Raw genomic sequence first — 72,089 nt, 5'->3', positions numbered from 1 at the left:
CCTTCAATCCACTGCCGATGTAGTCCTCTATCATGGCGTCCCAGTGCTGGCTGATAGTGGGGTTGAAGGCATCAGTGTTTGAATGACAAGAACTCAGTTCTGCCCTAAATAATTTCTTACCGTAATGACGTAAAACTAGAAAAAGATATCCCAAATTTGTATTACCAAAACTACATTGTTAAATATTCTAAATCCTAATTGCCCACCATCTGTGGCCACATATGCCTCATGACGAGGTCGAAATCTCTATGTCTATGCTCTGACAATTTCGGCGGAATTAACATAAGCTCAATACTGAAGATTGGAAGTTTTTACATCAATGAAATTATCGTGGCGGGTCCTCAAGACCTTCCTCTTTTTGTCACTCTAAGAATGATAATCCAGTGGATTCAAATGTGGTGGTGATGTCCAAAGCCAATTTGCTTAACTCAAGAATCTCTCAAAGTTGTTTGAACACCATTTCTCGGATTTTTTGCTCGTATTGTAAAGAGCTCTGACTTTCTAAATGAATATTGGTCCTTCCTGGGGGTTATTCAGAATGGAGGGGTGTATTTTGAATTAAAAGTGTAGAAAATTGTTGAATTACCAATTTTTGCTTCAAAAGTTTGCTATAAAAATGGCACAAAATAATTCAATATTCTCAAAATTACGTATATAACATGTGAAGATAAAAAATACTTATTTTCTTTGCCATTGTTTTAAATTTTAAATATTTTAAAATTCATATTATATCACTATATTAAATATCATTATTATGGGCAAATATCCCAAATTGTCCTAGAAACCTATTTTAAATACTGAGTATATTTATAAATAAAATTTTGCCCTGATAACGAATTTCCAAGTCTTACTCTTAACATTCAAAACCCTCTCCACAGTTTCCCCTTTTTTAGCCTCCATGGACATGCTTGTCTTGTTGTAGATAAGTCATTCTGGATCAGTTAATTCTACGCAAGAAACCTCAAACATACTCAAAGAAAACCCATATTCACAACCTCAAGCATATGTACATATTTTGCATTACAAACAAATTATTGCAAATTTTATTATCTTTCATTTGGTAGTCCTTACAACACTTTATCATTAACCATTGAGAAATTATAGTTAAAAAAGAGACATCATATCCTTTATTTTTAAGTCAACATACGGTCGAATCCATAATAAGTCTTTATGGGTCATGCGGGGGGTTATAGCCACAGACTAAATTCCACAATATTTGTATATTTAGCTTGTATATACCTTGGAAAACGGGAAACATATCGGTTTACAAAGGTTTGACAAAACAGGTCGTATGTGAATAGGTCTAACGGCTTTTCATTTCGGCAAAAGTTTCCCAGTAAAAAACATCATTCCAAAATCTGGTATTTCCTTCTTTTTTCCACAAATTATAAAAATGATGCTAATGCCTCTTCAAGTGAGATGTCGAAGGCTCCAATTTCTCCTTCCAATACTTGGACAAGTCAAAACACCATTAATCAAATTAATCGTTTCCTCAGATTACAATTTTTTTCACTTTACTAAAAGGAAGTCCTAGCAAATGAAGTGTCAACTTCTTTAAAGATGAATAAAACGAGAAACTTAGTTAAAGGAATATTATAACTATAGTTGTAAAAAATATGACTCTTGAAATGTTAAAAAAAGAAACTAAAAATCAACTCGGGCAAACCTGATAACTTGATGAATGTTTGGGAATAGAGAGGCTTAACGTCATTAAAAATTTATATAACTTTATCTAGGAGCCTTACAAGTTATTTAATATAGAATAAATGCTGATGGAAGTTGAGTTTTGATTTTAAAAGAGACTCCTTAAATGAGGCCTTGTTTGCATAATTATACATTTTTTATCAGTATGTTGAATGTTTATTTAATAATAATATATGTATATTCAGACAATTCCGATACCATCTTTATGGACGACGTCTAAAAGAATTCCATAGAAAAAATAAAAAAATTGGTTGTTTTTTCAATGTTTACCTTTTTATTAATTACAGATAGGATAAAAATACGTAATTTATCTATAATAATATGTACTTAATTAACTTTAATTTTAAAAACTTAATTACTCTCCGTGCTCAGGAGTCAATTGATTTCTGGGTGGATCATATTACGGACTTTGACACCTCACCCTTCCTTTGTTAGATATTTAAAGACTATCTCCTCAACCCTCGGCTTCTAATCTAATTTCAACTACCGGGCTGTTAAAAAAATCAAATGGTCTTGAACTATCTCCAATTAAATAAAATAAAACGTTCAGGTTTCAACTACAAAAAGTATCACACTCGACATCTAATGTCATAATTTTTACTACTATATTAAAATCTAATAATTTATTATTACTTCTTTTCACTCCTGAATGAGTTGGGGGTTCATTTTACACGCCTAAGATCCCATGTAGGTTTTTAAGACTTCATTTCTTCAGATTAATGGAATCATCTTTTTATTTTTTGAAGACGAAAATAGAAATTATTTTACATACTTACCTATCATTGATGTGCCTTTGATTATACTACGAATCAGTACTACCTTGAATAAATATGAAAATTAATTGAAGCATTTTATATGTATGTACTGGGTGGATCATATCTACTCAAACAAAAATTAACTTTGAATTAAACTTAAATAGCTCATTGAAATTTAGAGCTTTCAATGTAAAAAAAAAATAGTGATAAATTATAGATTAATTGTCAAAAAAAGTTTGCTTAAAACATTTCTTGGTCATTTTTCAATTGCAAGTTAAAATAAAGTAATAAAACACAGGCTTTTTCTCAGCCTGTTAAAGTCTGGTACGCCTCCTAACAATTTTATAAATATGCTAAAGTTTGTTTCCTATGAGTGCTCAATTCAATCTCACAAAATGATCAGATTTTGGTGAATAAAAAGTCTGATTCACCTTGTAGCATCTATTGGATAAAAAATCAGCATTGCATAATTCGGCACCATCTAGTAATCAAGTTTTCACCATGTGCAAATGCCCAATTCAGCAAAGATATTTATATCTTTCAACAGGATGGCAATCACTGTTACACGCCCAATATGATGCAAAAGGTATATGATACTCAGTTTTCTAGCTTTTGTAGCAACAACTTTTAGCCTCCATCCACTCCGAATTTGAATCCGAATTTTCTATATAAAAATGCTTATAATTAGCATCACTCTGTATGGTATTGTTTATGTTCAAGGCTTAGAGATACTTCTAAGAAAAGAGGAGATACGTATAACAATAAGGAAATCAAAGTATACCCGTCAATTCTTATAGCTTTAAAATTGCCTCAGTGCACCATTTTCATCTTTTGACTTACTTCATTGAAAGGATTTTTGTAGAGAAAATAAGTGAACGTAGTTTAGATGCATGTGTTTTTTTTTGTTCCCATCATCATTGAAGGTGTACACAAAACATGCCTTTTCTATTTCTTTTTTGTACTTGGATTAATAATTGAGGAGTAAAATCTGACTTGTTCCAGTTTGTTGCTGGTTATAAAGTGGAGGCCTGTGAGTACTTCCTTTCTCTAACGTATGAGGGTAGTCTAAACAGCTTCTGACCTCACCATGAACATGGTAGCACTTGTAAATAAAGGCTAATTACATCTCTCTAGCATCTGTTAGCAGTTTCAACAATTTTGGATCCCAAGTTATTATGTAACAAGCGTTTGAGTGAGTTGACGGGTTTGGTCTTCTTGTAACTTTACAATATTCTCCCAGCGATGCTCCCATCTCCATAACTTGCTCTGTCTGTAAATTCGTTCGGAGATGTGCTCAGAGTTACTAGCGTCATACTTAGCAGAATTACTCTCAAACTAATCAATAGGTGGTCATGAAATTTTGACATCCCTCTTTTAGAGGTGAGTACTAACTCAATCCAAAAAATAAAGCCATCTCTGTGTAAGCCCAAGTACTTTTTAGGCTATGTTTTATAAGAACAAATATTATAAAAAATAAGGCTTACTTTAAAAGGAGCGAAAAATATATTTGCAGACTTATTTTGGATTTCTATATATCCATGTGAATAATAATTGGGTCAAAGCAGGTTGTCCTCTTATCTTATCATCAATGTCTATCTATGGAGAATTTATATCCAGTAAAAAGAAAACTACTGCTTGTCGGCGTTTTTGTTTTTCTTCAAATGTTTTAAAAACCAATAAAAGTTATTCAAAGTATTTATCTTTTCGAACGTCGTCAAGAAAGTGTCATTGTTTATCACGTAGCTGTAAAAATACCTTCCAATAACTGGAACATTATCCCTATATTACCTATGTAGATATACAAGTTGGACAGCCTTAAAGTCTATAGATCCTTGTGGACTAATTGAGAGAAAAACTAAGATCTCATCAATTTAAATCAAGTCGTATTATGTTTAGGGTTCTGTATATTGGCGAAATTGTGGTATAAGTATTTTTTTTAATGTTGCTAACAGCAAAGTATGAATTCACTTATTCCTTTTTCCTCCTTTGTGATTTGTGACCTTTAGTGAGAATCCATGACCTGTCATGTAAATGTTCTGTATTTCTTATACTGCCCCCCTTTATTTATTTATTTTTTGAATCTGACGAAGAATTTTTCTTTTCCTCAGCTGTTGACATTAATATTTAACTCCTGAGTAGTGAACTATTTTTTTTTACTACATTCAATTATATACATATTTTATACTGATTGAATATTTGAGTGTGGTCATAAAAGACGGTGGCTATCATTGAGGATTTGCAGGGGAAAATAAGTCCTTAATAGGGCACAGAGTTGAATTGATGTTCAACCGGGCTTCGTTTATATCAAATAGAAAAAGAAGTTATATCCTTAGGAATTAAATGATAATGACCACTTCTTAGTAAAAAAATCCTCTTTAGGTTGCCAACTAAAAAATAAACAAAAAAAAAACCGGTAAAAAGTGCAATCTCCTTCAAAATAAATGCAACTTCTTGAGGTTGTAAGAATGTATTTTCTTTGACTGATTTGTCATTTTCGAAATCTTTGATAAAGGCTTTGGGAATTTGATTAATTTGTTTACTTGTTAGTCGTTCCATTTGCTTTTGTTATATATATTTATTTTTTTAAATATAAAATGAACGTGTTGCTACCAATGTAATATCAGCTGTTATTCTATATATCACGCTCCACTTAATTAAAATTAATGAGTAAATTCTGTAAGCCTAAAAATGTTAAAAATAATATAAATTTTATAAAATGTTTTATATAAATTAAATTATAATTTAATTTAATCACATTATTAAGATTAATTTAAAAAATAATGTTTTAATTAATATTTATAATTACAAAATGAATGTAATTTGTTAGCAAAATATTATAAATTTTATACAGCCTAATTTTGATTCTTTGTCGATTGTCTTCATTTTCAAAAGAAAAAAATCCATTTTTTTCGAAAAAATTTAATTTATCGATTTTTTGTCCAAAATCAATAATTTCTTGCAAATACCTATTGGTTTTGAAGTTTTTTTTCCAAATATTTTGTACTAATAATTTAATTTTTGAATTTTTCCCGAAAATTTCATGTTTATGTACACAACTGTTAATTATCACATTTTTTTGTTAAGACAATTGATGTATTAAATTTTTATCAGAAAAAATCAATTTTTCGTGAACAAATGTAAATGTTTAGATATTTTTCTCAAAAAATCTAATATTATTTGTTTTTATTTCCAAAAAAAAAATAATTTTTGTAAACAACTGTAGATTTTAGAAATTTTTTCTCGAAAATATTTGATATTTTAAATTTTTTGGAAAAAGTTTAATTTTTGTAAGCAACTGGTGCTTTTTCAGAATTTTTTTCAAATGATATTAGTTTTTGCGATTTTTTTTTAAATTATGAAAAACCAAGTCTCACCCACCCAGAAAATTAAAAAAATAATTATTATGCGGACACCCCTGGTGTATGTTACTAGCTGTGAAAGTTCTTTGCCATTTAAAAAAAAACAAAATCATGTTATATAATGTCATACGACGTGGTTGGTTATATAAATTGCCCTATTGACTCGTTTATCAACTAAAGTAAACAAGAAATAAATTTATTTACAGCACGAAACGACAGCATATAAAATCAAATATATTTGTTATGTCAAAGTACACCGCTTTTTGAAAAGCAAGGCCCTAAATCCTTTTTTAAGAAGACGTGTCAAATTATAATACATTTTTCAAATATACATTTTTATATGTCGTGTTTTTATGAATTCCATTTAAGCCAATTCATCTCTGACAGTAATGAATTTATTTCAATACCACTTATAGTTTTTGACAAAAAAAGAAATGACTTATTTTTCTTCCTTTGTAAATATAATTTAATTAAGTAAGTTAACATCCCATCTTTGAAGGGAAGAAAAAAAAAATCTTCAAAAGAGATGACGTTTCATTATAGGGACTGAATATAGAAAACGAAAAAAAAAAAAAAAATAACCACAGAGCCTAGATAATGATCTTTCAACAACATAACTTTAAAGAAAGAAAATTGGCTTTATACTTTTCAAATACAATAAATCTATGAAGAGGCCATTCTAATTTTCCATCTTTCAAATGGATATCGTGTTTACAAAAGAATTAATTGAGGAAGAGACAAGCTATTTTTTTCTATTATGAGGAAGGAATTTTTCGTGCACCATTTTAAATTCATAATTAACTTTATATAGGGAAATCAGTCCTGACAGCTGTATTTTGACCTATCTAATCGGGGAAACGAGATAAATGTTGTTTTCTGTTTTGGTAATGAATGTCATTTTCTTGCATGCACTAGAAGCTTCAATCCCGTTTTCATGTGATGTAAGCAGGGCTGCTGAATCGGACCCTTTTTTGCCTAAGTCGGAGGTAACAGTTCAAAAATTTATACCGACTCCGGCTACGAAAATTATTATTATTTATGTAAATAAAACTCATTTATAGTCTAAAGCGTATATTGAGTCTACGTAATTATTCCCCCCTAAATGCTTATAGATTATAGGTCTAAAATACTGTTAATTTATTAAGTTTGGAAGTTGAAACTAATTTATAAGTTTATTTTTCAAATTTGAAACGTGATCTATACTTGTTATAAAGTCGATACAATCACGATTCCCAAACATCTCTCATTTCTAAATTGTTATGTAGCGTAGATCGTAGCCATTAGCAATGCCAGTTTATTACTTAGTCTTATAAGTATGTAGTCAATGTTACCAATATTAAGTGTAATATTTCAGTATGAGGTTGTGAAGAGTGCATAAATTATGTTCAAAACTTATGAATAAACAAATAATTTCTATAAGTGATAACTTTTGATCCATGTTTATCATCCTAAATATGTTATATTCCAAAAAAAAAACCCTTAATACCTGGCACAATTGTTTACAAAGTATAACTAATCACTACCAATAGCCATAAAGGAAATCTATATGTATAGTCTCAACACTCTACACTCAAATGACTGAATACTGAGTAGTCTATTAAAGTCTGAAGACTTTGAATTTGATAATTCAACAAGATATAATTAATTAATCATAGAATTACAACAAAATTAAAACTACAAATAGATGTGTGTGAGAGCTCTCTTAATCATGTATGTAGCCGCTCTCAATGGCAATGATGGCTTTCAGGCCTGCGGATACATTCCTTTGTCATGGCGTCACAGTGCTGAATAACAGTGGCTTTGAGGGCCTTTACCTCGACCTCCACCCAAAAGGTGTAGTCAAGGGGATTGGCATCAGAGCTGCAGGTGGCCAAAAGTCTCAAAAAAGAGTTGAAAGGACTCATTCAATAGAGTCTAGGAACGGAGGACATGAGTTTCTTTCAGAGGTGATTTTAAAAGTGGTCTCTGCAACTGCACAAGGCTCTTTCCACTAACTTTTTTGATAGCTATCTGGGTAGCCTGCTGTGAAAACCACAAGATCTTTTGCATGGTCCTTCATTTATTTGACAGGAATTAATACTCGAATTTTCGATGGATAGTTATAGACAAATTAAAGTATTTCATTTTTTTTAAATTTAAAAAAAATAATTTTCTGTCAATATTTGATTTAAAAAGACATATTAAATAAATTTACATGAATTTAATTATAATGAACATATTTGCCCATCTTCAAAGGTAATTTAATTGTTGAAGGCTCTCCTCGTTATAGCAGTAATTAATTTTCTCTCACAAAAATAATGAAAGAAACAGTTGATATTAATAAGAGTCTTATTTGAAGTGAACCATATGTTTCGCTCTAGTCTTTTACTCACGCTCTTTTTATCCTTACAAAGATATCAACTCTACACATGATATAAGGATATTAACGCTTCAAGGTCCTTACTCCTAATATCAATTAAGGTAAAATACTACTTTTTAGACAAAAAAACAACAACATATGAGTCAACATTCAGTATTAAGAAATAAATCCATCATAATTTATAAGCAAGTTTTTTCGTCCTAATATAGTTAGTTAATTATTATTAAATACTGTTATACAAAGTTTATTTTCTCTTTTGTACGTCTAAGTATGAATAAGTGGTTCTGATAAGTTTCTTATACCATAAATGGCGTATAGTGCATCATTCCTTTGTTTAATTGAATCTATATTTACTCCAAGAAGGTTCTAATTAAGCATGCTAACTCATTTTAATATGAGGTATTTTAATTCCTCTCATCAATATTGTTCTTACTCTATGCTATTAACTTCATTAGCTCTGGCCAATGGTTAACCAGGGGTGTTGTTTATCTATTGATATATGTGGTTCGTCAAGATAAATACACTATTTAAAAAAATCAAGAAAATCATATTAATACTAATTTTTAAATATACCCTTATATTTCATAAACATATTTCGGTCAATTGTAGGCCTGGCCTACAAATTTGTTTGATGAATTTAAGTATCCAAAAGTTTTAGCTTTCAGAAAATTATATTGGCCCTGATATGACCTTTAACAAAAGCTATCAATATATCATTTTTTTATTGGGACAATTATTTTTTTACTGGGATAGCTTTAGATACACAAGAAATTTAGGTATAACTTACAAGTTTGATTGGATTTAAGACACTTATAATGGACCCATTATGGCATTTGAAAAAAATATGACAATAAGTTCCTTTAAGTGCTCTTTTCCAAAGACATATTTCATAGATGGAAATGCACAAAACTTTAGACAATCCCTATTTTAAGTCCCGTATTATGGGCCAATACATATGTCGAGAGATTTATAGACAGAATACCTCTTCCCCTTCGAAAACTAAAGTTTACAATTCAAAATATAATGTAATTTAGTTAACTTGAAATACAATTTGATTTTTATAATAGCGAGATCGGTTGTAATGAATACAACTGGTCAACAAGATTTTGGTTACTAAGTAACAACCATTACTTATGTTTAACTTAAATACCCATATTTCAAATTTGGTCTTATATATGGAAATCAAAAAATTATTATCCTACTGAAAAGGGGTTGTATACACAATTTGTCTATTTTGTACAATTATTAGCATAATTAAAAAAATATATATATATTTTATTGTTTCATTCCGTTTTAGTAGAATATAATTCATTATAATTGGTGAAGTAACAAATTCTGGGGTTTTTTTTTATACAATAATTATCATGCTGGTCCAATTTGAAGATTTCTATTATTTTATCAACATTTTCGATAATTGGACGACCAGAGGTTGCCTCAGTTTTAACGTCCACATTACCAGAATGGAATTGTTCGAGCCACCGCTTTCCTGTAGCATTCGATACTGTAATGTGTCCATAAACAGCGCCAAGATTTTTGTCTGCTTGCTCCAACCCGTGTACCACGGTATGCATTGCAGACCACTTAATGCTTATGCGCGCCTCAGTACTAATTTTTTTTCTTCTTCAAATTATCGCTCAGAAAAAAACAAACAGGGAAAAGTTTTTTTTTTTTCAAAAAAATACAAGCATTTTTGTAAGCAATTGGACCTTGAAAAGTTAGATTTGAGTTAAATTTGAAATAAATATATATTTCATAGTTTTGTTTTATGAAGCCATTTTTTATGAAATTTAATTAAATAGATTCTGTGTCTCATTAAAGTATTTTAAGGGTAATGCGGCCCATCATACTAAAAGGTTGGACATGAGTGCTATAGGGTGTCTTTTTAAGTATATTGAACGACCCTATGGTACAAAAGAAAATTGTCGTGTCACCAATTATATGTTGAAAAATATTGATCACAGGGTGCTTGTTATGTCGTTTGGTTTATAGCTTTGATTCAACGCCTGATTAACACCTGATTCAATAGGTGTTTTTTTTTAATGCAATGTACTAATCGTGAGATTTGGCTCACTAAAGGCATCTAGCGAGAAACGTTCAGAACTTTTTACTTAACCTAATGTATTTTTAAATAACACTCAAAAATATACGTAGCATAAAAATAGTTTACTTTCTCAGTACATGCTAAAATTTGGAAGCCTGTTTACTCTTAAAACACCAATTGATAAGGTTTAGTTACACCTTTGTCTCCGGTATGGACACCTACTTATTGTTTGATCCCTTTCTAATGTTAAGTTTGATCCAACAAATTACATTGTATGGGTCGAAGGAAATTCCAACTTTAAAAGGTTGAAGAGTAATTCAACCACACGGTATCTAATTAGTGGTTCATTCAAGAGTATTGTTATTGTTATGAACTCAAAAAGTTGTTTCTTCGTGTATTTATTGTTACTTAATAAATTTATCTAATTTATTAAGAACGTCTAGGAACATTGCATTTTATTTTTTGTGATATAATAAACATACAATTTGAGATGCTAATTATGAGTATAGAATGAGTTTGGAATTATATAACTTATTTAAATACAAATGTAATAGGTTTGTGAAAAAGTAATTATATATTTTTTGCTTTAATTCATTGCTTAATAAGAAGTGTTACAATCATCTGATTTAAGCCAAATATGCCCCGTTCCTTTTGATAACTTTTTTCAAAAAAGAAACCCACTTCATAATGCCCATCTCGTAGAAGCTCTTATACTTATTGCAAGAAACTAGGCCAACCAATTTCCACATGACTCAATTGATAGTCACGTGGTTCACCGTCTCGGCTGTATGGCGGATGCATAAGAACTTCCCATCTGAGCTCCCGGAGCTTCTGGTACGTTATCGAATACGTGTGCACCCTGGCGTTGTCTCGATGATGTCTTGTCTCCTATTCAGTAATGTGGACGGCTTATATTGTATCGCTAGCTTCAAACAGTCGATTTTCTCACAGTAGAGGGCAAAATTGTGCAATAATAAATTGCCTTGACCACTGTTGTGTAAATCGAAAACTGAAAGAGTATCGGCCCCGAATACATCGACTCAAAGCTTGCTGTAGCCTGACTAAATAACGAAAAATGGTTATGGTATTAAATCAAGGAAAAGACAACAATAAACCAATTTCTGATATCTTCTTGGTTTTTGGGGCGGTAGTGGACTTTTTGAAATTACACGTAGTCAAAATGGAGATGTCAACGATCTTTGCACAACGGTGATCGCATACACGTTGCGTTTTTGTTGTTGCTTTGATATTTTTATGCTTAGAAAGAAGATTTAAAAAATAAAAATAAATGTATTTTTGTTTCAGCTGTCTTTTTTCTTGGTAATATAACCTCATAATTAAAACTACTAGTGACAAAATTTGTGACTAAATACTACAGCAGTCTCTCCTTTAAAAAAGGATATATAAAATCTAGGCTGATAGAATTGTTTTTGAAAAAAAAAAATTCAAAAAGTGACATTTTTTGGAAATAATGTAAAAATATAATTTTTCTTCAAAAGAAAAATAAATTTCACAGTTGTTTACTAACAATTTAATTTGTACAAAAAAGTTTTGCAAAATTTAAATTAAATATTAATTGTTTGGAGAAATTAAAAAAAAAAATTACAGCTATTTATAGAAAATTTTATTCTCTGGAAAAGAAATTAAAAATTAAGTTTCAAATATTAAATTTTTTGGAAAGAAAATTAAAGAAATAATAGTATTTAAAAACTTAACAAGTGTTCTCAAAAATATCATTTTTGGGAATTTTTTTTGTCAAAAATTCATAGCTGGTTAGAGAAAAATAAATTTTTCGGGAAAAATTTCGAATGTTAATTTTTCTGTTTAAAAGATAAAATTCCTTAATTTTGTCATAAGAGCTTCTCATCCGTCTTACTTTTTGGCAATGGGTACATGCACTCGTTTTTACTTTATGCTTAGATGTTCTTTCTTCAAGAATAAAAAATAATGTTAACAGATTTGGAAAATAAAACACAGATTGGAAACTATTAAAAAATTGCACAAGTTAAGGTCATATTTTATACAAGTTATCAGTAAGTCTTTGTATTCATCTAAAGATGATTTTTCGTATTTGTTGTTTTTTCAGAGGAGGACCATCAGTTTATGCCTTAGAGACTTTAGAATTTTGAGAAAACCACAGGAATGTGTCCCTTCATATCTATTTTTACAATACATATATTAGATTATATCAATCTACCGATATATTAAAGTATTCAAAGATATCTTTTCCGCCCAGGTTTGCGTTTTTCAATTAATGATATTCCATAGATTATATCATCACATCACTCAGTATAACATCATTGTCTAAAATGTTTTTGTTTCTTTTTCGTTATTACTAAAGGAGCGTGAGAATTTTTTTGACTTGAGTCATTGATGAAATTCATATAAGAAAACTGGAAAGGTATTAGTAATGACAATTTAATTGATATGTCTCCTATTCATTTCGATAATTACGCAATGAATTTTATTTTAAGTTACTAGCGATAGTAACCAGTGTCGGTGGCGAACAAACTTTACATTAATTATATACAATATAACTTCCCAGTCTCACTTGTAGTTACTTAATACTTGGATGTTCTCAGCTTAAAAATGAAAGAATAACGATACAATACTGTATAAATTTTTTTTTTTTAATATGACGTGATCAGCCAAGGAGTGTTTTAGTCCATGTACCGGGCCGTGCAAAATTATTTACGTATGATGTAAATTTACTTTTTAAAAGGTTTTGTGGCAACCAATCTGATTGTTTCGTATTTTTACTGTTAAAATAAACAAAAATCCTTCCTGTGAGAGCGTAACAACATCCACACGTGAGACCATGTCCAATCAGGAAACAAAGAGGATCGAAATTGCAGCCCTCCTCTGAGCGGGAGTGCCTCATAACAACATTAAGGAAATAGTTGGGGCCTCGTTGAAGACAATTTACAAGGTTTCCAAGCCCTTGGAGGCTGGGGGTGATCTCAAGCATTCCCCTGGGGCTGGCAGGAAGCCCACTGTCTCAACAAGGCAAGTAATGTGTTCAAGAGGACTCCCAACAGGTCCATTGCCGACATGGGCAGAAAGATGGGAACGTCGAGATCAACTGTTTCAAGGGGATTGAAAAGGGCTGGAGGAAAGCCCCTGAGGCGTGGCAAGAAAATCTTGAATGATATCAAAAGCTCATCTGGACGCATCATCATTTTTTCAGATGAGAAAACTTTTACAGTCAATCCTGTTTTCAACAGGCAAAATGACCGTGTTGTGAGCTTTGGAGATGTGCAAGATAAGCCCCGCAATGGGCAACAACAAAGCACCCTGCTTCGATGATGATGTTGTGGTTCGTGGCCTCCAACGGGAAGGGCATGAAGCCAGTATGGTTCTCCACTGGCTACAGATTAACAGGGGAGGATTATGTGAAGATTCTGGCATCCAAGGTCCTTCCGTGGATCAAATCCATAGTCGGCAACTCTCCTTGGGGGTTTCAACAATATGGAGCACCAGCCACGCTTCCAAGAAACCTGAGGTGTGGGTCAAGGACAACATGAACTTTTGAGGACTTTTGGCCCCCTCAGAGCCCACATCTGAACCCACTAGACTTCTCTATCTAGGCGCACGTGGAGACCAAGGCCTGCAAAAAACGACACAAGAACATAAATGCCTTAAAGGCTGCTGTCAACAAGGCCTGGGCCTCCATGGACGCCGATGACATCCAGCAAGTTTGTGCCAGCCTCAGACGTCGCCTGACCAGTGTCATTCAGTCAAATGGTGGCTACATTGATTAAATTTGATCACACACTATTTTGTTATTCTAAAAATGTATGAATAAATTGTTCTCAAGTCATTCGAAATGTCATTATTGTCCGCGATATGTTCTGAACAAAAATCGGTAATTAATTCTGCACGGCCCGGTACTAAAACACTCCTAAGCGCCTTCAGGATTTTATTCAATTAAGGTATCGTTTTTATACAACTCTATAAAAGTTATGGGACGATTAATCGGAATTAGGAATCGGAGAATCGTGGGTTTTTTCTGAAATCCAAATTGCGAAAATAATGATTAATTTTCGATTCTGATTCTTATTAACTATTTATTTTTAAAAAAGTCCGAAAACCAAGCCTCCATAAAATATAATCGTGACGACGCCCCTGATATCAAAATGGTATTTTAACAATTATTTAAAATATTAAAGAATCGGCTTGGAGAGTTTTACTAGAATTGCATCAGAATTGGCTTCCTTAATAATATTATTTTTTGTTTAATCCGTCCCATGAACTCTATTCATATATTTATAAAAGTAGGACATCGACGCTATATCATTTCTTAAATCAAATACCTATGGAAATAAAAATGGCTTGATATTTAGTACGAAACATACAATACCATACAGACGAACTTTGATAAATGACAATAGAATGTAGATATCACATTTCTTAAAATAACCGGGCTCATTCTTAGCGTCTTGACATTTTATTTCTTGTGTGTGTAGTTTGGAAATTAAAAAAATACAGTTCTAAGTGCAACACAGTAATGTTCCGTTCCAAAGCAACCCCGATTTCTTATACATACTCCATTAAGCGATTTTCCCCCGTTTCAAATTGAAATAATATGGTATTGCATAAAGGTTTCCCTTCGAATATAAGCCAATCAAATTTCTCCGTAAATATACTAGGCACATAGATAAATCATATCTTATAACTTTTTGGGTTACTACATTTTTCCAAGGCTTAGACAAAAATAATTTTGACTGGCCTCTGTGAACTAGGGGCTACTTTCAACGACACTGCGCATATAAAACATGATTTTTGAATTCAATAGCCCTTGTTATTAGACATACAAACTACACAAGCACTTAAAAGCCATACGTACTACCTTATGAATGATATCATGCGGCAATGATTGATAGGCATGAATATAAATACAATTTGCAGACGAATAATATGTAAATATTTTTACAGCATTTAATTTTGCCGATATTTTAATATTATTTTCTTCGTGTTAAAAGTCTTATTATTCATAATGGTTTGTATATACCTTTGTGTAAGCTTACATATGTTTATTTTTATTTTCAATAGAGCCCCTCCATTACAAATTTACAAATGTATATATGTTTTTTTCCCCTCCTTCATAATTGCAAAAAGTTATCACCTTGGTTCTACATACAGAATTTGCTTTGGTTGTCATAGCTTGCAAAATAAAGAAAAGGAAAAAAATAATATACAAAGATATTCAATTATGATCTGAGAGATTCGGAGATTGGAAATATTATGATTACTATTGAAAGAGAGGCTTTTTTAAAAAGAAATTTTACACGTCTTGGTGTGAAGAAGATAAGCTCATTATTACAAAGTCCATTTATTCTCTTTTTAGAGCATATCTCATAGTTATAATTATTGAGTGGTGGGAATTGGTTTTTGAGTGGAGTTCATTTGCTTGTAAATATAATTTTTTTATGGTTATTGAATTTAGATAATATCAAAGAGTCTGTGCAATCTGAATACCTTTTTAATTAATATTTATTTAGTAAACGCTCTTACAAAAGAGTTTTAATGCTCTGTATTTTATAATATCCAAAGATTTCTTCCTAACAATGTCAAGAACCAACGCTGAAACTTCAAAAAAATAATGGTTACGTTACAGAACATCGAAACAATTTGACACTACTTACCTTGAATCATTTATATTTCTTCTTCAGGTTCCATAATGTCGCTAGGTACTTTTGTCTTGAATTATTTTTCCTCAGAACATTTTACTTTAAACCATTTCTCCATAGGACATATCGCCTCAAGGATATTTCGCCTTAATAAATAAACAAATGAGGGCTATACGTCGTGATTGTTTATTTTTGGTTGAAATTGATGATCCCTTTGGATTTGTGATAAAAAAATAAAATGGTTATTACTATGAAACTCACACAATAATTATTTTTTGTTGGAATTATGCTTGTGTTTCATATTATGCATGTTCCTCAAACCATGAGTATTTTCCAATATGAGTAACAAATCATGTCAAATAATAATTTATTGATTACAGAGAAGTATTTGAATCGTTTCTTATTTTACAAACTTTATTAACTATATTGTCTCTGGTTCGAATTTGGACAAAAGCACCGGACACCTTTAATAATATATGCTGGTAAGTTGAAAAAAATATTTAAGTGGATCTTTAAGTTTCGTGATTAAGGCTATGGGATGCTATCAGTTCGAACATGTTCCACCGTAACCAGCTGCAGTTAAAAACAGACGAGGCAATAGTTGTCCCATGTAACACGCATTGCTTTAATACAGTAGGTCGTCATTGATGATACAATAGACAGATGAACGGGACATAAAGGCGATGCTGTCGTCAGTATTTGCCTTCATCATTTGACCGGGATTCTTCTCAATTCTTATGTTTATTGTTGCATGGATCTTCACTATCTTGCTCGAATCGTTTTCCGTATTTTTAGATCAATTGAGAAGTGCGCCCGACCGTTTTAGCCTATAACATGTTTCCTATTTTACCATTGAAATTCCACAAAATTCACACAAATGCTCATAGTTTTTGTCCCTGATTAAAACAGAACACGAGATTGTGTTGTCATAAGGGAGAATAATGTACAGCTGACGTGTCCGATGCATATTCGTAACAGACCTACTCTCCATTATTGAGTTTTGATATGAAAACCGGTTTGTAGAAGGTGGGATGTGGCCACGGTTAATTATGAACGTTGTAAAGAGCTACCCTTTAGAGCAGACACGTCCAACCCGTGTGCCAGGGTATGCATTGCGGCCCACTTAATGCTTATGTGCTCCTCAGTACTCAATTTCAAGTCATTTTTTTTTCCTTCCAATTATCTCTCAGAGAAAAAAAACAGGGCAAAAGTTGTGGTTTTTTTAAATACAAGCCTTTTTTTAAGCAATTGGACCTTGAAAAGTTAGATTTGGACTAAATTTGAAATAAATATGTATTTCATAGTTTTGTTTTATGAAGCCATTTTTTATGAAATTTAATTTAATAGATTCTGTGTCTCATTAAAGTGTTTTAAGGGTAATGTGGCCCATCATACTAAAAGGTTGGTCATGAGTGCTATAGGGTGTCTTTTTAAGTATATTGAACGATCCTATGGCACAAAAGAAAATTGTTGTGTCACCAATTATATGTTGAAAAATATGGATCACAGGGTGCTTGTTTCGTCGTTTGGTTAATAGCTTTGCTTTTCTCCCAAACCCACTTAAATTTGTCCCAGGGGTTATCATATTGATTTTGGTTTCTAATATTTTAACATATCTAAAGTGCTTGGAATTTACAACTCTACTTATAAGTACATTTATGGGATTCCACTTCATAATTTCTCTGATTGCATCTGCTCTACTACAACTTATAATGTTACCATAAATCTCAGTAGAGTGAACTTTTATCTAATGCTTCGTTCATTTATTTTATTACATTATTCGTGTGGTTTGTCCATTGTTCCTTCTCATTCAAAGGGAACAAACACACTTTTACTGTTATTATTATGTACTGTTATTGTCATTATTAAGATGGATGAATTACTGTTTGAGAGGTTTTTCCAAAGACGATATTCCCATTGTATTTTTTTTTCTTTTTTAGGGATGCACAGAGTGGTACTGTTCATTTTTTTAGAAAATGGCAATATTGTACATACGTAAAAATAAGTTGGGGAAAAAGTAATTTCGTATTTTTCACTTTATTACATTAATGCATTATTATATTAATGCATTATACAAAGTATTACAATCATCCAGTATAAGCCAAGTATTCCCCGCTCTGTTCAATAATTTGTTGCCAACAAGAATCCAACATTTTAATGCCATTTCCGTAGAAGCCCTTGTCCCTATAGGCAAAAACTTGGACAACTCATTTTCACAGGCCTCTACTTATTACAAATTTGTAGTCCCAAGCACACTGCTATAGCAAAAAAAAACAACAACAGCTGTTTGTCACATAGTATAAGGTATGGAGCATAGGGTGGATGTATAAGAGCTTCCTATCCGACCTGTCGAAGCTTCTGGGGCGTCATCAAAGATGCTTGGGTCTATTGTCTTGATGATGCCTTGTTGTCTCATATTCACCAATTCTGACCGCTTCTGTCCGATTGCTAACTTCAAATGGTACAATTGTTCACAGTAGAGGGCAGAATTGAGCAAGATAGAAAATTTCTTGAAGCAACTATTGTGCAAAATGAACCGAAAGACATATGACCCGGTATACATCACAAATTTTCGTGGTCACTTACGACTTTTTTTTCCTTTTCATGTAGTAAAAATGTAACATATGGCAGATTTATTCAATTAAGAACTCTATACTCGACGCACGATTGTTTATGACTGAATCTGCTGCTATACTGTCTGATAAACGTTTGTAGTATACACTCATACCTTCACAAAATCTGACTGTATGTGCCGATGTCAGCAGTAATAAATAATATATATTCAATTAAAAAAGGAGTGGAAACACAAAACTACTTTATCCCAAACGTGTGCAGAGGATATTTGATTTATTAGTTTGGCAGCTATTATTTCAAATCAACATTGAATATTGACCTTAAACCAAATCAGCTTATTAGTATGGAAATTTGCCAGTCTGTTGCCAGCAGCCTGGCATTTTTACATGCGCCAAGGAGTGGAAACGCCAAGCAGAGCTCATGATGATATGTATAACAAGATACGAGATAGTCGCAAAAATGAATTGCTGACAACTTATTTGACTTCTTCCCCCCTCATATTTGGCCTCCTCCTAACTTACCCATCTGTAATCCTATGGGTTTATATGTGTGGGGTCCAGTGGAGAGTGATACCATCAAAACTCCTGAACGAGGAGGGACGATCTCTTTATCAGGATCAAAGGCATATTTATCAACCTTTCAAGGGGATGTCGTCACCTAGACCTGTTTGTGGTTACGACACCACCTTGAGTTTGTGATTGAGGCCAAGAGTGTTTTTATTAAATAGAACTATTCTGTGTACAAATTTGAACAACCTTCAAAAAATTGTTGGTCAAGTTAGGGTGTTTTTAGTTCAGTTAGATCTCCGACTCAAATATCCTTCGCAGTCTGTACAACCTATGAGTAAATCTTATATTTCTATATTTTGACCTGGCTATGTGACCGTTTCCATCTCTTAACATAAATCAAGGTTTCTATTTTTGGAATATGTCGGATATCATGACCATGATCTGCTCTAAGCATCCATGAAATGAAGGAAATAAACAAGAATCTCACTCCGTATATAGCACGAACATATACGCTTCAAATACTTTGATATCGTTACTCTATTCATCTCAAAGTCCCACAAGGAGACACATTTTAAACTACCGTGCACTTGGTTTTTCATGAGCAGGCTCACTAGTTATTACTCTACGATCCTGTTATAGACCTCCTCACAGTTTGAAAAATGTTTGGCAGAAAAGCAGCTAAGAAGTGACATTAAATTACTTGCAGGCAGCTATAAAATAAAAAAATTAAACAGAAACCCCAAATTAGTATCTAGCAATGATATAAGTAGTTATTACTCAAATGTCGATCCTCAATTCTAATCTAAGTCCAACAAAGACTTTCATTTATAACACTGCAAGAAAATCTTACTCTGTGATTTTCATAGTGATTAGTTCATACTTTTATATGGGTTATAACTATTAATAAATTCCATGATCATATTTTTTTTTTTTGGTAATGACAAGTGCCTTTTTGATAGTTAGAGAAAATACTAAATTAATACCCTGGTATGGAAGTATATTTTGTGTTTAAAAAGTGATTACAAAGCTAAATTGACACAGTTGTAGTTAATTTTTTCACAACGATTACCCCTAATTTTGATGCATACATTTACACTTCTTGGCCATTTTTGTATATGACGTATTAGCCAGTTTTTATGTTAAATATTATCGGTTTGAACTTTACTTTTAGTCTTTCCTGTTGAAACATTCAATTCCTTCTATGCATGGAGTTTCTTATATTGTTTGACGCCTCAGCTAAGATTAATTCAAGTGCCACTAGTCTAAGATATGGTCGATAATGTGAATGAAATAACAGTTTTTCATTTAAAAAATAAAAAATGATAATTTGAAAATTTATATCTTTGGGTTTCATATGGAAAACTCGACCAAATCAAGGCATTTAGGAAATATCAATGCGATAAAACGTTTAAGTAATTAATTTAATTACAACATGCCCTTTAAACTTTCAATCATTCTACTATATGTAGTGATTTAACATAAACACATTCTGGAACAATAATAAACTGCTCAATTTATCATATTTTACAGTATTTTAAATGCAGTTCAATAATTTACTCACATATTTTGGTCAATGATAGGCTTATATGTAAATTTCTGGGATGAATTGAGATACCCAAGAAGTATAGCTACAAGCCTTAATTTGATTCACGAAATTTAATTTGTCCATAAGATGTTTTTTTTTCTACATGACCAAATAATTTATAATTCTGTTGTTATGTCAACTTACTTTGGTTAATTAAAAGAAAAACATTCTTGAACAATAATCCGGAAAATAAGAAATGTCCAATTTTATTACATTTTAGAGCATATATATATGTAACCAAATAACATTTATAGACAAATTAATGTAATTGAATGAAATTGTATTCAAATTTATGCGAGAAGTTGAAATATACAAGAATGTGAGCTACAGTTTCAAGCCTTTTACTTGATTGGTAAAACTAAATATGGCCCCAGATATGATTCCTGTTCAACAAATTCAAATAATTTAGAACTCTTTTATTATTAATTTTTAAACAATGAAATAATTTTATCTTTGGCGGTCATTTCAAAGATTAATCAAAATAACTTGTTCAAATCTAAAAATGTAATCCAGACCCAATTTTAATAAAAATCCTTCCAAGTTGTTTTTCTGTTGACGGTTCACATATTTAAATGACTTTGAACGATGCAATCAGACTAGATATGAGCACACTTGAACTCTCTCCCCCGCTGTCAAAATGATGAAAGAGGGTCATCATGGGATTGGGGTCATTTGTCTTAATGACATGACCAAAGGGTTACAAACACTTGCAGCAATAAATTGACACAGTCTTGGATGTTTTAATTTAGAATATACATATTATGGACATTACATCTTTAAAAGAAAACAAATTAGAAAGATTAATTAATATCCATCATAATTATACTTACGGGATAAAAAATCATTAAAGTGTCATATCATTATAATATATATGCCAATACATACCCCACTTTTTTAATTAGCACCCTTGTGCTCTATTTGTAATATTTCGATATTTAAGCCTAATAACTTATTGTAAATGATTATCCAAAGAAACTGTAAAAAAAATAGGCAAAGTTAACCGAGAAATACGAGTGTCATAACCAAAAACATGGAACATCAGGGAGCGTTATTCATTGCCGACATTCTTACACGTAAATATTCAGACAATTTAGCTAATCAAATACTCATGACAGATGAGGAAGGATCATGAACAGGTTGGCAGTTGTTCAAGAGGGTATGGTGAACCTTGTACGGATATCGAGGGGCCATCAAAGTCTATCCAATGATATTCAAGGAGAAGAATGAATATAAAGGCTCGAAGTCAAAAAATTCACAACTTCTCAATGAGTTGGATTTGAGGTCGTTTCTAATGTTCCCGAAGCAAATATCGGAAAAAACTCTGATGCAGAAACGGCCTAAAAGATGGAAGATTTCTTATCATTATTTAAGATTTCTTAGTGTCCACAGAAACGCCGGACAACCCAGGCTAAACCTACACATGAATGCTGAGGGCCTCAGTAACTCAGTAATATCAAATATAAGTGTTTTATTTAAACCTTTATTTTAAAGTCGTATCATTTGTAATATTGATTATTTTGCTAAGAGTTGATATTATTTTATGAAAACTCAAAGCTCACTTATTGAGGATACATTTGAGGCCTTGTAACACTCAGCACAAGGGAGATTGTTGCAAAAATGCTCCAATTTTTATGACATTAATTATCCTTCCTTGTTATTTTATACAATTAAACTTCACAGCAAAGATTCTTCTTAGGCAGAACAGGGCTCTGAAAATGTATTTGGGGTGTGAGTTTCTACGATCAATTATACTGTTCAGTAATATCTTTAATATTAAATCTTAATACACTAGAATACCTTAAAAGTTAATAATAAATCAATTATTAAATCGTCAAAAGTATCATTTTGCTTACATTCTTAAATAGAATTCGATTATTCACCTGTCTCTTGCTACAGGAAGAGTTGCTACATTTAACAAGTTGTAGGGTCAAATGCGATTTGTTGAAAACTATTAACGGGACTGAATATATGTTGGCATGCTTTGTTAAATTTTGGGAGGTCTTAGCTAATCTAGCTCTGTATATCTAATCCAAAAACTAAAACTATTGCAACTCTCTCAGGTCTAAAAATGTAAACACAAAAGAAAGAAATCAAGAAGCAACATCTGTTCTCAATGTATTCAAATGAACGGATCATAATTTATCATCCATGAATATTATTTAATTGCAAATCTTCGGAATTTAAACTGCTTTTGCAAAAAAGAAGAAAAGTATATTTACATAGCTCTGACACCTTCATTGTTACAGATCAATAAATATAGGTGGGATATGAAAAATGGTTTACAGGGTGTTTAGAAAAAAAAATACTTAAAAAAAAAAAAGGTCTTTATTTATATTGCTCATATTGCAAATACAGAATTAATACAATATAAAATGTTATGAAGAATTGTGTTACTAAAAAAAACATAAATCAGCTTTATGGCTTAAAATTAGACTACCTAACCAAGACCTAACAACAATACAAATATTGACTAATTAGTAATATCAAAGATAAAATAATGTAAAAACTGGTGAAAAAAAACCCTCAATTTAAAACGTTGATATCTTCTTAAAATATTCATACCGCCTAAAAGTATCCGAGGGAATCAGAAATACGATACCAAATCGTTTCAAGGGTGTAGAACCAGGAGCTACCATCCAAGTTTGGGATTGGGAGATAAAAAGTAGAATATCTCACGGAGTCAGATATAAATATTGACCTTAAATCTAACCTCCAAAGTTTTGCTTCTTACTAGAAAATTAAATATTTGGATTTTTTGTGACAAAAAATTTAATTTTCCAAAAAATTTTCCCAAAAAATTTAATTTTCCAAACTTTTTTTCCAAAAAATTTAAATTTCTGTGAATAATTATGTATATTAAAAAAATTCTTCAAAAAATTTAATAATAAAAAAATTTAGAATACCAATTTGATGTTTACATTTTTTTGAGAACAGCTGTACATTTCTGGAAATTTTCTTTTAAAAATTAAATTTTTTTTGTGAAAAGCAGTGGATTTTGAAATTTTTTCCCTAAAAACTTAATTTTTATGGTTACAACTGTGGATTTTTGAAATGTTTTTATAATTGTTGTGGATTTAAAAAACAAAAATGTTTTTCAATAAATTTTTTATTTATTGAATTAAAAAAAAACCTAAAAACAAAGCCCCCCCCTAAAATATAATACTCTGAAAACACCTGAAAGTAAAATGGTATTGTTTACTATTATTTAATATATTAGGGAATTGCAATCTGTATAAGGAATTTTTACTAAAATCGCATTGGCATTATTTTTGGTATCGTACCATCACTAGTTTTTAAGTTAGCTGGTTGTAGGACAAATATGGGATTTAAACAACCTGTTATATATTTTGCGTTGAACTTATTTAAATTCATTGTTATTGTAGGTAAAAACAGAGTTGATTATAAAAATGTATATATCGTCAAAATGAAAAAAAAAAAAAAGGTATTAGAAGAGTCATTCCATTTAAACTAGAGGCATTAAACTCGATCATAATCATAATAATACCGCCCTACATTTAAGAACATAATATTTCTGTGGTATATTTAGCCGTATTGTTATTTGAGTCAAGCTCATTTTTCTTATAGCCATATTTGAAAATTGATATGTCATCTAAAATAATTTAATATAGTATATATTTTATTTTTTCTCTTTTTGAAAAATGATTCCTTTTCTCAGGCAAAAAAAGAAAAGAAAAATAGGAAAGACCTTTAATTATGTTGTTAACGAACATGAAGTGCTGTGTTTTGTAGCTATTTTAGAAGTAGTACATAACATCTACAATATGTGTAGAGTCTCGTCAACAACAAATCAATCTTCTTTGTAAACGTGTCTAATTCTTTTGATGATGATGATAATCATGGAGGCATTGGTGGACCTTCTTGTTGTTCGTATTCCTAAGCATTTGAAGGGGAATAAACAACTGAGACAGGACAATTACATTATTTTGTATTGTTAGGTTTGAGTAGTAAATACCTAATAATAATAATAGTTGTAGAAATATAAATCCATTATTTTTAATGCAGTTGCAATGTCCCTCACAGATGGTTATCTGAATGCCAATCAAAATGATGATTTCTTATGTGTTAATTTATGAGATAGAGCAAATTCAATTGTAGCACAACTTATCCAAAGACAGTATTTATCAGCAATTTTTTGGTAAAAAAAAAAAAGAAAAACATTTCTCATACATTAGACGTATTCAAAAATCTACTTTTTCGAATTTTGATATGTGTCCACCTTTTTCCCCATGCTTTAAGTTGTAAGAAGCTTGAAAATCATTATTTTAGGGATCTAAGTATGTCCTTTTTACCCTGATCCCTAGTTTCGGGTTTTTGGTAAAAAAAGCACCATTTTTACAAATACTATTAAAAAACTTTATTTCTGATGGTTTTGAGTAGTTTTTGTTAAAAAAGTAGCACCATTCAAAAAAAACAAAAAAAAAACAAGAAGAAATTAAACTAAAATATAACCATTTTTTGAATAATTTTTTACAAAAAAATTTTTATTATCTAAGTATGATTTGAAATAAACTTATTTAGGAAGCTTATAAAACCATTTACAATGCTACTAGACCACAACACAAGATCATAGAGAAGAAAGAGGGCTTCTGCAAAAATCCATCATTAATGCAATGCGGAAGTCGATATACGTTTTCCATATCAACAACGTAGTAGTTGAAGAAATAGACACAGTCAACATGAGCAATTCTCTTATAATGACGTATGTCTTGTAGTATTTTGGTGGGAGTACATCAAAAAAAAATATATATATATAAATAGATTTATTAAATATATATACTGGTAAAGGGTTAGTTTATACATAGATATACCTTTATTCAAGCATTCGAAAGTAATTATAACACCTTTGAAAAAATAAAAAAACAGCCTTTCAGATTTACCACTAAAGAATAAAATATAACACGCGTTCAGGGCATATTTTTTACCACTCTAATAATTATGAATTTGAAAATTGTCAAAATCTTTGTGAGTAAACATTCAAAAATTATTACCACTAATGTGAGTAACATGAAAGATACTACCGCTCTTATAAACTATTTCTACCTATTAGCAAAGATATTTATTTCCATCAGCAAATATTTAGTTTATCAAAGCTGCCATCAACATAAAATCAATCTAGAAAAAAAAACAAGAGAAAATTACAATTTATTATTTTGCTTCATATATAGGTGTATTTGATAGACATATTTGAGTCGATGAGAAGCTTTTTAGTCAAATTTGTGGCATAAGTTTAAAGACCCCAGAACTTTAACTATAGTTTAAACCCTTTATTCAATTTAAGGGACTTATATTATGTCCTCTTTCAAATACAAAAGGTATATCAATTTATTATTCTGTTATTGTGATAATCAATTTTGGGTACTTTAAGTGCATGAGGGGCGTTTCTAATGGGCAAATAAGAATAATTTGGTGATAGAAATTGACACAATCATTTGTCAAAGAAATTTAATCCAGATTTTATTTTGCAAAAACTTATTACAGCTAACTTTTGTGTTGACTGCGCACATACAGAGGGGATATCCAAAACTTGTAGTAGCTTGACTTAATTTAGAAAAACGTGATTTTTATAAGATCAGGTAAAGACGACTCAAAACACATTTGTGATATGTTTAAATATTATATTTAGCTATTCATATTATTATCCAATATGTTTTCTAGAACAAATATTAGCTTTGATACGCCAATAACCAGATTGGCAGCGGAGGGGTGTGAATTGATAAAAATGAGCAAATTAAATTGCAGCCCCACTTTTCCAGTGACTAAATATCTTGGTGGTATTTTGGTGAAAAAAACAACAACTTAAAATTGGGGCTTAACCCAGCCCCTTCCGACTTCTTCACAAATGAATGTGTATTTTTTAGTCTATTTTCAAAATTATAAGAAGAAACTCGTGAATATCGTAATTATTAGAGTGTGTTTATTCTTGTAGCAATATTTATATATAATGTTTTAAATCAATAAAGTACAGTTTTAAGTAATATAAAGATAAATGTGTATTTCTAATAAATTTTTATTTTAGTGTGTGTACCTAGGTGCTCAATTGATAGGGTGACCTGTTGATTCAGTCTTCTGTTGTATACTAATGAAAAAGTTAGCTCTGTGAAGTTTCAGTTTTTTATCGTCATTCTCTATTTGTAACTGGATTCAAAAGCTTTAATTTTAAAGTAATGCTCCGAAATTTCAGAAGTTTCAATTTTAAAGTTCTGTTATTAAATTTCACAAGAAGAAGTTGACCTCTTTGTGACCTTTGATATTTTATATGACCTTAAAACTGTGCTTTATACACTCAAAATGTTATATATCTGCTGCTTTAAGCATAAAAAGGCTTTAATAATCACTAAATTCTTGAGTTTCTTTTGATTACATTGAAAATAGATTAAAAAAACGTATTTAAGGGTGAAAAACCGGAATTAAAATATATTTTTTCTAGAGTGCTTAACAGATACTCTTGCATACAGGTTGAGGTCAAAGATAGTAGAGGGTCACATGGAGACAGGCCACGTGGGCCATATTGTTGCAGTAGATTTTTTGGTTCGTTTCGGCTATATGAGGCAGTAATGGTGTAATGTATGATTCTAGGATGTTACACCCAGGGTATTTTTGCCATGGGACGCTCCCAACAATTATTTCATGTTAACTACTCAAAATTTACAAAGGACTTATTTGTTTGAGGGCGAAACTTCCAACGGTAGAACTTCCCACGGCGAAACTGCACAGGACGTAACTTCCAGTCACGGTTATTTATTGATGTTATGGGCTGTCGGTATGGATATGCCAATAGTTTTTATAGCGGAGAAGATGCACACGAATCTTTTTCGTTATTGCTTCCACATTTTGATAGTTAGAGACATGAAATTGAAAGAAACTGTCGTTTGGCTGCGTCAAGTCACCTCATAGTTAAAAATAACACGTGTATGAAACGACATTCCCCAATGGACACCCCACTCGTGACGAATTTTTCTTATGAACTCAATGTGTGTAGGTTTGCGCTCGGTTGTTTCTAGAGAAGGGAATTTACTTAATGTATATGGACTTGAAAGAAGATTCCTAGGTCAAATGGAGTAAATGTAAAACTATAATGTTTACTTATACTTAAATCAATGAAACTCTATTCGACAAATTAAAGGAACATTAAAAAACTAGAAGAAGATAATATCGTGTTTAAATGCTTCGGAAAGTTTTGTGGCCCAACTCTCTGTCTACTTTTCTTTTTATTCACACTTCACGAGGATGTATACAATTTTCCCATCCCTACTAATAATATCCATGTTCTTGACTCATTTCAAAAGTAGTTACTGACCTACATCCCCAAAATTCTCATCCTTTCCACTTTTCCTCATACATAAGTCAGGATTGTATATACAAAATACATATGAATAAATAAATATTTACTTACCTAATAATCAATATCCTGAACGAGAGGCAGAAAGCTCCATTAGGCAATAGAGCCTTTTTTGAATTGATTAAAAAAATGTTTTAAGGGGTTATTTGAATAGGGAAATTTCATATACAATTACTACAAGTATATTTTTATATGCGTAGGGTAGACCGATAATAGTTGCGACACACTTTGCTATTGACCTAATTTCTTGGAGCTCCTAGCAACTTAGACTCTCCAAATTTTAACACGAGATACATAATCGGGTTAGAGTTCCGTCTGCAAATCCTGCACTTGTCTTTGATACCTTAAAATGTTACATAATTCGGCCTCAATTTGTTATCTACACGGTCTCACGGTAGAATTCGATTGTAATCTGGTCTCAAGGTATTTTTTATTCAAATTATATTCTTTCAATGTCTGACATTTTTTATATAAGAAGAAAAATCTAATCTAGGATTTGATAGATCCGCAATAGGTCTTGAGTTGTCTTGTCTAGATTCTATAAAAATCACGTGTTTAGTCCATCCTACTCAAGGTTTCGGGTCCTCACTCTGTATACTGATTGGAAAATAATCAGTAGTTCGGTTAAAAGAAAAACGATTAATTCAAGAAAAATGCCACTTCCCAAGGAAACCCAGTCTCCCCTACAATATATGTGGAATTATGTAAATAGAAGTAAGGAAATTCCATCCAAGTATTTAGATACAGAAATTATTTGAATGAATTTCAAATTAATTTCTGTTAAATGTATGTAAATATATATTTTTTAAGAAACATTAATTAAACTTCCATGCTTATTACGTCAACTTGTTTTATATATAAAACATAAATACATGCATACCATTAATTTTTATGTATCTATGTACAAAATTCGTGAATGTTTGTAAAGGATCTCTCTAATTTATTTATTTATTATTTTTTGGATCAATTGCTAGCTCACGATTTTTAATTAATTATATATAGGATTATTATTTGTTAGTGTTATAATTTATGTAAATGGTGTTGTGATGGTCCTTTTTTAAGGACCGTAGACTGGAGTCCGGTCCAGCAGTACATTGTAAAAGTTTTCCTTGTACGTAATACAATCTCGGTCTATCTCAACATTCGAAACAGAGATAACAGTTTGTTGAATTAAACAATCGCGACCATTAAATAAAACGGAAATAACTTTACAAAGAATATACTGGGTGTGCAACTAATTGATGCGCCCCTTGGCCAAACTCGACTACTGAAGCATCTAATATTTTTGTTAGATAGGTTTTGCATACTTACACCAGTTGTAAAAAAAAAAAAAAAAAGAATAAGTCAATCGACGATTTTTTTGTTGCAAATATTTAGTAAAGGCACCTAACCCTCCTTGGAATCTACCCCAGGGGTGACAATATTACAAATGCTCGAACTGTGGGAGTAATTGAGACGTTCTTGTGCAAGACTAAATAGGAATTTGAGGCCTCTGAAGGTGATTTTTCCTGCCAAACCTATAAGAAAAATTATCAAATGGCTCCAAGATATTTTGCAACGTAATCTCCTCGGAATTTAGGCCTCCAAACTTGCCGGATCTGAATCAAGGTACCAAGTGGAAAAGGCCTGGTAGCGCTTTCAGCATCGTATAAAGACTGGAATTGAGGTTGAAGGTGATTGTATTAAATCAAATAAATCAGTATTTATCAAGCTTTCACAAAGTGTTTTAATTTTTTTAATTTGATAATTTGTTTGACAGAAAATTGGTTTTGATAAGAAATCCTTCTCGCGGACCAGAAGCCTTGGAGACCCGGTATTATTTAAATTGAAAAATGACAATTATCACTTGGAAGGATCCCGAAAGCAAAGGGAATGTCCGCATTATGTGGAGAAGGTTATGAGTTAATCTCCTATAAAGTATTCCTGGGGGTGAAGGTACTCTGATAATTACTGTATGAATATAATATTGATCATTGATACGAACTTCTATATCATCAGATCCATTAACTCCTGAGAAAGAAAATTACTATAAACATACCAAAATAAAAATATACGGTACAAACTCCAATGATTGTCTTAGCCTACGCGGAAACTTATTCGAGCAATTATCATACTGATCAAGGTCAAACATGACTATCTCAGATAAACAAATTATATTTGAAAAGCTTTTATTTTATTTTAGCATGATGGTTTCGCGTATAACGCGCCCTTGCCTGTCCTTCATTTATAACATCAGACATAAAAAACACTCGGTGTTATCTTCGATTAGAAATGTTACTACATATTTTTCCCCGCTCAAGTGGTGTCCAAAAATAAACAACTCTTATTTTCGGCTCAATATCCGAGCCTGCATTGTCTGACTATATATCCCAACATTTACTTAAGAATACTTCAAATTATATATATATATATATGACCTAAACATATTCAAGCATATATTGTGGAAACTTCCTTCAGCAGCGTCATTACTTATTCAAATAGAAAGATAAAACAAATGATTTCTCATTTAAAATTCCATCAACAAGTACTTTTTTATTTATAAAAATGACATGAAGGAACATCACATTATGTAGATTTTAGCGCAAGTTTCTTATTCCAAGCTCATATGTATATGTTAGTGTGAGTTTGGTGGGCACATTTTTTTATATTTATACTCAACCAGCTGTGTCTTTTCTTGGTACTGACTGTTTATACACCCAATGAGCTTATTTATACAATTTAATCTATATATATTTTCTACCGATGGCCTTAGTAATGTGCATCTCGCGTATGCAAAAATAGAAATAATATGTAGAAACTTTAATGATTCTCTAATCATAGGCGGAAACTAATTCGTGCAATTCTGATCGATAAATAAAAAAATGATGATAAAAAGTAACTATTTCAGATAAACAAATTATATTTCAAAAGTTTGTATTTAGTTTTCCCTAAAATTATGGGGTTTTTCTTAATAAAAAATGAAAAATAATGCATGATTGTATCGCGTATAACGCGCACTTGCCTGTCTTCTATGTATAACATCAGACTCCAGTGATTGTCTAATCCTAGGAGAAAATTTATTCGAGCAATTCTGATCGATCAATATTAAAAATAACTATTTGAGATAAACAAATAATAGTTGAAACTTTTTAATTTAGTTTTTCTTCAGTTGTTTTTTTTTTGTCTCTTTTTCAAAAATTGGACTGGCTTTATGCTCAAAGTAAAACTTGACATGTTTCAAATAAATGCCATGGATGTGTTCATTAAGTACATGCACAGCAGCAAAAAAAAAAGTGTTTGAGTATATTTGGGGTAACAGCTTCACCCTAATGTACATGTTTATACACTCATAAAATAAACAAACAAAACAAATATGTACGAACTTTGATGAATACAAAGACGTTTATTGTCCAAATTTTTCTTATATACCTGGATATAAAAGTTTTTCTTTTACATCTCTTTTTGCATATGTACTTGACGTTGATGTTGTCTTATGAATAAAAAATTTCTGTAGTTGTTTATTGTCCCTAATATTCCAATCCATTTTTTGTTTTGTTTTTGTGATTGTATTTTATTTCCATGCCTTTCCTCATTAAAACGTTTCCTTTTTATCTAATACGAAAATTCAGTACCCCTGTTTGTTTAATTACAGTGTAAGGATCCAAAACTTGCCATTGCATATCATTACGATTAATCCCTGTTTCATTATGAGGTTTTATTATTCAACTACGCAATAGCTGAAACAAAATGAACAAGTTTTTCACTTATACCATGTCTATAAGTATTAAAAAAAGAAAAGTAAACTATATAATGGAAACGCCTCCACGCCGTTGCCAGTCCTGAGAAGGACACAAATACATTATCTCCATCCAGACTGCCAAGAACATCAAGAAGTCCATTAAGGATCTGAATAGTCCCATAAGGACTAGTAACGCCAAAACTCCTGCAGCAACAATGTGCCAAGCTTTTGGCCTTCCTCTCTGTTCCCCTCGTCAAGCCTTGATCTCAACGCGCTGGACTTTGCAGTCTGAAGTAACTCGTAGATGTATATCTGCCACAATTCTCAACTTAAATTTGCATTACCTCTGAGCAGCGATCGTGACACTGCAGTACTTCACAGATCCAGCTTTCATCGTGTAGAGCTGCCCATCTCTTCACCAGCGTGTGTTGGGGGATAGACCTTGCGAAGGAAGGCATATTGAACAAAAAATATAAATAAATAAAGAATTTTCAACTTCTTAAAATTTGGTTTTGAGTTATACTCTTTTCATTCCATAACAATCAAGTTTTTTTTTTGTATTAAATCATAGTACTAAAATTTTTGGGGTCAAATAATTTCACAAAAGCCAGTGTTGGAGTCAAATACTTAGAGTAAAAAAAAAATCATCTCACTCTATGACCCTGGTGTATAGTTTTATTAAATGACGTCATATATTTAATTAGGCAACCTTACACTGATATAGATTTTATATAATTGTGAAGGGCAAATTTTTCTTCCTACGCTTGTGATAACTGCACTCAGCGCTCATTAGTTAAGAAGTCTAGCGAAAAAAACCCGGTTGATGAGTGCTCTCTTTTTCTTTTTTGTTCATTATTTAATAGGTCGTGGGGGTGTTAACATCGTCCTCTAAAAAAAGTATTCTCCCTTATTTTTGGAGTAAATTGATTTAAAAATAAATTTAAAAAAATATTAAATAATTTTATATTATTTTCCCCTGTACTAATGCTATTGTCAATGTGAAAGGTTCTTCTCTTAATTGCGGAAATTCATTATGACCCATCAAAATTTTTACTAACACAGGTCTTAATTCAACTGTGTCTTTTCCCGCCTTCTCCTTCGACAAAATTCCCGCTTTACATATCACATATGTATGTGAGTAATACTGAAATCCAGGCGAGCCTAAATTTCTCACAAAATATCAGTGCTGAAATAAAAACCATTCAATTATAACTCAGAGCCCAAAGAACAAATGATTTAATTAGGACTAATTCCGAGCTCAAGGCAAGATCAAGTTAAGTTCACAAAAAAAAAAAAAACAAAAAACTTTAGTATTATAGCTCTGCCAGTATAAAGAAAGGTTTAAAAATATAGCTTAAAATTCGTGATAGGTATTTTGAAGTTTTGTTAATTTTTTGCAAAGCTGTTAGCATTTTCCCCTAATTCTTGATGAGAGAACAACTAAATATGAAAGAAACACAAGTGGAAGTGTTTATACATGACGGAAATTAACATTGGTGGGTTGTTTAGCGTCATAAGCAGGGCTACAGAGTCGGTAAAAGAAAAAAGCCAGACTCCAGTAACTTGAATGTCATCTACTCCAATACACAATTTTTTTATAATGCATTTTATAGCCTGTATATTTTGCCAGGGATTAACCCAATATTTAGAATTTAAGATATTTAATATGATGAACAATAAATGAACTGGATCAACATATATTTCTTGCTAATAGGTTTCTGAACATAGTTTCTGCACGTGTAACCGAAGAACAACAATACGAACAACTTCTCACTGTAACGTTACACTTTCCTCTGATGACATTAACTATTCACAAGACTAAGTGGTTAGGCTAATAGCTTTGCTCTACCCAACATAATAATTTAGACGTTAGAGATGTTAGGGAATTGTGAGTTTATAGGCAAGTTAGCAATTTATGTAAAGTAAACTTAATAATGAGTTCACTTTCAAGTTTTGTAAGGCTTTGATTATAAATAAGTTTGTTATTTGTAAATTATAATATTTTTGGGAGTCGGGTTCGGTATCAATTTTCCGACTCCTGACTCCGGAGCACTGGTTATAAGCGGCTGTACTTTATGGAATTAGATTCGAAATGAGGATTTAAATCCAACCAATTTCTACCTTTGGAAAATATAAATTAAATTTGCAGTCAAGACTCTTGTGTGAAGTAATAATAAATTTTGAATTCACTCCATCTTTATGATGATTATTTACTTTGCCTTATATGCAAAATAAAGCCTCCGTGTATGTACATGATAAATATTATGTTATTAACCTCTTTGAGTACGTGAATGTATATTTAGTCCTATATACATATAAGGAAATGTATTTTCTTTGTGTCACAACTTCAAAATGAAGCTACGAGCAATTATCCGCAATATTGTGCAAATCTTCATTTAGATAAAAAAAAATGGATGGGTGCATATTATAGGTGGGCTGAAAGTTCCTGAACTTGACAAATAGATGTCACTATTTTTTAAGAATAGGGACTTTTTGCCTCTACCTCTCCCACATGCCCTTGCTGTTAAATAGTTTAGTACCATTTTTAGATAAAAATATGTATGAAAGATATGAATTATTTTTCAATATTTACTTGGTGTTTAATTGATGGTGATAATACTCAACATAGAATTTGTTTGGGGTATAAAAAGTATATGGATATTTTCTTTTGATCTTTTATTGTGCATATTTCCTGAAATATACATTTTATTTATGTTTTTTTATTGACTAAGAAATCCAATTGGGAATGTGTATCATCATCTTCATGGCCTGAAAAATGCTAGACTTTACAAATAGATGCTGCTATTTTTTCTTAAATTTATCTCATTTTCATTGAATAGTAACTTTCATATGACAGCTGTCAAAATTTTAATACAATTTGCTGTTTAGTTTATGAGTTATGTGATGTAATACTTTGGTTATTTGCAAAAAAATTGATCAAAAACTAATAATTATGTGTTTTAATTTTAGAGTGCTTCTTGACGGGGAAAAAATACTGTGTAAGCAACGCAATGGCTTGAATAGTGTAATGGGATTTTCCAGCTAATTTTGAATAAAACAAAAAACAAACGTTTGTTCTTTGTTAAGCCCGGGATTTTTCAGTCTATTCTGTATTTACGTACACTCTTTAGTATTTATGTTTACATCAACTATTGGTTTATTTTGCAAATTATTAATTTGCTAATTGTCATGAAAAAATTACATTAATGCAACTTTAGAGCCATCCAGTGATATACAAAATAATATCTATATGTAATCTTTAATGCCATTTTTGATGAAAGAAATAACATCGTAGCCATATTTATGTATTATTCAATGGGTTTTACATTAAGCATTGAGGGTGAACTTCATATTATAGAAGAAAATATGAGTTTTAATAACGAACGTGTGTTGCCGAAGCACAGCCAGGGTATGCTCTGGTAGGGACTAAAGTACATATTTATCAATGTTTTTCTCAAGCTAATATTATTATCTTGGGGAGAACACATGTGGATTATTCATCTATTGAGTAACTAAAGACAAGTGTGCTCATCAAAAATGGTGATTAACAACGTTGATTTTTTGCGTAGTTATTTCTTATAATATTAGACCAAAGTTTGTACCTTTGTTGATGCATTATTAGTCTATATTGCTAAAATATCCATTTTAATATTAGGATTGCTAATACTCGGATTAGTATATGAACTAAATAAAGGAGAGCTAAACAGATAGGAACGATTCATTTTTATAAAGGATTTGTTAATTATATAGGCACTGCCCTACCCTTATAGAGTAAATTTGTTATGGACCATAATGGTACATAATATGTCTACGAGTCTCATGACGCTCTAATAATAATAATAATAATAATAATATGTGAACATTAACCCGAGTTTAACGAGTAAAGTGTTACACATCATCTAACTAAGTATGTAGGTAAATATAATAATGATGCCCATTTGCTCATAAACTCCTAAATTTCAAGAGTAAATGAGCTCATTAATAATTTGTATAAATATTAATACACTTGTGTGTCTATTTGTGCATTTAGGTGGACAATAAATTATGTTTGGCTTTAAAAACTCTTAAACCCTTTACATCCTTGCTGGTTGTTTTTACAAAGATATTTTATAATTTACGATAAGAGCGATTCAGATGCATACCTTGAAGAGTCAGCAAGGAAAATACGTTTATTCTGAAGCCTTCAATGCATGATACCTTAAACAGGGTTGGATAGAAATATCCAGAATATATTTTATAGTAAGTTCAAACTTTTTTAAATATAAATGTAGATATATTTTAAGACAAAATTGATGCTGCAAAAAAAGGCTGAGCCTTTATAAATTGTCGAAGCATGACATGTTCCCTTTCAAAAAGAGTTTCAGGATCTCAAAGAGCTATGGGGTTGTTCGTGTACCTTTTTCCTCAGCTCCGGTCCCAACAAGAAATCGCACTGTTGAAGGTCAGGGCTGTTGGAAGGCCACTCATCATCTTCGATAATGATGTGGAGCTGCCTGTTGATGTAATGCATGACAATTTTAGCAACATGATAAGGTGTTGATTCTTGAATCCAAATGTACCTTGTATCTGTAGGTTATGTGGCTTCCAGCCATTCCATCACATTATTCTTAAGAAGGTGGAAGTAAACTTAAGAGGTCAACATGTCAAAAATTTGACCCACCATGATATTCATGGCTTTGGTGATCAAATCAAACATCATGATCTTGAGGGATAACTTGGTCTTCATCCAAAAGGAACATTACTTCTGTCCTTTGCCAACTAGCGGTCATTCTTTGGCTTGTAGATAGCGTCCAAAGTTAAGTTTAACTCATTACTGAATAGCTTTATGATGACCGTATTTGATTTAAAAAAATGGGAGAGTTTCTTGCCTCTTTGCAACCTGATGTCCTTCTACTTAGTTGTGAGAATATATAGGAGACTTCAAACCAAAGTTGTTCTTGATAGCCCTGGGCACCGTCTTCCCTACTCATGGACCTCCTCCGAGCTTGAGTAGCTATTGCTATACTAGGATTTGCTTTGATGGACCTCATGAGACTAGGTATAGAGTAAACAGTAGACCTTTTTTTGTCTTTGTGTGAACCATATGAGGAAAGGGAAATCCCTTACATTGCCGCTTGCAGAAGTCATTGACGGAGCTCTTGGCACTTTATGATTGCTTAAGCATCGTTGCCGTCCTCAAACAGTTATAGTTTGACTCTATATTTGTCCTCCTAATGTATCCTGGGGAAACTGAACAGATAAAGTATACAAGAAAAGTTGTCTTCTATGGACAGTACGTTCAGGCGAAGTCAGAGCTTAGCAAGATAAACCGACCAGATTGAAAAAAATAATTATTATGACATATATATCTATATACTTCTGCCTACCCCTGTGTATATGGGGCATATTCCTTCAAAGTTCGAGACTCAAGTATTTCCTCAGAAGTCCAAGGTTTTGAAAATATTCGTCGAGTCCATACCAAGAACTCAGAGACTAAAAGATATATGTACTAAAAGAGTACATTATATCCAGTGGAAAAATTGAAATGAGTTGTGAGTCTAAGTCTTTTTTCGAGTCTTTGATTTAGTGATAAAGTCCAGTCCCACGTCTTCAAATATGAACTTGAGTCCAAGTTAAGAATGGAGCCAAGAACTTTACATTGATACTTGCAGTTATGTGTCATGAAGTTCTTAAATTTACTAATTATATGTAAGCATTCACGAAACACAAGTACTAATTAGAGGTAGATTTGGTCTAGAGTTGAATCCAAAAGCCTCTCTTCACAACCTTATTTTGCCAAACCCAAAAAGCCCACGGTCCAAACATTCCGGCCTGACATTTATTTCTAATGTAAAATAACGTTTTTTTACTTATATCTATGTGTAACTTTAATTTTTTATTTATCATAAATAATTTAACAACTCAAGATCTTCGTTGAATAACGTTTTAATAATGATAACGTCACCAAAAAATCTCACACGAAATTAATTTAAAACTTGGGAACTCTGTTAATCCTATCTGTCTCTCATTATAAGGGATCTCCAGTCTGGAAACATCCTTAGCAAACTGATAAACAAAACCATCAACTACTGTAGAAACATAAATCATATGACGTCCCAAAAAAGTGGTAATTTTAAGTTTGGAAATTAATTTTGGATCGAATTAATTTACTGGGGTTAGACTTATCGGGATTGAAATGGTTGGGAATGAATTTACAAGGAACGTATTTACAAGACAAAACCTTGAAAAAGTGTGCTCTTTATAATAAAACATGGCTTTAATACAGGATAACCTTTTTTTAATTCTCACTTATGTAAAAAGATATGTATAATAATGTCATAAATTTACTTTATAGCAAAGTCAAGTAGAGAATGTTAACCTCTCATAAATTTAAAGAGATTATTCTGCATATAATGTCCTTACATGTGTCTAGGTTGCTTGTAATACTTGACCCTAGATTTGACTATGTCGTGCTATTTCAAATCTAGGTACTATGAGAGCCTTTGATATTTGTGAAACCTTGACCAAGTGAACAGATCCATGTGTATACTTCATAATAACGAACTTCATCAATAATCAAAAATTTATTATTTTTCCAAACGGCCACAAGTTACAAATTTTATGTTTCTCAATATATGATCTGTCAATATAAAAACAGGCTAAAATGAACTTTTCTCAAATGTAAATCTGAACTACATTTGTATACTTCACTACTCTTTATGAATGTTAGGATAAAAATATGGCATTTAGGATCTTGGAAATAACAATTCAGTTATGTTGGTGAAATCCAGTATTTTTTTGCATGTAGTATTGAGCGTGTATATTGAAAATAGTGATCCCAGTTGTTTATCATATACATATTTTCAGTCTAAGAAATTAAATAAACATTCTTGTTGATTGTTCATTTTCACATGTATTATCGAGTATGGATAGAGGGTACACTCTATATACAGCTCCTTTAGTTATATAATATTCATATTAGTAATTTAAGAAATGAGAATGTTGGTTGTATTCGTAAAATATCACCGGCAGTTTGTATGTAGCATCGAGCGTGTGTACAGAGTGCGTTGTATGTAGATCTCCCCGAATTATATTATATATATATTTTGGATCTAAAAATTAATTAATATAATGAAATATCCCAGGTATTTTGCATCAAGCATTAAGCCTTGTCCAAGGGAGCACTTTTTTTTGTTTGTTTTTGTTGAATAAATCAAAAAATACTGAACTTGAAATGTAATTGAGTTTAGCAACAAGCGTGTGTAGGTAAGGCACAGCCAGTGAATCCTCTAGATTCTTTTTCATAGATGAAGACTTACTTTTGAATATGCATATAAAAAACGTTAAGTAACACTCAAGATTTGTGGGGAAGTTAAATTGGCTATTTTATTAGAGAAATGCTGCGTACTCCAAAAATATACACTCTATTTTCTTGTCGGCTGTCGATTGTTTTACTACTTTTCTCCTAATCATTATTCTGAATGTTGATTGGCTGAATCAAAATTAGATCCTTCAAAAACTATGAATAACTACAACAAGTATCGAATCATAGTTCCATATTTTGGAAGAATTGACGAACAGCGAAATGATTTTGGTGCATTTTTTTTCTGTTTTTAAATGAAAGGCTGTATTTTGTTTTGAGCTGTGGATGGTTCAGCTCATTTCCCTGGTAATCAGCGTTCTGAACGTTGATTTGTTGAGTGAAAAGTAGCTCTTTTGATTTAGAGGAAAAAATAGAAGTGGAAAATAAAAATAACTTGATGGAAAAATGGCAGGATTCTTGTACACTGATCAGCATATTAAGATAAAAGAAAAATATAGAAATTGAGAAATCTAAGGCACCTGAAATTTACTAGGGCATGAAAACTTTAATTAACTTCGTAATGCAGCCTGTTTAGTTGTCTTTGCACATGAAATAGGTTTATAAAGAGACGAAAGCAATCACTCTATTGTCATTTCAAATTGTTTCAACTGTACTTTGCTCGACAGTTTTCCTTGTCCTCTTTAACGACCCAAAATTTGACTGCCCCCCCCTCCAAATTATCATGGTAGTTTGTCAGTGTAAAGCTAACCGACTCTTCTTTTGACACATCCTGAATCTTAACAAAGTGGAAATTACTACTTATGCTTGATATGATCCTAATGCTTGTCTGCCAATCCAAGAGTCTTGTCCAAGATGCATAATCCATCATGTCTAATGATATCCTAATTGGTAAAGGAGAATTAAGTGAGGTGCACTTCTTCTATTCGAACCGCTGACGTGTTTTTTATTTTTATATTATCTTAATATACATTCTATTGGTGATAGGTATCGTATTGTTTGAAAAGAATCGTGCCATTTTGTCTGCTTGGTCACTTTTTTTTCATTCCTTGCCGGTTTTTTTAAAAAAATCCCTTTCAAGATTTAGACAATTTCAAATAGTTATTGTATAATAATTTCATACTCAGGAATAATTATATAAAGTCCTGTTTGTCTAATGACTTGTTTTTGGTGCAGAATTACGAAAAAAGTTACCAAGTAATTTTAATAAAACTTTCTAAGAAGATTATATACATATATTGACGGTAAAAGGTCATTAAATTTTAAGAGTTCGCTGTTACTTAATATGATCAAATATTTTGAGCACCTGGAGATTTATAACTCAAATAGAATGCTCATCTTTGAAGAATTATCAATATTTCATATATATATTTTTTTCTTAGAATAGGTTGCGTGATATAATCAATGCAAATATGAGTAATTGAATTAATCATTTGAAGCTTTTAAGTACTTATTCAAACTATGAATTTGGTGTGTACAATTTTTGTATGTGGGATGTTACTTTTAAGAATCAGTGAATTCAATCTAACGTAGCTACAAATTAAATCCTCATTCCAAGATTTAATTTAATAGCTTAATTTGCACATTGTCATTCTGTTTAATTCCATCTCGTTCCTTCGCATATTTTATGGGTCCAAATTTGCTCCAATGTTATTTATTTAGGCCGGAACATACAGCATTTTTGAAAAATAAAAATAAATCTAATTGACACCTTAATTGAGAAAAATCATCATGAGAGGCCCACGCATTTTTTTAACTGAGTATATAGAACATGAAGTGGGATGAATTGTGTTAAGATAAAAAGCGCCAATCCTTTTATATTTTTCATCAAGAGACAAATGATGAATTTCATAGTGAAATTAACGTCTCTAAAGTAGTGATGTTCTGTGAATTTGAATAAACTCGAAACAGAGTTAAGTGATTTTTTTTTTTTTTTTTTAAATTCAGAAGCAGATATGATTTTCTTTCATTCTTGCGGAGAGTACAGTTAAGTATACAGCTCAACCGCTCGTGTTGGTGCTCATGAAAGATGAATAGTAACCCTAAAGGTTTCTTCATAAAGTTTTTGTGTAGTCCTTGTTGAACTCGTATTAGAGTTGAGGATTGGTATCGTATTAGTTACCTCCAGCAACAAAGGTAAGGTTTTTGCACCAGTTTGTTGGTTTATTAGTTTGTTAGTAGCCAGGGTTACATCAAAAGTTATAAGACAATTTCGATCAAACTTTGTACGAAGATTATATAGGGTCAGAGGAGGAAGTTATTAAATGTTGAAAGGTCAAGAAAGACACAAAAAGTAAAAAATGACCTATAATGCAGTTGTGATTTTTTCTAAGTGGACACCTTTTTTTTTTAAATTTCTAAAGAGAGAAAAAAAAATCTTATTTACGTTTCAAATTAGATTACCAATTCCAAAAAAACAGGGCAACTAAAAAACTAACTAGATTTACATCAATGGTTGTGATGTACAGTTATTAAACGATCAAAATAGTCAATAAATAACATTGTCATCAAGACTTTATTTAACTACCCAAACGATTTTTTTAAATAATTATCATCTGATTTCATTTGTCATCGATTATTATGAAGATCAGATGATAACTATTGAAAAAAAATCGTTTTGGTAGTTAAATAAAGCTAGTAGCCATTAACTAGAATTAAAAATTGAATTAATATGATTTTTTTTTATGTTGACGCGTGTCATTTTTCGTGTCGACACAACACTAATATTTGTGAAGTATTTACAAATGGGTTCGACACATGTACATATGTACACTGCACCAACAACATATTAGTCTATTATTTAGTCATTATTTGCCAGGTCCATGACTAATACAAACATTCGGTGCAAGATTTTATATATACATAGTAAGTCTGATTTATTTTCATTTTTCGTAAAGAAATGAATGTTCAAAAAAATAAATGTATAATAAATTATGAATCGGCTGAAAGTTAATGATTAGTTCTTTTTGCAATTAACTGACAGGTAACGAAATGAATTTGAATTGCCCATAAATGTGTCAATGTAGTGATCTAGAGAGTCAATCCCCCCTCTTTTTCGATTGACATTCATTAAAATTTGTAGTTGCATGAGAGTAGACTTGATCTAGTATTTTTTTTATATCATCGAGTCATGCACAAATGTGGATACCCCTAGTAACAAAGGATTTTATTATTAATTTATTACTTATCATCCTAGATGAACTACGTAATGTATCGAAATGGACAAATGATGATCTGAGTAATAGTCACAAAAACAAAACAAAAAAACAATTCATAGAAGCCCTGTAATAGAAAGTGTTTTGTCAGTCCCTGTGTCGGACTGAAGACAGCAATTCCATCCCTCCCGAACGGTCCAGTTTAGTCCTGCATATCATTCCAAAAAATGATAAAGTTCGGCCCTTGATGGGGTCGCTAAACTTTATTTATTTGTTCTTTAATTAGTTCAAGTATTGACAGTAATAAGGACAGGTCACAAACACAGATAGGACCAGCCTAAGAATGAAACCCACTCAACACTACCATTACATATTCTGTAGCAGAACGTAGATAGGCCGTTCAGATAATTTTTGGTAAATCACAATTTGAATATTAGTAATTCTGAGCCCTCAAACTTCACACGGATAGAAAAGAGAAGGGCTGAAGAGTAGAGAAAGACCCTGGTGGTGACTAATGATCCCAGAGAAGAGATCACAAGTAAGGAGGTCCCCGATAACATTTGCATATTATGCCTACCGCTCCCTGGATCTAACCTGATGGATTATTTTGCCTGGAGCTACTTTGCGTCAATGGTTAAGACAGTCCTCACATCACCAAGAAGTATTTGAACAACTCCATTGTCCAAACATAAAATAATTTATATCGAAATCTAGTAAAACGGGCTGCATACAACTCAAGAATTCATTATAAACAGGTAGTTACTGACACTTAGTGTCAGTAATACTAGCAATTTAAGGTCTTGAAGCGTTTAGAACTATTATCATATAAAGGATCCTATAAAAATTTTCTTTATCATTATTCTCTTAGCTTAGTACAGGGTAAGGTAGCACAACGTGGACTCGAAACATGGATTTAGAAATATATAATACTTTTATTTTTTCAATAGTATGCAAAAAAACAAAAAAAATGTTAACAAAGTTTTTGCCAAAACAGGTTAAAAAAATCCCCTTAATTATCAATCAGAGCCTTTACAAGTCGCCTGAAGGCCATGCCCCATGCAGCCACAATGGAGGACTTCAGTGAGTCCACATTTACGTGTGAGGATTTGTTGGTTTCCCTCACCAAAGTACCCAAAATTGAAAAGTTAAGTGGTTTCAAATATAGTGAGGAAGGGGCTATGTAAATGATGTAAATCTGCTGTATTTTTTAGCTGGCCTTTTTTAAAATTAATTCTACAATAGATTTTTATCATTATCCATTAAATTTTTTGACATACCGGGAGGTCATATTATTTTCATCTATGTGTAATAGTTTAATTAATAAATTAGATCTAATGAGATATCCTAAAAATGACATTAAATTGAAGAAACCCTTAATGTATTTGTGCTTCTACGATAATTAAAATGAAACAAAGTACTGCCTCTTATAGTTTCTGATCAATTTAAGGTCAATAAATTAACTCCAGATCATAAATGTCAATAAACTCATTCCCCATGTGCCATTAAATACAGTATAATTTCGACACATTTTTTTCTTTCTCTGAAACTTTTTATGTACATACATTGTTTATGATAGTATGTAAAATACTTATTTGTACTCGGGGAAGAGAGCAGAGGGTTCAAATGAAAATTCCTTAAATTTAATTAAAGTAGCTGAAATATCAGTATTTGGAGAGAGAAAGCTATAAAATTCCAATAAAAAAAAGGCATTCATATTCCCAATTCGTATACATTGTACTCTGATAGTCCTTAAACAAAGAAATAGTAATTTTCGATACTGTGGAGTACCATTCTTATCTATTATATACGTTCTTGGTACATGCAGATGAGAAAATTAGGGATGTACTTTTTTGTGAATGAAAAATTACCTGTAGAAAATTGCCATTCGGAAACTTGTTTTGTTCAATAGCAAGGTCATCAAAACGGTTAAACCCCACTTTTGCAGCTTCAAAAAGCATTTAGTTCCCTTTTGAAAACTTCAAAATGAACCCCAGGCCCATGGGTTAATTAAAGTTATGACAAAGACATCCAGGAGGTTAAAACCACTGCCGCTACTTTGCAAAGTATATATACCCCTTCCAAATGTTTGAAAATAAATGATGGCCTCGTGGGTTGATTAATAATATAGTATGACAACCAAGCAGGTAAAAAGCCAACGCCGACATTTCTACATAGCTTTTAGGCCCTTACAAATACTGTAAATCAAATTCCAGGGCCTCGTAAATTGAACTTATGATAATTTATACATGATTAATAACAGGTTGACCAGACTTCTCTGTTTCACCTTACTGTGCCATTTTAAAACACCCTAGTACAGTAATAATGTTTTATCTTTTCTAGCTGTGTCATAAGTGTAAATTTTGAATTTTGAGGCCATGGGGGTGGGGGACTTAAATGCTTTGTGTAGTAGTGTTCTGGGTTTGAACCTGCTTTATGAGCCTGCCATTGCACAAAAACCAACATAATGTAATGTAGTTTTTAAGCTTTAAAGTCTGAAGAAAGTTAACGTTTGTCAATAATATACTTATATCTTATATTACTATGGATTTGAAGAATTTTATAACTTTAATGCTAAAATGTTAATAATATTGTATTTATAAAAAAATTACTTTAGATAAGGCTTATCAAGGCGTGTTTGTAGCCAGAGCCGAGCATGTCACATTATAAAGAAAAGGCATAGTAAGTAAATATATTTAGGATTCTATTTTCCCAAGACTTTTTAGCGTACAAAATGTCTTGTTCTTGGGCAACTAAATTTAAAAATATTGTTTTTATTTCCCTCAATCCATTTAAATTATTCTTTTATTTTTGAAGGCAAAGAAGCTTAGTTCTTAGTAATTAATTGGGAGTACATTCAGAAAGTTCTGTTTATATTTGAAAATAACATGAAACTAGAAAGATTTCGTACGTGTAAAGGTCACGTACTGGTTCTTCTTAGCTGCTAATACGATTGAATTTAGTGAATGGCTACTCCTGTGCCGATCCTCAATTCTACTCTGAGCTCAAGATGGACTTTTCTAACTTTAGTCATTATTATATACTTATTGAGGATTATGATAACAGCTTATGATATAAAAATACATATTCAGGTAGCAACTATAAAAACCTGCTTTCATTATCATATTATTTTCATCTATAGTAGTTGTCTTTGATATTAATAGAGCAAATCTATATAATTAAAGCAATGTGTGCCTTTTCGTCGATGCTTAATAACTTTGGGAGTTGCTGGGTACTAGTTCTAGTAGTATATATATTTCATAAATTTCTAAGACGTCATTATGATAAACGAACTATTTAAATATTATATATAATGGCATGAACAAATGAACATCTTAAACAGTCAAACACCGTTATTTTTAAAAGTAAATTATATCGTTAAACCCAAATGTAAAATAAATAAGTACTTGTATAACTAAGTATCTACATATTGTATCATTTTGATGTGTTAAAAATGAGCTTAAAAATGTTTTAGAGGCCCCGTGTTTTACTAAGTGGTTTTTTTAACTACATAAATATACTTATACATAGTTCTCTATATTTGTACAAATATTTATTTAATATTTCATATTACGTATGTTTAGTAGGGTGAAGGTCATTATACCCCCATATGTGGTGCGTCAACATAAAAACAATCTTCAAGAAAAATATAGAACGAAGAAAATCCCAATTTTTGCATTTAAATATAATAGATAGCTTTGTTCCAAAATCTTTAAAATGAAGGCAAAGTTTGCTAAATTAGTATAAATAATAAATTGGAGAGGTGTTTATGTATTTCCTTTCACAACTGATTGCAGCTGATCTAATAAACGCTATGAAAGATAAGCTGTCAAATGATTATCTGTCAAAATAAAAAAAAAAAAAAATTCGAGACCATCCTCACCCTAATGTGTAGTACTTTGATATATTAAACATATATTCTTTTTTTAATGATGAAAAAAACAATCAAAAATATATTAAACACTTTTGAAGCATATTATTTTTGTCTTTTTCTCTTCAATTACATAATATGGATTCCTCTATTTAAAAGCCTTTAAAACCAAACTCGTTTTTTCAAATAATATGGGATACTTTTAACTTAATTTTATGACTGAATAATCTCTCATTAATGGTTTATTATTTACTTAATATGACAATTCAGTGATTTTTTGACTCCAATGAAAGTAAGTAAGAAATCATTGCATTTAAAGGTAGATTAAATCTTCTGTCAATTTATGTACAAAGCTTTGTATTTATTTCACGGTTCCACGTATTTCTACTCTGTTTAAACATAGTAAATATTGTCTTACCTTGTAGGTAAATAGAACATAAAAGTTTGAACTAATGTTGTTTCAATCCCTATTTAATACTGAAGACTACAGCAGGGGTCTTCACAGGATTTTAAATTTTGTTGAAAAAAATTTCTTATATTCATTTCTACTCAAAGAAAATTAACTTCAGTCAACTTTATTTCTTCTTTTTCTAATAAGTTCTTGTACTAACAGTCCGAAGGACCTACGGTCTTAAGGACCGGTCTCAAGGACTGATGGGACCGGTATTAAGACTGAAATGTATCAAATAAAAAATAACTGACACAACATTAGTTTAGACTTTAAATAAATTCTAATTTATATCCTATTTCAATAGAAATATTAAAGTCTATTATTTAATCTCTGTTCAAAGAACAAGAGATATTTTATTTATTAATCAATCTACATTAAGAAACCTAAGAAGTACAGTTTGGATTCAAGAATTATTCCAATTTGAAAAGTACTCAAAATTTGTAAAATTGATTTTTTTTTTAAATACATTGAGCTCGTTCAGAATATCTTTTGAAAAACTGGACATTTAATAAATTTATTGTTTCTTATAAAAAAAGCTCCTTGTCAAATTTTGCGTTTATAAACAAATACAAAATTCTTGCAAAATTGGAAAACAAATGCAAAATATAACGTCAAACTACCCCCCATGACGTCACCATTAATTAATTTGGCCTCCCAGTAGCAACTACATTCCGATGCAGGTGATACAAATGATGTTTCATGATGATTTGACTTAAAGTGAAAGATATATTCTGCTCTTTACATTTGGTAGCCTTAGAACGTATTGTTTTATTAGTCAAGGGTAGTTTGCGCAAATGGATTTGGAATTATGTACATACATACAAAGATCATGTATCTTCAAAATCGGAAATACCCTAATACAATATTAAGTAGATATGTAATACATTTAAGAAAGGCTAGTAAACAAGTAATTGACTATACTTGTTGGTTAGGTGCTAATTTTAACGGCCGTCAAGCCCTAGGAGTGTTGCCGTCTTTTTTTTACTATTTCTTTTATTGCAAAATCTTGTCTTTTTATACTATTTTGTCTCTGGCTTTGAGTAATTCCACACTATGAATTGAAAAAATAATCTTGGAGTCGGGCCTAACTCTCAAGCAATTTTTTTTTTTTTTTTTCTGGAGTTGAACATAACACTTTGGTAGCTACTGTAAAAATGATGATACGTTGGTATAAAATATTAAAAAGGACTCGATCCTCCATTAAGCTAGCTAGCTATTCAAGAGGATTTACGTTGTGAATTCATGTGTTTTTATTATAGGACGTATATGTATGTAACTTTTTTTTGTTGATCCAAACATTATCTACATTTTATTATATGGAATAATCTTTTGGCTTAGATCCTTATTCCCCTTCAGAACAGGGGAATAGGTATAAAAAGGCTCTAGGTACTCCCCATAAAAGGCTTATGACAAAAAGTATTCTAAGCAACGATTACGGATATTAAATTCAATTCTACTGTTAGAAAAAATTTATTAGGTTTTGATTAAAAATACTGCTCCAGCTCGAAAAAATCTACTGTATTTAGGTCGAAAATGTTCTCACACCACTACAAATTGTTTGAAACACTCGACTAAATTCAAATGATCAAACGTTGACATATTCCAGTATAGATTAATTTCATTTCCCACTGTTTCTAGAGGGAGGGGGGATTGTACATCCGGAGCAAGTTTAGATCTCAATATCTTGACAACCCTCAGATCTATGTTTATGGATGTATGTTCATCAGATTCAGCGGACCCTGGGATATCCTTCGAATATGAACACCATAAGACAATTATTGTGAGTCCATTATTAGATATTATTGAGTTTACGAAGCTGCCAAAATCAACTGTTTACAGAGTTTTCAAGGAGTCTGAATAAAATACATGATTATAATGGTTGAAAATATGACCTCCTGGCTCACCAGATTTTAACCCATTGGGTTACTATGTTTTTCTTGGGAAGAGAGCGTTCAATAAAAATGCTTCTATTCTGGAGAACATGACCGATATGGACAAGGGTTTCTTCATTAAGGGGTACGCCAGGTTCAGGGGCAGGTTAGAGGTTGAAGCAGGAAATTTTTGTTTGGGTGATTGACTTCCACATATATCCCATTATGTATGAGCAAAGGATTTGTGAATTGCTAAATAAATTTTGGAAATACACTATAATATACAGTATCCCTGATTTTTGAGGGCATAGTTAAAGCAAAAATAAGTTATTTCCAAACTTTTTTGAAAAGGCAAAGACTACCTATCCCTGTCAGCAATTTCAGTAACGAGGGAAATTGTATTTTTCTACAGCCCGTAAAATGATTATAAGGGGTGGCCATTTCGAAAATAAACTATTGTTTAATAACTCAAAAAATATATATTTAAGACCTGTAACTCAGTCCAACCCTGAGTTCTGATCACTTTTTAATGATGAATTTAATCAAAAAATGTCTTGAAAAACCCTAGCGTTTTGAGCTGTGGTATGTCGACTATATAGAGTCCACCCTGTGAATCATTTAGCCATACAGATAAATTTTGCTATATTAAGAAGACGTAAAAATATTTTATTACATATATAAAAATTACCCCAAAGGTAAACGATAATTTGTCTCACAAAAATATTTCTTAAAACGACGACAGTATATTAAAGAATGATGGAATCATCAGTTTTCCTCTTTTAATCTTAAAACTGGTACTTTGCTCTACGTTCTGCCCAGTCATAATTTTATCAAAAATAATATTTAGTGTTGGACTACAATATTTCTATAGTGAATGGATACCTATATTATTTTAATTCTTGTTTTGTTGATATCATTTATTTATATATCATTTTGAACTAATTTCCTACTCTTGAAAGAAATATTTTCTAAAGGTACTCCCATTATTGAATTATTAATTGACTTCTTAGTAAAACCTACTTAATTCTTTAACTTTGATTTAATCTGTTTTTTGACTGATGTCGTTACTGGACACTCCTTACAAACTCGAACTCGACTTAATGTTTAATTACTCAAAATCCACCAAAATGAATATTTATATCTCGAATCCATTTCCTTTTTCAGAGCCATTAATGCCAAAAATGTCTAGAAGTCTTTGTTTATTTTGAAAAAGTGCACTATATATGCTTTAAATCGAGAGTTCCTCACTAATCATATATTGTTGATACATTTGTCAGTCCCATTGTGTGCGGATTATACTAATAAATCACATTAGAGAAGTAAATAAGTGGCATAAACATATGATATTTTAATGTAGAATTTGTTCCATCTGTCGATCTAAAATGTTGAATGAACTGTTATCCAAATTTGACTTCTTGTCTGCTCAAAGTGTTAAAGGACACGGTGGCCCAATATAGCCAGTAATGTTAATCGATTGCATTTGGGCATTTAAAAGGGGGAAAAAGGTCAAAAAACAACACGGTAACCCAAACAATTACAAGTTTGTTTTGGAGAAGAGCGGCTTAGCTGTTATGACATTTTAGTAGAGCAGCTGTGATGATGGAGAGAAAAAAATAAACAAGAACATTGGAAAAAATTACTACTATGATGTCGATCCTCATTTTTACTCCAATAAGGACTTACAATTAAATCACCGTTACAATTTTTGAGAGTTACCTTATGAGCACAGCCTAATGTTCAATCCTGTTTTATACCTGTAGTTGCATAAATACGCGGACTAATTTTTAAACGCTAATATCTCTAGGTTCCGTGACCGAAAATAAAAAATTCCAGCACAAGTAAGTCGGTAAATCTTTTGGCTTTGTTTTTGTTTTCTTACTTGCATCAAACAAAGCCGTTTACGATGAATGACGAGACCAAACGTCATATGGTTGCCACTCTCCTCCGCGCAGGTAGGTCTGTCAAGGAGATAATCAAGGACACTGGACTATCCAGGACTACTGTGTTCAAGGTCCAGAAGCTTTTCAATGAGGGAAAAGATCTGAAGGAAGTTGTTCGGACCGGCAGACCACGGAAAATCAATGTGGATGAGGTGAAGGAGGCCTTTTCAAAAACATTTGGGTACCTCAATCACCTGATTTGAATCCGCCCTTGACTACAGTGTGTGGTGGCAAATTAAGAAGAAGGCCTGTCCTAACCGCCACCCAAATTTGGACTCATTGAAGGCCAGCGGCAATGAGCAATGGATAGACATGGAAGACTATTACATCATCAATGTGTGCAAGACCTTCCGCGGGCGCTTGGAGGGTGTCAGAGCAGCTGATGTGGTTATATTTTGTAATTATATCAAATTACATACCAAAATAAATTCTCTATTATATAATTCTCTAAAAACATACGTCATACGAATTTTATTACACATTTAATTATTTGTCATAAATAGTCCGCGTATTTATGCAACTACCGGTATACATCAATGATATATTGTATTAAGTAGAAAGGAAGTAAAGTCCTTAGAAATTAAGTAACAATAATGATATCATCATAGAAAAAGAGGATTCACTCATTAATTTGTCAACTCTAAAAAAACATATGTAAGTTAAACATTTGTATCGATTTCCATCACCACAGGACTGACTGGTGTGTTCAAAAGTGGTAGGCTGGAGGGTAGTAGCCCCCTCCAGCGGCTTACTTAAAAAATCCTACAAAATTAGGAATTTTTTCCTTGTGCTAGAAAATTTCATAATTGAAACTTAATTTAATTTGTCAATTTTTTTTTAATTTTTAATTTTTGTTTTAAAAAAATTATTTAAGAAAAAAAAATCTTTGTATTTTTGAAATTTCTAAAAAATTTAATATCTTAAGTATTGATATGAACTATTGAATTTATTTTCAGGAAAAAAAAAAGTTTAATATCTGATATTTTTTTACAAAAATTTTATAAATGAAAATACCAAAGTTTTCGAAATTTTTTCAAAAAAAATAAAAATTTGTGATTTTTTTCCCCAAAAAATTAATATTTGTAATTTTTTTTTCCAAAAATATAATTTTTGTAAAGAGTAGGGAAAAAAAATCAATTTTTTGAAAAATATATTTAAAAAAAAAAAAATTCCAAACCATGAATTTTTTGAATTTTTTTTCTTAGAAAATTAATTTTAGAAATAATTTTTTCCTAAATAATTTTTCAATTATTTTGAAAGACAATTTAAATTATTGGATTTATAAAAAAAATCCAAAAAACCAAGCTAGCCCCCCTCAATTTGCAACCACCCTTGACTGAAGACTACAGTTCCGTTCAGTCTCAGTCTGGCCTGGAGCAGTCCTACATATCAAACCTAAAACATAAAAAGTTGATTCCACGACGTCACTTCCCTTTATTTCCTCATTTTTTAATCAGTTCTATTTATCAATGTTGATCAATCAGTCCGAAAAGTTCCATGGCTTACTACAAAGGCCGTATAAGGTATAATAGAGAATTATAGTGACTAACACAGCTCTATTTTCACTCACGAAATAATAAAAGTAACTGGAGCATCAATATGGAAAGAAAAAAAGAAGCCTACTCTCTGTATTTCGAGATCCACAAAAATAAATTCAACAACTTGGAAGTAATGGTTAATAAGAATAATTTAATAGAGTCATCTTTGTTCCCCCTGTAGTTTCTTCGTTCCTTCTCTATCTCTGATTCCCACAATATTACCATATGAATGAGATCAAACTGTATTCACATATATATATTATGTACAATGTGAATAAGAAAATATGAAGTTCTTATTTTTCAATTTCTTTTTTCTAATGATATAAACAGTTCTACTTCTTAAACCCCTCCACATCTGTCCTATTTATACATACCTACTTACCACTTTATTTTATTTAGAATACACAAATGTATTTGATTATATGTCTTATATAATACCTATGAAACATTTTATACATAAACATTTTGTCAACAACTGGGATTCAAAGGATTTCTACTTCTTCAAACTGTCTACTGAATACATATAGGCTATGTAATGGTCCAAGATCCAAAAGTTCCTGGGTACACTTTAAATAAACTTGTATTATCCGACAAGATCCGATGTAGAGGGCGGGCTGGGCAGTTGGAAATCAGCACTGGAGATGTGTGATGAGTTCTAGATAACTAGTGACGGATAGGAGACGGATATGAAGGATTTATGGTGTTTATCAGATAAATAATGTCAGGATTCACTTCTATTTCACAAGGTGTATGTAGTTTCCACTGATCAGGATTCCATTCTTACTCAGTTACTCAGAGTTTCTAATTCATAAACACCATAACACATTCATATCCGTCTCCCATCAATCACTACTCATTAGTCATCTCCAGTACCGAATGCACAGCCCTCCCTCTAGAGCCCTACACAACAACTATATATAAGCGTAGAAAGATAAACAGTTTGACGTCACTAAATATTCTTCTTCAAAGTGGGAATAAAATGTATTGGGATGAATTTTACAGGGAATGAATTTACTGGGAATGAAATTAACGGTCACGAATTCAATTATCACAGTATCCATGTGACAATCTATTTTTTTAGAAAAAGACAGCGATAGCGGAAAGTTCAAATTCAATCCTCGCAGCTTTTTAATAATATTTTTTCAAGGTATTTTGACATTTAGGTCTTTGAAGGATCAAGAAAGTAGAAGAAAGGCCGCATTATGTGAAAAAAGTTGTGTGTTTATCCATTATGGAGTATTTGGAGAGACGAGATGGGCTCAGAGAAATGAGCCCAGAAGAGATTACATCTCATTGTGTAAGACCCTACGACTTTTTATAGTACCTTGGTCTCATCCCTCAGTTTACGGATCGACTTTGAGGCATTCTCCTCCTCCCTGATCCCAATTCTCTATAAGAGTCAAGCTCAAAATCTCTTCCAGTGATTTTCTCATTATTAAAAGGTTGCGATAAATTGAATTTCAACTGTCCACTTACGCAGTCTCTAATTTTGAGATAGACAGATAAATTATGACGTGCAGGTAGTGTTGTGTTGGTCCTGACTTAATTGGTCTATTCCAGTCTTAGGACCGATCCTAACGGTCCTTTGGACGAGTCCTTAAGACCATCCCTCCTTAACTGTCGGTACTTCGAATTTCTCATAAACATATCAATGGTTTATTGAGCCAAGTAAGATATATTAGATATGTATTAAGATTTTTGCATATATCTAGCAATTTTTTTTTATTGTAATACAATTTAATACAAACATATTTTATTGTTAAGTAGTTATATACCTTATTCTATTACTAAAATAACAGAATAATTAAAAGGGGGAAAACCACCATCATTGACGTCACGAGGGATCGATTTTACCTTCTGTAAGGATCTACAAATAGGACTGGATGGGACCGGACTGAACTGCGGTTCTTGGTCCTAAATAATGACCCGACAAAATAAGTGTAGACAATCTTATAAAGTTTACCCAAAATTTGCGTCTTGGATACATTAATTCCTAAAAGAATAACAGGTCCATCTTTTCAAGTGATTTGACTGTAGACTAATATGTCTTTTTTTTTACTCCATAGTAAGAATTAATTACTCTGTGCATACCCACCTACAATCTACCAATCTAAAGCTCTCATAATTATATCACCAAGGTCATCTTGGAAGTCCTTGATAATTTTTATATATATTTATCTTTTTCGAGGATCATTAATGAAGAAGTAAATAACTTTGTATGATCAATTGTAACCTCAAAGTAAATAATATATGTAAATGTTTGTACGAAAGGATTTAACCTTGGGAAAATGTCGTTTTATTATTATGAGAGTAAATACCCTAGAATGATGAACGTCAATATAATTAAAGAAGCAGAGTACATCGTAGTGTAAACGTGATATTTTATAATTAATTTAACTAGCAGTTTTGCTTATTATATGCTGAACAAAGGATCTCCTCCGACAAGTTGTCCCTTGCAGTCACTATGCAGCCTTCAAGTTTTCGATGCATCAATAGGAAGACAGACTAATCTCCTTCTCCATTATCTATTTGGGTACACTCAACGACCCAAATAGCGGCGACTCTTGGATCTGTCATCGATGCTCCTAGTCTCTTTGTACCACTTGATCGTTATTGGAAGGATGGATTGGACACATTGAGGTCTTTCGATCCTTTTCTCTTCTTCATGAAGCGAATTGATGGCGTACTTTGTTTTCACAATGTCATCGTTGGTGGCTTCAGAACACGGTTTAGAAAAAAGTTGTTTGACAATAAACAAAGATGGAGGTTGAGTAAATCATATGTAACAAACAGAAAGAAAAAATATATATCCGTCTAGGAGAAATATTAAGTTCAAATTGCTTTCCTAAGACTTATGGTTAACCCTGTGTATACTCAATTTTCTTTTCTTTTTCATATGGTGAACACGTTCGATTGCTTTGTTATTTCTTGACAGTCCTAAGAAACAACAATATAAACTTTGCTTTTATTAATATACCCCTTTTAACAAGAATTCATTTTGAATATTGTTGTTTTGACTTGATTAGATTTAAATGATTTATAGTCTGCTATCCCTTCAATGACATCACTAGAATACTTAATTTAAACTCCAAAATCCTTGTACTCAACCAAGGTAACGTTATAATTAATTTTTTTTAAATTATATTCACAACTACATGGAATTAAAGCTCTATCCTAAAGTCCAGTGTATATTTTGTTAGCTATGACAAGACAAAATGTATTTGTCAACGATAAATTGGCTCTTCAGTCCTAGATATCTTTTAATTTCTTTACTCCTAGATAGGATTTTGTGTAGATTGCGTAGATCAATGATGTAGACATTGGTATTGACCTTTAGGGCCCACTTGAAGATGAAGGATGAGATTAAGTGATCCTCGCGGCTAACAACGACAAGAATCATAATTTGCTTTGGGTATATGGCCATTATGATCCTAGGGACGTTAAAATAGGTTTTTGCCAGTCATTTATTGTTTTTCTATTTATGTTTCTGGGTGTGACATATATTTGTATCATGCGAAAAGAGCCAGACAATATTAAGAAAATTAGATGAGGAATTATAAGCAATATTTATTGTTTCTTATTTCTCATACATTTGGCGAAACAATCAGCGTAAGTATCTATTTTAATGGATAAATGTCTATTAAAATTTTGATGATTTATAGAACTCCTAATTACTTTCGAACTTGAAAGATTCATTGCTCAACAACCACTACAAACAACCATAACATTTATTTAATACTTTGGCCCTCCATCATTGACTAGCTACACTTCTCAATAACAATAACAGAAAAGGATGGGGGTTAAAGAGTCTAGGGGTAGCTGGTCGGAGTTTAAAGAACCCTGTTCCCGTAGAACTGACGTGATACAGGAACATTCGTGCCAAACTTACTCTACGTTACTGTGTCTTTTATATAAAGATTGGTTAGTGGAGGGATTTGATGAGGCTATCGAAAATGGCAAACATTTCAAAGAACTCCCCTTTATATGCATAATTAGATAAAATTAACTTTTTTTAATTTTTTTAAAAGCATTTAATAGTAGAAAATAATGGTATTTTAAAATTATATTCATATTTCATTATATTATTTTTTGTATGTAATTGTTACAAAATATGATTTTTTAAACATCTTTTTTATATAGCTTTTCTCTGTAACGTTTTGATCTTATTTAAGTGAATGTCAAAATATTTCTGTTATAAGCGCAAAAAAATAAAAAAAATGAATTCTTAGATAATTTCCTTCGATAGCAAACAAAGTTTCATTTATCTCTTCCGACATTTTTCTATATTTTTTTCCATTACTAGAGGATAAAACTACCTCAGGCAAACTTTGTTCAAACTTGAACCATTTTATAGATGAAGAATACGTATTATTATTATTTTAATATTTCAATTTACTTATTTAAAAAAAAAATATATATGTAAGAGATATATAATTATTTAGAGTACATAGATGAAATGGATAACGTTGATTTATTAGTAGGGTAGGATACTAAGATCAATAATTTATAAATAGTAAAATTGAATATATAAGCTGTATTCTAAAGGTAAGGTGATTTTGTATTTTGAGGATTTTTTTTTTATTTAGGCAACAATATTTATGTTTTGCCCTTCAAATATAACACACGTGTGTCAACGCCTATTCAAATCCAGGAAACACTTCTCATAAACACTTTGCGGTATTGCATTTAGCTATTCAAGCGATGCAGTGTTTATCTCCTCTATCTTTGCAACTCTCCATCGTTTCATAGGTCTCTTCAGCTTGGGAACAAGAAAAAGTCAGATGGTGGCAAATTTTGTGAATATGGTAGCTGATCCATTAGTTGTTGTTTTTTTTGCCAAAAATGACTCACAAGCAAATATTAGGCAGGAGGAATATTATCGTGATGCAAAATCCATGATTTACATATTCATACACAATTTCGGACGTTTTTTTGTATTGATTCTTACAAGCGGTGTATCACATCAAGGTAATTCTCTTTATTGGCAGTCAAACTTATTGGTAAGAACGCCTGATGGACTACGCCACATTATTCGAAAAAAAAACAGTAAGATAAACATTGACATTTTGTTAAACTGGGTGTGTTTTTTTTTTTTCGTCTTGGCTCAATTGGGCTCTTTCATTAGTATGATTGGACTTTGTTTTGGATATCATAAATATAAACCTATAATTTGTCGCCAGTTATGACCTTTTTGAGCAAATCTAATTAATTATTGACGTCCGCAAAAAGATCATATGTGATGTTCATCCGACGATTCTTTTGGTAAAAATTAAAGAGTAGTGGACCAAACTTTGCTGACACTTGTTTCAAGACAAAACGTTCGAGAAAAAATTATGACCCAAGCCAAAAAATGTTAATAACTTAAACAACTTCTCAAATAGTGATTTCCCGGGTTTTAAAAACAACTTTCTTTAATGCTTCAACATTTTCATCTGTTATTGATGTGCTCAGGCATCCAGAGCAAGGCGGTCTTGTGACAGTTTCCACCACTTATAAACATTTTCATTTATTCAGAAGAGTTTCACCGTATACCACTGTCGACATTTCCAATATTTTGAAGTACTTAATTTCATTTTTTATGCCAAATTTGATGGAAATTCTTTAGTCCTTATTATCAAGAGCAAAAAATCCGCAAACGCACACAAAAAAAATTATAACCGCCATGCTTCTCACAAACAAATTTAACATATTGTATAGCTGAAACAGTAGATATATATTTTTGTCGAGTTTATTGACATACAAAAATCGAGCATACCAAGTCAACGTTGCCCGCAAAATTTGTCAATTCCCCTTACATTTTGAACATACCTCGTACGTTGTCTACAAGTTGTAAAATAAATTAGATGAATAAATTTAAACTGAAGGATTTTGAGTACTATAAAGGAAGATAATAGAAAAACTTAATGATCAATAGATTATCGATAATTAATGCTGTAATTTTTCCTTACAAAAATACAAATTACTTTAAATATAATTATTATGTGTCATAATCATAAATTTCAAATACACACAGGACTATATTACCCATTAACATCCACTTAATAAACTTAAAGTTTGAATAGATTAAAATATACAGATACTATCATTTAAAAGTAGGGTATTCGAAAAATGCATTTTAAGGTTAAGAATTTGAAAACTTGCACAGAAAACCCCTTCTTACAAAACAACTTCCCAGTATTTACCAGCTGGTATAAATCTGAACACTTACTAATTCAATAATTAATGTAGGTCGATGAATTGAAATGAGTTGATATTTCTATATATTAAAGTATAAACAATTAGATACATAACCAAACAAATCTGAGCAATCTATCATACGTACAAGTCGAGAAAATTACACTTGAATGTGATCGACGACTTCCATTTGCGCACTCCAAGAAGTTGGGTGTCTCTAGAACCACCGTCTACGCAAGTGCGAAAATTGGAGAGGAAGAACGGCTCTTTGAGAAGGCCAATCTGGACCCGGATGAGTGGAAGAAAACAGCCCAGTCCTTCCACTCAAGTCCATGAGGACCCCAGCAAGAGATATTCGAATTTCGCACCACACTCTACATAGATCTATAAAAAAAGTGGGTCGAAAGAGCCTTGTGATGGCGGAGAGGCCACTTTTGACGCCAGTAATGAAAGAAAACCCATTTCTTCCCTTGCAATAGTCTTTTGAGTTCTTTTAAACTCTTTTTTGATACTTTTGGCATCCTAGAGCCTTGATGCCAACCCCCCTTGACTACATCTTTTGAGTGTATGTGACCCTCAACACCACTTTCATTCAGTACTGGGTCGCCATAACAGAGAACCACATCTGCAGCGGATGCCAGGCCTTCCAACATAACCTGGACGCCATCATGACCGCTTAGGGAAGCTACGGGAATGATTAAGAGAGCTCAGGGAGACATTTATTTATAGTATACATTTGATTGAAATTCGATTGTTCTCAATAAATTATATTATATTGAAGTTTAAAATTCAAATTGTTCCAATTTTTATAGACGACTTGGTATAATAGCATCAATTCTTGCTTCCTTCAATCCCAAAGATTGTTTTATTTAGGAAATCAGGGCATTTCATTATATGCCTATTAGAACAATTTTGAATAGTCAGGGAGTTGATACAATTTAACTAAAGTAAGTGAAACATCTGTTCTTTAGCAAAAGATTTTAATAATTGTTGTAAAAAATCTTTCAATAATAACATGGATTAAACTAAAGAGCCGTCCTGCGAGTCAAAAATAGGTTATATAAGTATGAAATGACCTCACTGGGTGTACTTTATTAGTGCTCCCTGATTCATATACAAATACTGTATAATGAATAATAGAGTATAATATACGGGGAGCACTGTTTAATATGAATGGGACTTTAGATGAAGTTTAGGAAGGAGCTAAATTACTCATCCACTCATCAAATCATATTACTTATTTTCTCGATTTGTTATTATTGAGTAGCTGCATATGAGTGTGTTTATAAAAAATGATGGGAAGCACCAAGGGTTCATTCTTTTGTATCATGGAAGCAAAATTTGTACGTTTGTTAACCCCGTATAGCTGCTGGAAAGGTAGCTGAATCTTCCTTTGATGTATGGGCTTCCATTAAACCACACCTTTTCCCGGTTGATTTGTTTTTCCCTGCACAAATACCTTTTCTGATATGGAGAGAATCAAAAGACTAACTTTGACCAAGGTTAATAGAAATACCATCACGTTTTTCCTATCAATGCTTGACTTCCATCACGCTTTTAAATAGTTACGTCAAAGAGTATAACTTTTAACAAGAAAAGCTATATATCCCCTTCCTTGATTGATACTCTACTAAGATTACCACTGTTATATCCTATGATGGCATATCTGTCTGTCTTGACCAGCAGCCAGTATGGTACATCAAATTGAAAATTCTAGCATAATATGGTATAACCTTGTACTTCTATGAATCTTGACTTTGACAAAGTTTGAAACCTATTATGACATTTTTACCTTTTACAGAACAATACAATTTGAAAGAATGGGATTTTTATATCGAAATTGAGCATTTTTATGCATTTTATATCGTCCCAAATATGATTATAAGTGTCCAAAATTGTAATTTTTTATATTTATTAGCGTTTGGTGCCTCAGTAAAAAAATTGTGCACCTTCTTCTTAATTATTTTAAGGGCCAAAGATGTTATGAATCCTGTTGTATTAAACAAACCTAATAAAATTTAACCCATGGTGTAGTGAGTGTTGTTGAACCAAAAATGAGAAACATTATAAAATACCTGAAGATATAATTTGGTGACTCATAATACCATATTTGTGTTGGTATAATAGGCCTAAAAAAGTCAGTCTTTTGATTATCTCTAGAAGATTTGGTGTTTAATTTGTATTGAGACTCGGTCAAGCAATATTTTTTTTTCGGTTAGGTTTTAAGGGATTTTTCTAAGCAGATTAGGATAAATTTTTCTTTCTAAACTGCAGTCTCAGACAAAGGAACAAGTTTTTTGGTCTAGTATATCAGGAGACCAATTTGTTTTTTTAGATCTCCCGTCATTGTTTTGTTCAAAAAAAAATCTCAGAAGTACCCAATATGAACAATTTCTAAGGCAAAGATCATATTTAATTCATTAAGACCGGAAGAAATGGAACTTTATGTTCTCCAAGAGCTAAGCCCAACGAAAGGAAGAGGAAATCGAAAGGAGAGGACATCGAAAGGAGAGGACATCGAAAGGAGGACATCGAAAGGAGGAAATCGAAAGGAGAGGAAATCGAAAGGAGAGGAAATCGAAGAAAGATACTTCTTACTTTATCTTCCATCTCAAGAGATATTCAAAGTCAGAATTCTGTGTTCCACGGGAGACGACGGAATTAAAATTCATCTGAGGTATATTTCTCTATACTTCGTATGACGTCATTGTACTTGAACGAACATATTATGTCATCTTATCAGAAATATGTCTGTAAAATCGTTCTGTAAAATTGTACTGAGCTAGACCGATTTTTACTTTGGATCGATCTAGAACTAACTTTTCATTTGGACCAATTTATAACTAATTTTTCCTTTGGTCCGATCTACACCAATTTTCCTTCGAGACCGAACCCCTACACAAGTGTTTACGCAGCGGAAAATAATATAAACCCAAAAGCTGGACAGATTAAAACAGCGTTTTTTAAAATGTTCTTTAGACAGGACACTTTTCATTAGTGTACAAAATCTGAAGTCCCCCCAGTGTAAAATGTGGTAATTACTGACACTGCATGACCTTAATGCAAATATTCTATATATTTAGACAAGACAGAATTGAAAAGAGTAGAATATTAGCTGTAAAAAATAAGAACTTTAACCTTTCACAAACACAGGTTGACAAACTTGCATGATGGCCCAAGCACTTGAGCAACAAAAGAATTTAATGATAAGACCAGGAAAACTCAAATGAAGTGGGCTGAGAATTCCTTTCACAGTCAATCAGTCAGTCCAGTCTTGACATCCAAATACACAGAATTTTTATTTCTATAAAATTTTACGGTTAAGGCTCTCCATGATGCCCGTTACATGAAAACGCCTGACACTAATATGACGAACTCCTTATAATTGTAGTATCTATTAATATTCGTATGATCACGGTGGAAAAAGGTATAAATAATTTGTCCATAGGGTACCTAGATTTGGAGATAAATAAATTTTAAACCAAGCTGCTAACTAATAATAGTGAAGATCAAATGAAATTGATTGTTTCTTACTCTGTGCTCTAAGAGATAACTTGTTTAGAGCAGAAATTACTCGTAATCCAAATTGAAACAAAAACAATCAGTATTCAAAATACCCCTTCATTAAATATCTTGTAGTCTAAGGCAGCGTTTCTCAAACTTTTTTCAGTCAGGGCACCTTTCAAAAATGCTCATAAAATCTACAGGTACTCAGAGTAAAAAATAATTTTTAAACAAATAAATAAAACAAATGTATTCTCGAAGTTAATTGATAAAACATTGCTGTCTCGGTGACGGGGATAAGTTATTAATATGACACGTTCTTGACAATCAGTACTTGTGAGTATTTTTACGTTTAATTGTAAATATTTATTTATCCAAAATGCCCGATTTTTTAATTATCTTTTTTAAAATCAAATGTCATCATACATCTTTATTTTTTTTTGGCAGTACCTCTAAAATGATCAGAGGGCACCCGAGTATGTTGTGGCAGCCACTTATGCTTAATTAGTCTACAAGAACATAGCTTTGTGATGTTTCCTTCAAGATTGATTTGAAGGTACTCATATCTTTTGACTTTGTTTAATGTTCTGATTCGTTTAGTACTATTTCTATGCTACCCTTACCTCTATAAAAACCTTACCACTCAGGATGTTAGAGTCAGTTATGGGCCAGATTCATATAAGTAGTGTACGAATAAAACTAGAGAAGCTGAAAAGGACTAGCAGGTCTCTGTAGTTTTATACAATATGCTTAATATCTCTGTCTACAAAGCCTTTGTTCTTTGGTTACAAATCAAGAAACAGTGAAAAAAAAAAAAAAAATCAATCATATACGAGGACTCTTTAATACAAGAATGAGAGATTTTAAGATTTTCGTTTCATACTCTACAAAATAAACGTTTGCCTATAGACAAAGTATCTACCCCACGGCGTGACTTGACTTACACAACATTGAGTTATTAACTGCCATTTTTTTGCTCGACCCCCCTAATCAGTGTTCTGAACGTTGATTGGTAGAATTAGATCGAGCTCTTGTTATGGTGCACTGATCACATCTCTACAATAATTGAATGCAAGTTCCATAGTTGGTCAGAATTGCCTATGTACCTACTGATTTTGGGCATATTTTTCTTCTCGGAAGAAAGGTTACATCATACAATAGTGGCTACCATTTAGCCACTATTGATACAAATCTTTTCTATTTTTAAACATTTCCATCTTGTAGAGATAAATAATTCCCCACCATATTTTATTTTATTTTCAACGAATAAATAAATTAAAATTTCTTCAATTTCATTTATTATTTAAATTAAAAAAAATATTTATATATATATATAAAGATATAAATAATTCAAAATTAAATTGTACTCGTCTGATAAGTTTTTAATATTAAGTCAACCATCCTGGAGCACGAATATGACGGACCAGAACAATTACTTGTATTTTTCTTCAATTACTAGTGTGAACGAAACCGACTTAACATCCGACCTTCAAACAAACGGTATTGAGGATGAGGATAGTTCAACGTTTGTCCCTGTTGAGGACCCTACTATAGTAGAAATGTATATTGATAGAAAATACAAGGACGCTATAGAACGTGATGGTTCTTTCAATCGAGTCGAAGAGTTAGATAAGTCACAGGAAAGGAATCAAGTTCAAAGCAGAAAAAGTCGAGGGAAAAGAACGACTTCTAGTGGAAAAGGCCGAGGGCTGGAACTACCTACTCCCAGTCGAAGAGGACGAAGTAAAACGTCAACTTCCAGCCAAAGAGGACGAAATAAAACATCTACTACCAGCCAAAGAGGACAAGGTAAAAAGTCTACCCCCAGTCAAAGAGGACGGGGTAAAACATCTACTCCAAACCGAAGAGGACGAAGTAGAATATCTACCTCCAGCCAAAGGGGGCAGAGGGAAACATCTACTGCTAGCCAAAGAGGTCGTGGTAGAGGACGTGGCAGAGGACGTGGCAGAGGACGTGGCAAAGCATCAACCTCAAGTGGCAAAAGAACGACTTCAAGGGGAAGAGGTAAAACAAGAGGCCGTGGTAGAGGGAACACAGCAGGGTCGCAGAGTCGAAGAGGACGGACAAGAAGCAACAATACAGAGAATGAAATAGCTTCTCGAAGCAGATCTCCTACAACCAAACGGCGACGAAGAGGCAAAAAGAATTAAATATTCCTATTAATAATATCCAAGGATTTATGATCAAATTAACATTAAACTTGTAGTTTAGCTCATAATTCGTAATATATATCTGAGTAAACGCATGTATCTTGATTTTTTTTTGTAAATTAATCATAATTTAATTATGATATTGATATGTTTGGTTGGATTTAATTATTAAAATGTTATTGTGATTCATTTAATGGGGCAGGGCTTGTAATTCTTTACAAAAAAGTTAAGAAATGTATCATTTACCTATTAAACGTCAATTTTGAAAGAAAATGTTTATTTTTGTATTTCATCTTGGATTATCCAACTAGGTGCCCCGTAGTTTTGCCTTAAACTGTTTTGACTCAGGGCATTTTGTCTTAGTACATTTAGCCATAAAGCCATTTTGTCTCTTTGAGATTCAATAGGATCCTATGTAAACGATTTATTTTTACACCCTTTGTAATAAAACAGTCTGATATCTTCATAAAAATTGTAATTCAATTTTTAATAGATATTAAGAGTAAAACCGACTTCAAAATAATATATTAAGCTATTAATATAATAGAAGGAAAATTTATTTATGTTTAAAATGTATGTATAGGATTCCATTTAAAAAAAAAATTGATTGTGATAATTAACTTCACTTGTTAGAGATTTTTCTTTTGATTTCAGATATGCTAATATTTATTCCATAGTGACGGATTTATTGAAATAATTAAAGGTCTTCTCCTGTGTAATCCTTCTTAGAAATATAATAATCTTTCATACTTATATTTTCATGATTATAAACCTTAAACCACTTCTTAAAAGAAATGATTCCAATTCCGCATATGTTTTCTATGGAATTTAACACTAATATATGAAATAAAATTTCTTCAATTTGAGTTATTATTTAATTATACAAAAATAAAACTTTTGTATATCATTCAAAAATCAAATTTGACTCGTATTACAAGTTTTTTTTATCAAGCCAACAACTCTTGAACACAAATATGACGGACAGTAATAAATTCTTGTATTTTTCTTGGATGAGTTCTGGGGATGAAAGCGAATTAACCTCCGAGCTTGAAGCAGACGATGTTGAAGAATTTGATGTGGCAACGTTTGTCCCCACTGAGGAGCCATTTTTTGTAGAAATGCATACTGATAAAAAATACAAGGATGGTCTAGAGTGTAATAGTACTTTTAATGAAGTCAAAGAGTTAGATAAGCCACAGGAAAGGAATAGATGTCAGATTAGAAAAAGTCAGAGGATAAAGACAGCTTCTAATGAAAAAGGCCAAAGGATGGAACTACTTAGTCCCTGCCTAAGAGGACAAAGTAAAACATTTACCTCTACGCAAAGAGCAGGGAGTACAACAGCTACTCCAAGCCGAAGGGCCCGAAATAAAACATCTACCTCCACCCAAAGAGGACAAGGAAAAACATCTACTCATAGCCTTAGAGGACGGGGTAAAACATCTACTCCCAACCGAAGAGGACGAAGTAGAATATCTACCTCCGGCCAAAGGGGACAGGGGGTAACATTAACTCCTAGCCGAAGAGGTCGTGGTAGAGGACGTGGAAAAGCATCAACCTCAAGTGGGAAAAGAGGGACTTCAAGGGGAAGAGGGAAATTCAGAGGCCGTGGTAGAGGGAACACATCAGTTTGGCAGAGTCGAAGAGGACGGACGAGTTGCAAAGTAGAGAATAGAGTAGGTTCTCGAAGCAGATCTCGTACAGCCAAAGGGAGTCGAGGAGGCAAAAATTATTAATTATTCCTATTACTAATATCCAAGGATGTATGATCAAATTAATTTATAAAATGTCGCCTAACTCATAGTTCGTAATATATAACCTGGTATACGTATGTTGCTAACATCTATTTGTAAATTAATTGTTACTCAGTTATGAATTTGATATTGTTGTTGGACTAAATTATGAAAATGCTACTGTTATTCAATAAAAGACTTATAAGTTTACACTTAAACAAAAATATTAAATAATAGGTTTTTTGTTTAATGCCAATTTTAAATCATGTTTTTATTTCCTTTTGCATTATCCAAACATTGTATCATTTACAATGCAACACAAGTAAATTTGAATCATCATTTTGGGGAGTTATATTTTGGAATGAATAACATTTCATATTTTATATATTTAAGAACATTTGAAGCTTAATTAAAATGATCTTTTTTTTTTTTTTAGATGAAGTGATATTTTATGAGAAGTTTGTTGATTTTAGTTCATTTTATACATAATATTTCAAATTTGTATCTAAGTCATTTCTGTTTAATGATTAATGCATTTATAACATAACTGCAATAGTACTTGGCATTGACCCGAGGGATTATGTTTCGGCTATAACATAATTGTTACTTTAATAATATAAAAGATAACTCTCTTGAAAAAGTTATATGGACCAAATCCAGTAAATAAGGTGTATGAGGCATGATTGTGCTGTTATTTTTGGGCAAAAAATCTCTCACAAGTAAAGATGATTGAGCAGGGCATCATCGTCTGCCAAAAAACATGAATTATTGGTCCACAGGTCTTCACATTTTCTTCGAAGGGTTTTAACAAGCGGCGCATAACTTCAAGTTAATACTTTTTATTGACTTTATGACCATATGGAGTTCTTGATGCACTACGACACGGTAGTAAAAAAAAAAAAAACAGTGATCAAAACTTGTTATTGCCATTGGATCTTCCCAGTAGTTCTTGGAAGAGTTTGTACCACTAGTATACATATATATATATTTTTTTTTACTCAGAAGATTTTCACGTTATGTCTGTATCAGCATTTCATGTGTTGTGGATCCCTTAACTTCATTTTTTACACAAACTTTGATGCAAATTCTTTGATCCATGTTTTCAATAGCCGATAAACACGCAAAATACTTCGAACCATTATGCCTCTCACAAACAAACTAAAGATATCATATAGCTGAAACTGTAAATATATGGTCGGTGCAAGTGTACTAACATAAAAAAATTGTGCATCCCAAATGGAGATTGACCTCGTAATTTGAAAAGTCTCTTTACTTGTGAACACATCTCGGTCACTAAAGCTAACTGGCCCGATTCGTTACCAGGTATTTAACTTTGCTATTAGCTAATCTAATAAAACATTATGACAGCCGAGTTTCTCTCTTCTCAATCACTCTTACACTAGTCAGGTTTACTACGTCCATTTTTGTCTGGTTCTTTTTTTTAATACTCCAAAAGTGCTCAATATTTACAGCTGTATGTATGTACATACAGCTGTAAATACTCTGCACATGACTTTTTTTTATATATTCTCCTTAGATTCTTTAAAAGAATAACTTTGAATGGAGAAAGACATGTCCTTCTATTTTAGAAAACGAAAAATATAAAATAATGATGTCTTACATAGTTCAACAATGGAAAGCAGATCATTAAAAAATTTAAAACGTGAACCATATCTTCTACTAGACTAATTTTCTATATTATGTATTCCTTTCTTTTTTTAATATTAAGAAATTATATTAGTCATCTGTGTGTGTATTCAAAAGAATCAGCAGTGCAGAAATGCTCTCGATAATGCTAAATTATTACTAGTTTGGAACCTACTAAAAAAAAACTACTTCTTTTTTTACCACAATTTCTATTCTTTGTAAGGAAATTCATATTGTCCCATTTTGTTACAAATATTTTCAATAAAGGAGCATTGCCTATGTTTTAATCAACCAATAGTATATGTTAGTCTGTTAACACAAAAACATGCTGAAATGATTTTCCTCCAAATTGTGGAAGGATGCATTTGTAATCTTGAAAAATTATTATCGTCAATTTCGATCAACAAATTCTTCAGATTAGTACTTTGTAGTAATATAAAAAAAAGTCATCATCTAAATGAAATAATTGCACAGCCTAGGGTCCCAAAACTAGCTGTAGCATTTAATTACAAGTTTCATTAGACATCCAAACGACAGCTATAAGAAAATTAAACAAGTTTTGTTTTATCCCATATCTCTAAGTGTGAAGATGTTTACATCTCATCAAGAAGTCCATTATCAAAACTCTTGCATCAACCTTTTCGGGCAGACTTTATAGGGGGGTCCAAAAATGTCCAAAGACTCATTCAAAAGATCCTTGTAACGAATTAGATGGACTTCTTTCATTGTTGATTTCAAAAGTGACCTTTCCAACCTCACAAGGCTCTTTCCACTTGCATAGGGTGCACTCCCGCACTAAACAGTGCGTACTGAGAGAACCAACTCCTTTGTAGACTTCATTTCCATTGTACTCCAAAGTCCCACCCGTCTGGCAGGGTGAAGGTTACAAGGCTTATAGGGTATGTTTTTGATACACATATTGACAGTAACGTGTAAAACCTAGAGATCTCTTGCATAGGCTCTCATAGACTAGGGATAATTGCTCTGGGATGTTTTCTTTAAGTCCTTTAGGTTTAGTTCCACCTTTTTCAAAGGGTATTTCTTTCTCCCCAAGGTTTTTGACTTGCTGATGGTTTAGATGCCCAATAGTTTAGAGTGTGATAATGGAAATTATTCGATCATGTTCAAGTGTCATTTCTGCAACTTGTACGTATGATAGAGAGCTCAGGCCAGTTTTGTACGTTTCTTTTATCGAAAAAGGAATTCATATCAATGACTCAACTTTAATTAATCATTGAAAGAGAAAGTGTTCGGAAAAAGTAATATAGGATAAATATAAATTCACTCTTACTGTTTGTGTTTAAAATGGGCCTTTCTTCAAATTAAGTTAATTGTATTTCTTTTTTTTTTTTTACAAGGAATAAATTGAAATGAGGGAATTTTAACTCAATTTGAGTAAATACTAGGCCTTCCGACACCTGGAAATAATGAATCCCACTTAAAAAAGCTACGTTAATGATAAAGAGAGCTTAGACAAACATTCATTTAGAGTATTCATTTTGTTGAAGTTATATCGTTAATTTATAAATTATATCTTGTTAAAGTTTGAAATTCAATTTGCTCTGATTTTAATGAACCACGTGGTATATCTATGAAAGAAAATTTCCACGGGAAGAAATCACCAGGGCAAATCTTTCGGGCTTCACACTCCATTTTGAGGGAAAAACACCACATTCTATTTGGTTTTTGTGCGCTCACGGGGTATATATGTGAGTATCTACAATATAATATGTACATATTTACAAGAATTGTTTTAATAACCATAATTTTGCTTTTTCTTTGTGGGGGAAGAAAAAGTAATTATCTGGACTAGTGTATATACGACGTAGACACGCGTCTATGGGATCCATTTGTTATTATGCATGTTGAATTATATATATGTATATATCATGGAAAAGAGACGATGAAAAATGTCCTCAATTTTCTATATACATATATATATAGCCACACAAATTTGTTTGGGGAGTAAATTAGGCTATCTATTTATAGTAAATGAATAAGCATATGAGAGGAAATGAGAGGCTGTTCTCTTTCTTCATTCCCTTCCTCCCTCCTTTAAATTCTGGATACAGTACAAATACTCCTCCTTGTTCTAGAAATATTCATGTCAAATAATTTTGTGACATTTCAGTAAATTGTTTACTTAAATATTACATAAAATATCCCCCTCATCACTCCAGCAGCTCCAAATACTACTCCTACCGGATATAAATAGAATTATTATATTTCTCATGCAGTAATCACGTATACATCATGCAGCTGTTGTTTAACAACAAATTGTAACTGCATGCGTAGGTAGGACGTTGTTTGTTGTTATGACGACAAGTCAAAAGGGTTTGGCGTCACGTAAAACAAAATGACATCAATCAAAAAAAGTATTTTTTCCCCAATCGTGGAAAAAACAGAGTTTCAGGTTGCAATCCTCCCCGGCCAACATCATCTTGAAATTGCAGAAATCCTGGAACTTGCACAAGTTCTTTGTCTAAAGAGCCAGAAAGGAGATGGAAGAGTCTGGAGGTGAGGTACGAATCAACAGAAAAGTGTGCTGATCACAAGATGAGGTCAGACTTCCAGGAGAATTAAAATAGAAAATGATGACGAGTCATACAAATCATCCTGGATACGAAGAGTTCTCTGTTCCATACCAGAGTCATGTAAAAAAGTTTTTTTACTTTGTTGAACCTAGTGAGGACCAATAAGCTTATAGGACATCAACCTCATAGACTTCTTTGTACAAGGAGAAGTTGTGTGATACACCTACATATCTCCCTGCAACTCAAAATCAAAGCTGATGTTGAGGATGTGGAAGCAATTCCAAAAGAAACTGCAAAGAGACTTTCATCAAGACCTGCTACCGTTTCCGAGTTCTAGTTGAGGCCATTATTGACACCCTTTATTCAGTTTTCATTTGGAATTTTATTTTTTTAAATGGGATTATACGTTCAGAAGAAAATTAATCTAAAAAAAATCGTGTAGGTTGTTAAATAAAGGTAATCAGATTTTTACCTTTATTGGGAGCATTATTGTTGTCTAAAATTAGATGCTTCTTTAAAGAAAATATAAAAATAAAAAGACGGCAAAGTCTTGCAATAATAAGAAGTTTAAAAAGAACTGCGTTAGAGATATGGATTTTTGATAGACAATCAATTTTAAGCCTTCTGATTTGTCCATTCAATTATAACGTCCAAATACAGAGGAATAGTTCATCAATTGTCTACAAACCACTAAAAAAACGTTTTCCGTCATATTAAACTTGTTTGTTTTTTTTCATTCTCCATGATGGTCGTTATTAACAATGTTGACTTTACATGAAAACACTTTGTACCCTGCATTTCCATAGCTCTCCTCAACAGCTCCTTGTCTTCTCCATCCAAGAACATGACGAAGAAATTTTTATAATTTATATTTATTTTACCAAGTAATTCTATGTTGTTGTAAAATTCAATGAACAATTATCTTAAATCCGCCGAGTCATAGTCTGTTGGTCAACTTGTCACGGTTTTCATCTCTTTGTAGTTCTTTATTTAACCATAGTTGTATTAATTATTGATGATGTACCTACTATCAAATTATAAATAGGGGAGACTGGGACATTTGTCAGTCGGGAAGGTTGTAACCAGGGGCACTCGACCCCCAGTTGGATAGTTACTGCAATAACATTTTTCAACTTGTCCAAAAAAATTTAATGCTCCAATTTTCGATTTTTTTTTTTCAAGTTGTCATCTGTAAAAAAATGTTATTCTTTTTTTTTTTATTTCATCCCTTTTGAAAGATTTTAAATCGAAAACTTTTCAAAATCACTAATTTATATACATGAATTTTTAAAAGAAAATTATATTTCTATATTATCCTTTAACAAAAATTTAAACGACAAAAACTTTACACAAACTTTTTGTTTCTACGAAAACAAAGTCCTTTGTTAAATTTGGCATTTGTAAGCCGACGCAACATTCAGTCAAAATAGTGAAAAAAGCCCCTGAATACGTCACCATTATAGAATTTACATATAAAACTTCTTGGTTGCAATTTCTTTTTTTTCTCGAAATTAAAATAAGTGCACCCATTTTATACCCTAAATTTAAACAATGATACAGATGATTGTGAAAAAAACATTAATAATAATTTGAACAACTTTTCTTTCGAATATTGTATAAAATAAGTTTTTAAGAGGTCAAAGTTAGTTTCTGAAAGGATCTTTGTTTTTGTATTATCATTTATTCAATGTTTATACTGTGACTCATTTTACATAAACTATTGAGTATTTTGCTCTTGGTTAATACAATTTTATCAAAATTCAAAACTCACTCAGAATACATTTTTTTTAAATTGGATATTACAACGCTACTTTCAAAGGGGACAGTTGCAACAAGTGGTTCATCCATTGTTTAGTCTTCTTTATTTGTTTTATGTAGCTACACTTCAAATACAGGTTTCTATCCAAAAAGGAAGTAAAGTTTTTTTTGAGAGTGAATTTATCCAATTTGTAATACTGATGTTGGATAGTGATCGTAATTCATATTTTATCTTAATCTTTGATTTAAAATCAAATTATTTAATAATAATGAAAGGAAAAAAATATAATTTAGTCCAATTAGTAGTGCGCAAAACCTTTGCCTACAATTAAATTGACTTATGTATCTCAAATTGTTTCAAAGTTGCGGTCAAGTATGCATTTTTTTACGTATTGTTTTAACATGACATTGACCTATCAAAATTTAATGAACTTCTACTAGGGCTATAAATATGTAATTTACAAACACACGTTGATTAAAATCAACTTTTACTTTTGCCCTAATCCTGGCGACTAACAAACAAACAAGCAGGATCCCAAACATAACCGCCTTTCAACTTCGTTGTGGATATAAATATTGGAAGTTTCTCTGGCTACTGGGACATTTGTAACAGTTGACGAGTCGTGTTTAAATGCAGTACAATTTGTGGAAAAACTATTGCCTCTTATAATATTTAAACAGATTCAAACGACCACAGACATAGTATTAACTTATGTATGTTAAAATTGAGCAAGCTGTTTGTCAAATTTGCTTCAAATAAAGGAAGTAAAAACAAAAAAAATCCTATTTTTCCTACCTACAATAAGGTCAAAAACTCGAACCACCAAAACAAGAAATATTTATAAGAGTTT

Source organism: Lepeophtheirus salmonis, chromosome Z (genome assembly GCF_016086655.4).
Source record: "Lepeophtheirus salmonis chromosome Z, UVic_Lsal_1.4, whole genome shotgun sequence".
NCBI lineage: Eukaryota > Metazoa > Arthropoda > Copepoda > Siphonostomatoida > Caligidae > Lepeophtheirus > Lepeophtheirus salmonis.
This window is presented reverse-complemented; position numbering follows the sequence as displayed.